The sequence below is a fragment of the Miscanthus floridulus genome, chromosome 18, assembly GCF_019320115.1.
Source record: "Miscanthus floridulus cultivar M001 chromosome 18, ASM1932011v1, whole genome shotgun sequence".
Classification (NCBI taxonomy): Eukaryota; Viridiplantae; Streptophyta; class Magnoliopsida; order Poales; family Poaceae; genus Miscanthus; species Miscanthus floridulus.
In genome coordinates this window covers 110588122-110660210 of record NC_089597.1, presented here as the reverse complement: position 1 = coordinate 110660210, position 72089 = coordinate 110588122, and the positions used below count along the sequence as shown (strand labels likewise).

The window sequence follows — 72089 nt, the reverse complement described above, 5'->3', positions numbered from 1 at the left end:
AACGTGAAGGAGTGGACGGAGTCGTGGAACGCCTAGGTTGTCGTCCCTATACTTCCCTTTCAGCTTTAAGAGCATAATGATATAATTAGGAAAATCTAGTCCATTCTTTATAGTCAAGAACATCCTATATTTCATGACGCAAACCTCCAAAAAATCTAGAACACTTATCCATTTCATTCTCTTGTATGTTACTACGTGCTAGACCAATTAAAAGCTCCTGATAATATTCCTCAACAGTCTTACTACCTTGATTTAAACTTTGCAGTTTTAATCGCAGATCACGCTGATAGTATGGAGGAACAAATCTCGATTTCATTCATCATTTAGGTATAGTCTAGGTTTGAGGTATTTGAGCATTAGCATTAACATTATTGCAAATATCATTCCACCAGAAAAGAGCAAAACTAGTAAACTCACTAGTAGCAAGTCTAACTCTATATTCTTCAGGGACTTGATGGGAGCTAAATTTTTTATCTACAACCATCTCCCAATCTAAATATGCTTCAGGATTAGCAGAACCAGAAAAAGGAGGTATCTTAAACTTGGTTTTAGGGAAAGGATCATTATTACCTTGGTTATTACCTCCCATACCACGTCGGTTAAAGTTCAACCGATTACAGTTACGTGCATCCTCAGCACGTCGTTGAGCTTTGGCTTCAGCCTCCGTGTCGCCATCATCCTCCTCAGAGAGATCATCATCATCTTCAGGACATGGTCTAGGATGTTGTTGTTCAACATCTTCAATCCTCTTGGCCAAGTTGGTGATTTGTTGAAGGATCTTATTGAACTTGTCATCAAGAACGGCACGAAGCTCATTCTTAGAAACACAGTCATTGAAATCTGTAGGTATGTCCCTGTTTCCTTTGCCGCTGCCTTCCGCTTTTCCTGACATGGTTAGTAGAAAGAAGAAGACAACATAAATAGTATTATCCCTACCAACTACTTAGGTTGTGGACAAAAAAAACAAGGCACTTAACTCTCAAGCGTCTTACCACAATCTTATAAGTGTTATTACCAAAACAACAGGCGGTGCAATCGGTCGGCGACTGTGATATCGTTGTAGCTTGAGTGTAACAGTTGCAAGGCAAACCTGTACTTGGTTAGAAGAAAGTGGAGCTTGGACAAGCACAATATAGTAGCAAGGAATAACAAAATTCACAACTAAATAGCAAAGCTGAATAAGTATCCCAAGTACTTGTCTTAGTTGCTGGCCTACTCACGTTCCAAGTACCAGATATATCAAGTGATGTGAACAACAGGAATATGATTAGGAACAAAGTAGAAATCAACACACGCAAACACAGCTCAAATGGCGCTTTCTATGTGCTCCTCTAGATATTGTTCCACTTTTGCCCCTCTTTTTTCTCTATTTTTGGGTTGTCGTTGTTTTTTTGGGATTCTTTAACTTTTTCTTTTTCTTTTTTGATATTTTTTCTTCACTTAGGAGCACAAAAGAAGTAACCACAGAAAATATGAGCTTAAACAAGTGAAACACGTAGCCTGTGGAAATTTTAGAAGACATGCTCAAAATCGACAAAAAGCTTGTGACCATGAAAAGAGGATCTTGTGACCAGTTTTTGACCAAAATAAAAATCTCCGAACATGGCATTGCTGGGTATGGACGGATCCAAAAAAAATTTCTGATCGATTTTGATATATGGAACGTCGAAATCCGAGTTCGTATGCGAAAACTAGACTAGTTTTACGAACTGACTCCGAATTAGAGGACAAAACGGGAATAATGCGCGCAAAATTGGTTACGGCAGGAAGGATTTGATGGAAACAGTGAAGACAAGTATAACAAATTAGATGGCGTGGACTAGGGTTTGATGGATATAAAGGAAACACAGCAAGACTTGAAGGTGTTCACGGATTATGATGAAAAACAAAGAAAAACACAAACTGGACTAAAAAACGATCTAAAACCAGCAACCAGAGCTTGACCTAGGGCACAAACTCAACCACGCGATACAGAGATGAAATTGCACGGCACAACAAGGCTATAGGACAGGGAATATATGGCGGTGTATATTTTTTAGCTTTTTGTGGACAATAGGTAATGCAAAAACAGTAACAATCTAAAGGGAAAAACAAAGTTATACCTAATGGGCAACAAGGTCTCTGATACCACTTGATGTAGACTAGGCCTGATCTTCCGAAAGGTATGATAGCATCAATTGGTGGAGACTCGACGTTCATGATCTAGGCTTCGAACCAAGACTGATTCAGACTCCGCAACCATTACACCACTGCTCCGTTAGTTATCAACCACACGAACATGCTTGACCTCACTGAGAAGGCTTTCCTGCAAGCGAATCGAGAACACAAGTAAGAATGGGATGAACGCAATCTGAAATTGCAAATAAATATGAGGCTTATGATAACAAGAAGGAGTTCAAGTCTTTATTCGAAAGGACTAATCGCCACAGGCGAACAAGATCAAGAACTGGGGCCCTAATTCACGGCAAGCAGCCTTGGCGGCACAGTTGCAGCAAAACGATGTCTGTTTTACGAGGAAATAAAAAACGAAACAAAACCCAAACCCTAAGGAGAGTGACAGCTGCTATTTATAGAGTCTTGGGCGCCACCCCCTGGATGCGCCCCCTAATGGGCCCAAACACGATACACGGTCTAATGGACCAAAAGACGATATCGTAGCACCCTGGTAGATTCTGAATGCTAACTTGTTTTGACGATTCCTATTGATTCCGAAGGTATTTTGAGGTGAGACCACATGGATTGGCTTTCTTATCAAATTAGCTTTCCAACCATATGTGGATCATTGAAAACGGAGTCCGGATGCGTCCTGGGTGACCAGTTTAAGGCAGACTGGTCCTAGAACCCGAGATGAGCTCCAACTTCAGTTGGACTGGGCCTCCACCATGAGAAAGATGAATTGGATGCCCATGCTAGTACTCCTCCTCTCCTTGGCTTGTATGTGATGAAGAAGTGATGTCCTTATCAGTGATGGCATGGCGATGATCAAATGCTTGGACTTGAAAAAGAAGAAGAGAAAAACAAAAAGCTCAAGGCAAAGGTGAAACTTGATATGAGCTTTTTTGTTTTGGTGATTGAGACACTTAGTGAGTGTGATCACATTTAGGATCGATAGCTGTACTATTAAGAGAGGTGAAACTCATATCGAAATGCGGTTATCAAAGTGCCACTAGATGCTCTAACTCATTGCAGAGAGCGACCAGACGCGTCCGGTGTGAACCAGCAAGTCTCGGGTTTTTAGCGTAATAATTCATCGGACGCTGGGAGCGTCCGGTCTAGTGTGATCGGACGCATCCAATAAGCCTAGAGCGGCTCTAGGAGCTCTCTGGACTTGACCTGACACTGCGTCTCCTGGGTCCAGTTGTTTTCTAATAGCGCGTTCGATCACGTAGTATTACTGTGCGCAGAGATAGCCGTTGGGCACCAATGGCTAAACAATTTGAAAGGGACTTGTGACGGTCAGGCTACGACCAGTCGTAGCGACTGGACATGTTTGGTCACCACACCGGACGCATCCGGTGCACTTGACCTACGCGTCCGGTCGTCCCGCAGTCAGCCCAATAATTGAGCCAATGGCTCTATTGTTTGGGGTGTCTATAAATATTATTTTGCCAGTTCTAGCTCACTCTCTTAGCCATTTGCATTGACATAGCAACCATGTGAGCATAGTCAAAGCCCTCTCACTCATCTCCATCTTTGATTCATCATCTTTGTGAGATTAGGAGAGAATCCAAGTGCATTGCTTGAGTGCTTGCGTCTAGAGACACTTGGTATTCGTGTTTCGCTGTGGGTTTGGCTTATTACTCTTGGTGGTTGCCACCATCTAGATGGCTTAGAGCAGCGAGGATCATCGAGCGGAGGTTGATGATTGTCTTTGGCTCCGATCATAGTGATTGTGAGGGGTTCTTGACCTTTTCCCGCCGAAGAGCTAAAAGGTACTCTAGTAAATTACTCGTGGCTTGTGTGATCCTCATCTTGTGTTGGTTGTGCGGCACCCTATTAAGGGTTTGGTGCGTGATGCCAATTAGTGCGTGAACCTCTAAGTGAGTGAATCGCCACAACGGGGACTAGCTTGCCGGCAAGCAAGTGAACCTTGGAGGAAAAATCATTGTGTCTTGATTGTCTCCTTGGTATTCATTGGTATTCACTCATTGGTCACTTGCCACGGTGGTATACCTCTCTACCACTCTCTTGTATTTCATTATACATTCACTTGCATAGAGCTAGTGGTAGTTAAGACTTGATAGTATATCATATAATTGTATTACTCTCACTAGGTGTATACTAGTGACATAGCTTTGTTGTGATATACTAGATATCATAGAAAATAGAATTGGGTAGGTGGCTTGCAACCCCAAGTATAGTGCTAGCACAAAATTTGCTTCGCCATCTTATTGACTAATCATTTGTCTTAGTGTTGTTATAGATATTTTAATAGGCTATTCACCCCCCTCTAGCCATTATGACCTTTCACACCATCACCTGTCTAGTGACCCAATGGCTAGTCCATTGGTGCCCGTTGTAGGGGGCACCGCCACCCCTTGTCCGATGGCACACTACCATGTCCGGTGCCCCTACAGTAATAGCCCTAAAGGGCCAATGCCTTTATTTGCTTGTGTGGCTATAAATAGAGGGTGTGACCAGCCTTGGCCACTCTCTTGGCACCTCTTACACTTGTGCACACCCTTTGGGAGCTGAGCAACACACTACACTCACTTGCACACTTGATTCCATCATCTTGAGTGAGATTGGAGAGCCTCTAGTGCATTGCATTGAGTTGCATCATCCTATGGCACTAGTTGGGTGATTTGGGCTGGTCGTGATCTTGTTGCTCTTGGTGTTTGCCAACACCTAGATGGCCTGGTGATTGGAGGATCATTGAGCAGAGTTGGTGATTGTCTCCGGCTCCGATCTGTTGCTTGTGCGGGTTCTTGACATTCTCCCAGCGAAGAGCCAAAATCTACTCTATTGGATTGCTTGTGTCATTGAGCTACCTCACTTGTGGGTAGGTCCATGTGGTGCCATTTGTCGGCTAGGTGTGTGATACCTATTAGCCGCTAAAACCAAGTGTTGATCGACATAATGGGGACTAGCTGTCGGTAAGCACGTGAACCTCGAGGGAAAATCATGTGTCATCTTGTGATTGGCTTTCTCCCGGTGATTGAATTGGTATTGATCTTGTGATTGGTTCATTCCTCTACATGGCGGCATAATCACCCTACTCACTCCCTTACTTTCTTGCAAACTAGTTGTGTAGCAAGCTCTTTTGTGTAGCAAGATCTGAGAGCTTGCTTGCTGTTAACGGTAGTTACCATCCATCATAAATCATTAATATAACTTGAAATCATGCATGAAAATGATCACCAACATAGACTTAGGGGTTTAAATTGACAATTTCCATGAGTTTTGGTGAATATGTGTTTTCAGCAGGGTTTATTCAGAAAACTATCAAGGTGAATCAAATCTCAAATTAAATCACAATTATCCACGACGAAAATATCATCAGAAGGTTCCAGAAGGCACTCCACCAAAGCGGGGCACGAGAGGATCCCACCTATAGGCTGGCCAGCCCCCTGGGCCCACATGTTAGCCTCTGCTTCGATGTCGGTTCCTCCACCGCCTCCTAGATTGCATCTATGCCGTTTATTCAAGTCGGTTTGATCCGAGTGTCCAGAATTGATGCTCTGGCCTATATATACCCACCTCTGCCCCCCCTAAAGCAATTGATCATAAGTCAAGATCAGATTAGAAATTAGGGTTTCTAGAGAGAAGAGAATAGAGCTCCAATTCTTCAAAGTTCTAGTATAGGCTAGCTTGCAAGATTTAAGTAGAGTTTGGGCTATTGCTCAGGATTCTGGATTCACCGTCTGGAGGCTGGTAAAGCCATTGTATCCCTCTATATTTATGACTTTGTGCTACTTCAATACTATATTTCTATTTATTATGTTCCTAGTTTGCTCTGGTTATATGCTTGATATAGTCATGATTGATGATGAACTTATGCATATGTTCGCAAAGTGCTTAGCTCAATACTCGAGTGAGTTAAGTGGTCGACATTATGTAAGCGTGGTGCTTAAATATTGTTTACCTGCGGATGCACTCTACACTCCAGGTCATGTGGTAGATCACGAGTGTGACACTCTCATTGAGTCCTTTGTAGTCCACTCCCCATTTGTAGAATAAGTAGAACCTAGTTGCAAAGGGAGTCAAGCTCTGTTCTTGATGTTTCTTAGTAATGTTCCTTATGCATAGATATAGAGTTAATTATGCTATAGATGGGAGTGTATATACTTGGGTGTATAAAAGATTTAGTAAATAAGGAATGACCGAGGAATCTTTTGCTCTTAGTTAATCTCCTGCCTAGCCATACCACATTTATGAGTATCTATTTCTATCTCTGGATTACTACTAATGTCTTACACTTATCATTTATTTATCATTTGACTTACCCCTGCTATAGCATGAGAGTTAATGATCTTGTCATAAATATGCATATTTATCAATATCTCTTGCCACCCCATCGCTCCTTCCTATGGATAAAATATAAATAACGATATCTGGCATACTCCTGGGGTGAAATGCTACAATGGTTGTGGGGGATATGACCCCCAGTATCCATAGGACAAGACATGGGCTGCACCATCAGAGGTGGCCCAACTCATAAGATCAAGGCCTACGGTGCTCGGCTCTGGTCGGCATGCACCGCAAGGCAATCAGAAGAATCTTGAAGATAGAGAAGGATCTGTTTGGATATGATAGATATCATATTCCTTGTAAATACTTACCATATAGTCGAATAGATCTAGATCTAACCGACTTGTAACCCTGTCCCCCAGACTATATAAGGCGGGCAGGGACCCCTCTCGAAATCATCTCATATTCAATACAATACAACAAATACATAGGACGTAGGGTATTACGTCGATTAGATGGTCCAAACATGTCTAAATATCTGTCTCTGCATCTTGTATCACCATCTAGTTCCCGATCATGCGCACTTCTACCAAACAATCTACCATCGTGGGTACCCTCTCGGTGGACTGCCGAGCATCTTTTATCGATAGTTGGTGCACCAAGTAGGGGCGTGCGCTTGATCTTCCAGCGAACCAGATGGCGTACCTCAAGATCAACAACATCAGCAGCGACCCGGCATCTCTTGACATTATGCATCGTGATTTGCTTCCATCGCCGATGACCTCAGACTCAGCGTCACGAAGCGATTCGGGGCTGTGCGCAATAGAACTCGGAGTCCTACGTCAACATGTCTCTAGCAACAATTAGATGGATCAAGTTTTGCTATGGAGCTTGACTTCCGTGAAAACGAATGACATGTCTACACACCAAGATTCGTCATGGTGTTGCATGTCTCAAACAGACACAAAGATTATTGGGGTCAGCCACGGAATCCTTTATGCTCGACATCCTTCATCGTCATGGCTCCACGAGGCGGTGGTGGCACCAAATGTTGCTGACTACAAGCCAATAAGGAAAGAGCAAGATTGAAAAAGGCATGCAGGGTAATCATGCATGTACATGTGCATGCTTCATGTATAGAGCAATCCAACTTGTTGTGTGCATGAGGCACTGCTACTACGGGTTAGCCCCAGTTCTCTGGACTCCATCAAGTTCATCACTAGGATCAACAATTCATCTTCAGCACCACCCAAACATTACATCGATCAGATAACATCATACGCCGCCGATCAACCGTTCTATCTAAAGCTAAGTCATGCTCTAATATTCTTTTAAATATTCTCCAATCTTCATATATCGCCATGATGTTTCTCCGAGTTGTTTTCTCCATGTTTGTTCTCCAAACAATTTTCTTTCATGTATACCATCTTAAAGAAGACATACAGCTAATCCTAAGGCAAATCCCTGAATAGTCATGTTGATGCTCGGATGTTCCCAGAGACGACCCTGTCTCTAGCTTCTCCCTACACGTGCACGAGCGCCTGCCCTCTGAGTTTGGGGTGGTCGGAAGCGGCTACTTAGCAACACTTTGTTCTTCCTACACACACACGGACTCCGCGCTCCATGTTATGGTTAACAGGCTAGATAGGGCTGGCGACTCAGCTACATACTAACTGGTCGGACGATTTATATTAAATATAAACACGTCTTTAGAATAACACTAAGTGTTCACACCAACTGATCGCCGAGCTGCATACGCTATTTCATCACCATTGCTGATTCTTCTCCGGAGTTCATATATTTTATTTTTACATCATATACTACATATTCTACACATTTGTTTTGCGGGGGCACAGCTCGGTCAACAAGCTTACGCTAAGGGATTGGATAAGATGATCATCGTCTAGGTGGTCGAACCACCTATCAGACGAACTTCACCGCCAACCAACTGATCGAACTGCTCGGCGCTCACTCCTGCCCGGTGTTCACTTCGCCGCCGACCAGTTGGTTGGACTGCTCATCACATGGGCTTCATCATCAGCTACGCTAGGGGCTCGCCAGCTACATTGGGGACTCCTTGGTGCTTGGATTCTTCGTGCAAGCGTCGCCAGCTATGTTTGGGACTCCTCGGTGTTTAGATTGTTCGTCACTTCGCCGCCGATCAGTTGGTTAGGCTGTTCGGTGCTCGATTCTTCATCAACCAACTGGTCGGATTGTTCGTCGCTTTATCGCCAGCTACATTGGGGACTTCTCGGTGTTTGGATTCTTTGTGCAAGCATCACCAGCTACGCTAGAGACTCCTCGGTGTTCGAATTCTTCTACTCAACGCTCACTTCGTCGCTGACCAGTTGGTTGGGCTGCTCGACGCTCGTTTTTTCGCCAGCCAACTGGTTGGATTGTTCGTCGCATCATCGTCAGCTACGCTGGAGGCTTACCAGCTAAGCTAGAGACTCCCTTGGTGGTCGGATCTTGCTACATCTCATCAGTATGCTATCAAGCTGCTCCATATTGTTTAGATCAGGGTGCTGATCTTGGGCAGCATGTCTGGGTCTTGATACGCGCATGTCAGATGACATCGGCAAGCTTTCAAACTTCTTTTCTTTGACCCTGCTACAAGATTCATTCTTTATCTTCCAGCAGGCTCAGGGACTAAGTGGCTACACTTCGCCTGGCAATGAATGTAGTGCTTATTTCTTGATTTACCTCCTTATTGACGGAGTCTAAGTGGCTACACTTCTCCTAAGGGGAAGAATTTTTAAATTTTATCTTGAGCCCCTTGCATCCTTCTGGCAAGCCTTACTTGGCTAAGTCTGAGATCTTCTAACCAGTTAATCTGGTCGTTATTGATTTTCGTCGCCAAGGTCACCAGTTAAACTGGTCGGCTTCGACTTTAACTGCTCGAATCACCGGTTAAACTAATCGGCTTCACGTCAAAGTGCTCGGACTTGTTCAAGACAGCATTGCTCAAAGGATATAAGGCACTCGGAGACTAGCTGTGGGGGATATGACCTCCGGTATCCATAGGACAAGACATGGGTTGCACCATCAGAGGTGGCTCAGTCCATAAGATCACGACCTACGGTGCTCGGCTCTGGTCGGCGTGTACCGTAAGGCAATCAGAAGAATCTTGAAGATAGATAAAGATCTGATCGGATATGATAGATATCGTATTCCTTGTAAATACTTACCATATAGCCAAATAGATCTAGATCTAACTGACTTGTAACCCTGCCCCCCAGACTATATAAGGCGGGCTGGGACCCCCTCGAAATCATCTCATATTCAATACAATACAACAAAGACACAGGACGTAGGGTATTACGTCGATCAGACAGCCCGGACCTATCTAAATCGATGTCTCTGCGCCTTGTGTCACCATTTAGTTTCTGATCACGCTCACTTCTACCAAACAATCTACCATCGTTGGTACCCCTCGGTGGACTGTTAAACATCTTTTGTCGACAATGGTATATTATCTATGCGCTTGCGAATACTTAATATATATATATACCAACAACACATTTCTGGCATCATTGCTAGGGATGACAACTTAGTAAATAGTGATGCTAAGAAATGCTAACACTTACTAGCTTAGTTTCACCTAGTGGAGCTCTTTAGGGTAACTTTGTTGAGAGCTCTTATACTGAGTAGTGACTTAGCCTCTTGTGTGCCTAGAGATCGTAACAACTAGAATTATTGAGTAGGTGATTTGCAACCCTTTTAAAGTAAAATTGTATTTCGCCGTTTAACGCTCTAACAAATTGTTCTAGTTATTCACCCCTGATCATATTAGGACCTTTCAGGCGAGACAGATGGTCTATTACTCGGGGTCGAGACAGGTGTGGCGGAGCTATGTCGGAACCTAGACCTGAGCCAGACGTCCAAACGCTAGTTATTTTGATGATTTTTTCTAGTTTGAGTTTGCACCACCTATCAGGAGATCCGTACGCCGGGGGGTTACGGATCCTACTCCAGTCGAAGCAGCATTGCTCTGCAGGCTTTCGAGCATAGAAAACTGGAATCCGGCCCAGGAATCCTAGCTCCTCTACGGCCCTTCGCTCGGCTGGGCTACTTTGAGCTTCCCCGTTGGGCCCAACAGTTGTATGAAAGGACTCAAAGGCCGAAAGGCGTCACCTGAGCAGATACACAAGCACGGCACAAAGATTTGTTTTTTCATTTTTGCATATATAAACGGACACAAGCGAAATTTGAAATCGCAACGGTCACCTCTCTTCCCCCACGCTCCCACCACCCTGTACAAAATACAAATCCTCCCCGGCTCCCCGCAATCCAGTTTCCAGATCCATCCACAACCACCAGCCCGCCACCTCTACCACGCTCAAGTCCGCCTCTCGCGCGAGGGAGAAGACCGGATCCGCGGCGGGATGGCGACGATCCAACACAAGCCGACTCCGACGGCGCCGTCGACGACGACGAGCGGCGGCCTGCGCGCCATGGACCTGTACGAGAAGCTGGAGAAAGTCGGTGAGGGCACGTACGGGAAGGTGTACAAGGCCCGGGAGAAGGCGACGGGCCGGATCGTGGCGCTCAAGAAGACGCGGCTCCCCGAGGACGACGAGGGCGTGCCCCCCACCGCGCTGCGGGAGGTCTCGCTGCTGCGGATGCTGTCTCAGGACCCGCACGTGGTGCGCCTGCTCGACCTCAAGCAGGGCGTTAACAAGGAGGGGCAGACCATCCTGTACCTCGTCTTCGAGTACATGGACACCGACCTCAAGAAGTTCATCCGGGGCTACCGCGCCAACCACGAGAAGATCCCCGCACAAACCGTCAAGGTGATTTTTCTCTCTTTTCTGTACCCTCCCCAATGGCCCAACCATACCCTGTGCACGCGAGGCGTTTGTGTGAATGTATTACCCACGCCTGCCTGATTCGATTGATTGTGCGTCCGTAGATCCTGATGTACCAGCTGTGCAAGGGCGTGGCTTTCGTCCACGGCCGCGGGGTGCTGCACCGTGATCTCAAACCCCACAACCTGCTCATGGACCGCAAGACCATGGCTCTCAAGATCGCTGACCTCGGACTCAGCCGTGCCATCACCGTCCCTATGAAGAAGTACACACACGAGGTCTGCTTCCCACTGTTGTTTATCATCCGCATGGATGTTCATAACTCTTGGGTCTGATTAATAGCGGTCTGAACTGTTTCTGCAGATTCTGACGCTGTGGTACAGGGCGCCTGAGGTTCTTCTTGGCGCCACTCACTACTCCACGCCGGTTGACATTTGGTCCGTGGGCTGCATATTTGGTACCATTTCGATGAGCTCAGAGATTCTTGTCAATGCAAACTGCTTGAGAATTCAAACCAACACATACAGTTTCTAATTTGGTTGTAAATGGCAGCTGAGTTGGTCACTAACCAGCCACTTTTCCCTGGCGATTCTGAGTTGCAGCAGCTCCTCCACATCTTCAAGTAATACCTCCAGTGCATTAGTTGATTGTTTGCCTTCTGAAATTGTTGGTGAGTGTCTGATGCTGACGGCTTATCCATCTTGTTCTTTGGATGAAAGGTTGCTGGGCACCCCAAATGAGCAGATGTGGCCAGGAGTAGGCAAGCTGCCCAACTGGCACGTGTACCCCCAGTGGAAGCCCACTAAGCTGTCCACACTTGTCCCTGGTCTTGATGCCGATGGCTATGATTTGCTTGAGGTTAGTGAAAAGTTACGCCCTGTGCAAACTGACTAAACATCGCAGAAGAGAGGCAAAGAAGAGATTAGAGATTGTGAGGATTGCATTCTAACTTAACCTGCTGTGGTTGCTGCAGAAAATGCTGGCATATGAGCCGGCGAAGCGGATCTCTGCGAAGAAGGCCCTGGAGCACCCGTACTTCAATGGTGTGAACAAGGAGGTGTACTGAAGTGATCCGAGTAGTAGGATTCGTCGAGAGGATCCTTGTCACCTTGTTCTTAGCTTAGTGTTTTAACATGGCTGCCCTGAAGCAGTGCTTTTGCTTCCAGGCAGTATCTCTGTGTTCAAGCTTCTACTTTCCTTTGTGTTGTGCCATTCACTTTGGTTGTTTCTTGCAATTTGTAGCCGGAAAGCCTGGGATCATCTTCCACTTGCTTTATAAAGCTTCACTCTATGGCTCTGAAGCACAAGATGCCTGTCTTAATCAAAGCCAATAATTCTCTCATCTGTTACTTCATTTTTGTAAGGTTTCAAAATTATTGTATGATGATTGAGCGTTATGTGGCTGGTTTGCGACGCTGCATGGCCCTTCTTTCAGCCTTCAGAATGACTTCCCTGACTAAGTGACTATGAAAGACCTTCAGCAGTATCAGTACAAATTACTTGTTCCGTTGAATCATTGAGGGAAGCTGGACAGCAAGATGGTTGGCTTTATTAAACTAAGATTAGATGGTCAGTGAACCAACTTGGCATGGCATAGGAACTTGAAGTTCAAGTACTCCTTCATTTGCACTACACTGTGCAATAGGATTTTAAGGACCAACAAAAAGGGCTTTGGAAACTGCTTTTTTCATACAAGATGCCATAATTTTTTTTTACTGTAATGCAAATACAACACACATAAACCAATGCTGACTTTGACCAGTAGTTGCCCTGAGAAGTTAGAACTACCTTTTCTTGGACTATGCATACTACTAAATGTTCGAGAAAGCACACAAACTGAAAAAAAAACGATTATTAGAAACATGATTTCAAGCAGCCATATGAGTACTTATGTTACACAAGTTAAATCTTTGATTGTAATGTATTTCTTATTCGGCTGTGCTAATAAATTCCTGGTGTGGTGTCATCAGCATAATAAAATCCACAAAAAAGAATGTTCAAGCTGACGCATCCCACTACTTTATCAGGCAAGCTACAGCTTTGGTGTTCCATCAATGTCTTGTATTACTCCTTCCATGAGCATAGTTCTGTGCATCAAATGACTACAGAATTGTTGATACAAGAGCTTCCAACATTTTCTGCGTGCATGTTGCTGTTAATTTCCTAGGCTAACCAATATCTTATTCTTGAAATTAGGTGACTTCTGTTCTGACAAGAAGCGAGCTGTCGTGAATTGGATTGAAGGGCGTAGAAAGTCTGTTGTTTGTGAGGCAGGAACCAGTGAGAAAGTGTTGAGAAAGGTTGAATCACTGCAGGCACTAGTTGAGCTGAACAAGATCAATCTTGCTGGCTTGGCTTGGGGTTACAGTGCTCATGTGAACAAGTATTTGGTACAACTTATAAAGTGTTTATTATATGATTAAAATAAACTAAAACTAAAAGCCAAACGACGACCGAACCGGACACTTGGGATTTCTGCAACGCGCCCTTCCAACCGGCTTCGTCGCCTTCGGGCTTCGGCTTTGGAATTTGGTGGCCTCCACCTCCGCGCGGTGCAAGTGCGCGCCCCGCCTCGTCTCCACTTCTCCGAAAGGGAAAATTGGTTCTATAGCATTGAAAGGTCACGAAAATCGGAAAATACCACCGAAAAAACTATGTTACGTAAAATACTATCGAAAGATAGAACTGTTACCTAAAAATAGCATTCCGTCATGTATTGAGGTAACGGCGTCAAATCTCCGTCCATCTAATTAAGGCAAAAAAAAAATCCACTCCAACCTCCGCTCATCGAAGGCCAAAAAAAAAAGAATCTACTCAAAGGCCTGTCATCTCTCAAGGTCCCTAAGACTCGCGCCTCCACGCACCAGGCTCCGGTGATCCGGTCCATTGCTGGATCGTAGACGGTGGTGGCTGACAGGGCGGATCACGACATGTCAAGGCAAGGGCGGCTCCGGCGATTCCCAATTCGGCAGCTTCCTCACGAGCGATGGCGGAGGCGGTCTTCGGCACTCGCAGTGCTTGGCACTGTGGCAACTTGTGCTCGTGCGCTGCAGGCAGGGCCTGCTTGCTGGTAGAAGCGGCGCTGCTCGCCAATTGCCGAGCGCACGGGATGGGAGAGGATGTAGATGGCTGCCGGTGCCCAGATGGCTTCTCCCGTTCACGGGCTTTCTGCCCCTTCCCGAGCAGCAGTGGCGACTGCATTGGTGCTGGTGGCGCTCAGCTTCGGCCTCCGGCGTGGCGTCGGCTTCGACACGCGTGGGTACTTCGTGCTGACCACGCTTGGCTACGTGCGGGGAGCTCCGGGCAGCAGGGTGGCGGCGGGCAAGCCCTGGTGCCCGTGGCGCCGAGCTCCGGCGTCTGGCTGCTGCGGGCGGAGTCGCTGGCTGGTGCAGCACAGCTCCAGTGGCGGCGGCATTCGGCGAACCGGGGCGAGCGCGGCTCCGGTGGCATAGCGCGTCGGCGCTAGAGTGCTCGGCGGCATCGTCGGAGTCAAGGACAGGCGCCGGGCTTGAGCTCCGAGCTCCCTAGGATGAGGCTCTACCACTGCACGCGGCCTGCTCAGGTTGATGCGACGTACAGGTTATTCTCCACGTCCTCCCATGACGTTTATAGTCAAGTGGAGTCCTCAGACGGATGCCAACAGACAGCGTTGACAGCAAAAGTAACAGAGTGCTAGATCGCAGAACGAATACTCACTTTCAATGGTATTTTACGATACGATGAACTTTCGATGGTATTTTCCGAATCTCGCGTTCTTTCGGTGCTATGAAACCAATTTTCTCTCTCCAAAATTCCAACAAGCAGATACCCCCCATTTGGACAAGGTGCGCCGGAATCCTTCCTCCACATCTCTCCCTTACGGCATGCTCCGATGATCCGATCAGGTTGTCTGAACCATAGCTGAAATCGCGAGTGAACGGGTGGTGTTAGTGCTTTTGTCAAACAAATGCTGTACCCCAACAATGATCTTGGGAGGCCGTAGATTTATCGGGTTTAAATTCGGTTTAGGGCTTGTTCGGTTGTCTTGGATCCATGCTCTGGAATTATTCCCAAACTGGAATGATGAAGTAATTTGTATAACAATTCATCAGCTGGATTGGTTCCTGCCTCCATCCCTAGATAACCGAATGGCCCCTTAGGGTTTAGGCTGCAATGTGCAGCGTGTGCGTGCGCTTGTCAGGTGTAGAGATCCTGACTTCGCGAGAGGCTCATGTTTTTTGTCATCAGTCAACGGCTCAGGCTGCTGTTTGGATAATGGCTCTCATTTCAGTTGGAATGGATTCACATGAGCCTCCAGGCTGCATCAGTAAGTAATTCCAGCACCACCTGGTTCAGCTCCCATGGATGCAGAAATTACTAGTACTTTCCTTATAATTTTTTTTATTAGTATTTTCAATAGTAGAGACCAGCCTATATGTACAATTTCATGGTGTGGCATCATGTTTGTCAATGAAGATCTGTCAATTTGGGGGATGGACTAGGGTGGTTACAATTATGAAAATGCTGACGTACTGTTAAATGTTCAGAGTTCTGGTAGCATGCTAAGCATGTTGCACCTACTCAACAACAAGATTGGGATAGATTGCTGTAGTTCCGTGAGATCTTAAATGGTGTATGTTCTATCCATAGCACTAGAGAAACTAAAAACAGTGATGAGTTTGATGACCTCTGCTGTGAGCCCACCTGATGGTGATGCCCATTATTTTTATCATGTGGTTGGTAATTCCATGGTTATACAAGCCGTAGGAGACCAAAACTACTGACATATAGGGGGAAGATCAATGTGTCCATTAGTCTTGACCTGATGCATGAAATTTCTGTCCTTTCCACTGGACATTTTTATAGGGGGCCATTTTAGTTATATCAGTTGGTTGAAGTCAGGGGATTTGCAGAACAATATTGCCCAGAATTTTACACGTATTAACTTACATAGTTTTGTTTTTTTGTGCCTTGTTAACTGAAACTTATGATGTAAATTAAGCAGCAAAACATGTCAGAATTTACCCGAGGTAATTAACTGGTAGACCTTTAATTGGTGGAATAGTGGTTTCACATGAAGTGTTGTCACTTGTTTGTTGTTTCATCTGCCAGTTTTTTTACCTATGTCTGAATCTTGGTGAGTGGTTACAATTAGTTTAGCTGAGGGCTCTCGCTGTATACTCAAATGTGCAGGTAGTGTTAGCCGCTCGATCTCCGGTAGGGAGATATCCGACCACTCACTAGTGTTGCCGAGCACACACTAGCGATGCCGACCACGAACTGTCGTTGCCGACCACACACTATGGCTAGAGGTAAAAGAAGTGAGGGAGAACAGAGCATACACACACAACAGAGGCACCAACGTTGACCGGAGCTCTGTATAGGAGATGGTAAATCTGAACTCTCTCTTTACTGAGTTGCAACTATTTATACAACTCTATCCATCTAGTCCTAATACAGCTGTCATGCTGCTACAATGACTAGATGTGACAGCAGGACTGACTTTGGTGCATGCCCCTGCTATGGCTACAGTGCAGCAGGTGAGCCATTCGGCGCCTGCCCCTGCAGCTGCTACAGTGCAACAACAGGGAGCCCTTTTCGGCGCCGCCTTCAGCTGTTGCGCATTCACACAAGAAATGCATAAGATTATCTAACAATTTTTTCCTAATCCTTCTGTTACCTTTGAACCCCCACCATGCCGATCATCTTCTTCAGCTCCGTGAGTCAAAAACGGCCGAGCGGCTTGGTGAGGACGTCCGCGAGTTGCCGACCAGTTTCGACGAACTCAATGACGATCTGTCCTCCATCGACACAGTCCCTGAGGAAGTGGAACTTCATGTCGATGTGTTTGCTCCGGTCGTGGAGAACAGGATTCTTTGCGAGGGCGATGGCGGGCTGGTTGTCCACCATCAGTGCTGGTGGGTGAGCTTCCGCACCGGTCATCTCACCCAGTAGCCCACGCAGCCACACAACTTGGCACGCCGCTGTGGCCGCCGCTACGTACTCTGCCTCGCACGTAGACAGCGCCACCATCTTCTATTTAAGTGACAGCCATGAAATTGGAGCCGACCCGAGGAAGACGAGCATGCCAGAGGTCCTCCATTGTCCATCGATGTGCCCCGCCATGTCTGCATCGCTGAACACAGTGAGCTGCAGCCTGCTTCCGCCTGTCTTGGGGAAGACGATCCCTTGATCCACCGTCCCCTTAACATAGCGCAATAGCCGCTTCACCGCAGCCCAGTGATCCTCTCGGGGATCCTCCATGAAGCGACTGACATAGCCCACAGTGAACGCAATGTCTGGCCTCGTGTGGACTAGGTAGCGCAGACCGCCGATGATGCTCTGGTAGAGTGTTGCATCCACCTTCGCCGTGGTGCTGGCCTTCGTTAGCTTCAGCCGCTCCTCCATCAGAGTCACGCATGGCTTGCACTCAGCCATGCCGCTCTGCTCCAACAGCTTTGAGGCATACGTGTTCTGACCGAGCGTAAGTTCCTCATTCCCCTGTCTCACCTTGATGCTAAGGTAGTAGGAGAGTGCCCCGAGATCGCTCATTTGAAAATGAGCCGCCATCTCGCGTTTATAGCTGTCAATGTCCTCCGTACATGCACCGGTGATGATCAAGTCATCCACATACACGCCGATGACGAGCTCCTCCTTCCCCCATTGTCGCGTGTAGAGCACATGCTCGGTTGCGCACCTCATGAACCCAAGCTCACCCAGCGTGGCATCAAGCGCATTCCACGCTCATGGGGCCTGCCGCAGCCCGTAGAGCACCTTGCGTAGTCAGAGCACCCTGTGCTCCGCTCCCTTGATGGCTAAACCCGGAGGTTGCCTGACGAAGACCGTCTCCGCTAGCTCACTATTAAAGAAGGCTAATTTTATGTCCAAGTGATGGACGCGCCAGTCCTTTGCTGCTGCTAAGGCCAGAAGCAGTCAGACAGACTCCATGCGCGCTACCAGCGCAAAGACTTCCTCGAAGTCGATGCCCTCACGCTGGACAAAGCCTCAGGCGACGAGACGCGCCTTGTGTTTGACAATGACGCTGAGCTCATCTCGCTTGACCTTGTACACCCACTTCAAGCCGATCGGACGGCATCCTGAAGGTGGATCGATGAGCTCCCAAGTCTCGTTTTCCTTGATCGCCTTCATCTCCTCCAGCATCGCTCGTCGCTAGTTTCCATCGCGCTCGGCCAGCGTGAACGTGGGTGGTTCCTCTACACTAACGAGCAGTAGCTCTTAGTCATTGAGCAGCTGACCCGCCAGGCCTAAGGGCCCTGTGCCACCGATAATATTATCTAGCCTATGGAACCGCACCTCCTCACTGTTGTGGAAGGCATCCACGAACTCAGTGATGTCACTTAGAGGTAAGGAGAACTCCATCGGCGTCGATGGAGTTCTCTGTTCCGCTAGAGTGCTCGGCACAGCACCTGGAGTGCTTGGCACCTTGGTTGTAGTGCTCAGCACTACTCTTGGATAGCTCATCATCACTTCTAGAGTGGTCTGCATGCCCTCGGAGTGCTCGGCACCCGTCTTGCAGTGGTCGGCACCAATGCAAAACCCCTCTGTTCCGCTACGGGAGTGCTTGGCACCTATCCTAAAGTGGTCGCCACCACTGCAGGACCTCCTAGCTCCACTCCTAGAGTGCTCGGCACCCCTCTCGGAGTGCTTGGCACCTCTTCCCTAGTGTTAGGTTCATAACCTAGGGTCCCTCATGGACCTGCTTTCTAGCAAAAGCTCAGCCCAGCAGACAATATTGCTAACGACGCACAACTCTTGGGCTAACCCAAAAACCTAACAACAGGCCAGAAGGGCAATCTAATCTCTGACCGAAAGCCTAGCCAAGGAGGAACGACACCCACTTCTGACTCTGGCCCACCTCTCCGAATAGAAGGCCTTGCTTCCGACTCTGGCCCGCTTCTCCAACCGGAAGACCTGGCCAAACAACGCTTTCGACTCTGACCCGAGTCTTTGACCGGGGATACACCGAACCTCTACTTATAGCTCTTCTCTGACTGGCGCAGTCGGAGCCAACTGGGACCAATCGACTGGGGACGCCCGCTCGATGAGTACTAGGAAACAGACAGAGCAAGTAAAGTAGGACGCTCAAATTAAACCGCAAAACCAAGGATCATACCCTGTACACCTGCAGGACAGTACCGATAGGACATGTCAGAAGGGTGCCCTACAACCTTCCAAGCATGTTAGAACCTAAGCAGTGTTGTGGGTGCCGATGATTTGCCCTACAATGTTGTGGGCGCTGTTAATTCCCATAATAGGCAAACACGGTAACCCCCCACATGCCTCTGGGCATCGATAGTGTTGTGGGTGCCGTCATTTGCCATACATGGTGAATAGGGTAAAACCTCCCACATGCGTCTGACACAGACAGTGTTATGGGCGCCTACCATCATCTTGTACCCAACGGCGTGAGCAACAAGACTTAGTAGCATACGAACTCTCACTTGTAAAGGTTGTCCCCTTCATCTATAAAATGGGATGCGCTCTCTCCCAACGGGGAGATCAATCAGACGATAACTAAAAAAATACTCGAATGATCCAAACGACCAAGGATTCTAATGAACAACAGACGTTCGAACACTTAGCACATAGCGGAGCTCCTATCACTCTTGGCCCTTTAGACTAGAGTCCGACCGGACCTCTTGCACCCTCCATCTTACTCCCTTCCGTTTGTAACCCCATAGCAAACTTCGAGCACCTAGGCTCAGAAATAAAGTCACCGATCGACTCAAACTGCACGTAGGGCACGTTGCCTGAACCAGTATAAATCCTGTGTCATTGAGTAGTAGGCCACATCCGATCACAACGTATAGCAAAACTACAAATATTTATGTGTTGGTCACTTTCTGCACCGACAGTTGGCGCCGTCCGTGGGGAAGACGCTGTACATTCACGCTTTTGGTCATTGGATGGCCCACTTTTCTGCCATCCTTGCCATGGCGGGCTCAAGCGATACAACTCACTTCAGCTCACTGGAGTTTCCCGCACTCCCACCTGTTGGGATGTGGGTTCCACCCGTCTTCGAGCTGTCCTAGGCCTTCCTCTTTGGAAGACTGGACTTCAACGTCGACTGGCTCGGCATGCTACACCTTCGTGAGGAGGCATTTGTTCTAGCACCCGTCGAAGGGGCACCCTCTGTCGGCTCCAGGACTCCCGGCGACTTCAATGGTGAGACGCCTATGCTTCAAACCTCACTGTGAGTAATGTAGGCTTTGTTATTTACTCACTATTTACTATCTTCCGCCGATTCTCTAGAGGGACCCCATTGTCCCTACCATGACCACCATGCAACTGGTTCCCCTATGGCCTCACGTCCCCCGTGAATGTGTATGCTCGGGGGCTTTGAAGGATGCTGGCACCGCCCCCTCTCACATCCGAATTTGTAGGGATGGTGAGTTAGGCTCCCGCCTCTTTTGATGACCTCCTGGATGACGATGTTGAGAGCGATGGCTCTAGCATCAGCGATGTCATGACACCTAGCCACCCTCTATCTAGGAGTGCGCTATGGCAGATGCCTTAGGACAGCCGCCGATGGTAGTGGAGTCACTTCAGACCCACACCCCTCTAGACCCTCACATGGATGCCCTCGCATGTGCCTAGGCGCATGGCGAGGAGCTACAACACAGGCGGCAGAACAAGCCGCCACCTGAGCTAGCGCGCTCGGTGCGCCACGATGCGCCCCATGCGTGTAACCCGGTGAGCAACGCCTAGGGTCGCACTCGCTAGGTCCAGCACAACATCATGGATGGGGGAATGATCCCCCATAGTATGATTGGGCCGGCCAAAACATCGCCACGGTGGTGATGCTTCTGCGTGGCCTTCCTGAGCCAAACAACCCCTAGGAACAGGTGATCCACTGGAACCTCCGGGCACTAGTGGAAACCACCACCGTTCAACTGGCGGAGAGCTCCGCATCACGACACCGACTCACGGCCTCTCTCCCCGCTAGGGAGTGGGGACGCACCAGATGAATCGCTCCATCCGCTCACCGCTACAACCACCGAGGGCGGCACAGAAGGGCACAGCTGCGCCACATCCTGACCTAGCACCCGCTCCACACCGACTGCCTATGCGCAAATGCCTTGGGCTAAACCAAGATGCTCACAGTGTCATCAGCAATCGGTGTCGGACCCGCCATGATGATGATGTCCAACGGGTGGCGGTGAGAGCAGATGACATAGGCTTTAGCCGGACCATCGAGGGGACCAGTGAAATGCACCTCAGGCGTGATCACCGACCCAATGACCAGAGTCCTAGTCCAGATGGCTTGGGACCACAGGCCTTTGGTCGGCGCATCTAGAGAGCGCCGGTCCCATAGCATTTCCGACCGCTGACCAACATCGCCAAGTATTCTAGGGAGACAAACCCCGGAATATGGCTCAAAGACTTTTGGCTTGCCTGCCGAGCCAGAGCAGTGGATGATGATCATTTCATCATTTAGTACCTCTCCATCTATGTGGGGGAACATGTTCGAGCATGGCTCGGATTCCTCCCACACGACTGCATCCACAACTGGGCAGATCTCAAGAGGATCTTTGTTGGGAACTTCCTAGGGACGTATGTTCACCCTAGGAACTCCTAGGACCTCAAGAGCTGCCAGCAGGAGCCCAATGAGTCCCTATGAGATTACATCTATAGGTTCTCGAAGCAGTGCAACTCCCTTCCTGATGCCATCGATGCGGACGTCATCAGTGCATTCCTCTTTGGGATGACCTATGAGTCCCTGATCCACAAGCTTGGCTGTCTGAAGCCCCGTACCACCCTTGACCTGCTCGATGTCACCACAAACCATGCCTCTAGTGAGGAGGCGGTCAGAGCAGTCTTCAACAGAGGCTGGGACAAAGGCAAGGCCAAGCGCGAGGACCAAGACAAGGGCTCCTCCATGCAGAGGGTCAAGAAGAACAAGAAGGATTGGCGTCGAACAACCAACTCCGCGTTGGTCGCCGTAGCTGATCGCACGAGCAAGCAGCCCCAACAGAGCCTGCCAGACCACTTCAACAAGCTCATGGATAGCCCTTGCACCAACCATGCTTACCCCATCAAGCACCTTTATAAGGACTACGAGCTCCTCAAGCGTTTCCTACGATAGGCCGATGGCCAAAAGAAGGAAAAGGCAAGGAGGCAGCAGCCAAGAGTGGAGGCACGGTGGACAAGGATGGGGACGACTTCCCCAACCCTAAGGAATGCATCATGATCTTTGGGGGATCCGATGTCATCTACTCCAAGCGCCATCACAAAGTACGCTACTGAGAGGCATGCATCGCTGAAACGGCCGTCCCCTCCTTCCTTCGCTGGTCGGAATCTCCAATCACTTTTGATCAGAGGGACCATCCATCCCACGTCACCAAACTAGGATGCTACCCGCTCATCGTCGACCCCATCATCCGCAAGAAGCGCCTCACCAAGGTGTTGATGGACGGAGGCAGCGGCCTCAACATCCTCTACATCGACACCCTTGACGCCATGCGCATCCCCCGGTCGGAGCTCCGACTGGTGAGCTCTCCCTTCCACGGCGTCATGTCGGGAGCGCAAGCATACCCACTAGGGCAGATCAACCTGCCCGTCACATTTGGCAACCAGCAAACTTTTGCTCGGAGGTGCTTACCTTCGAGGTGGTGGACTTCCTGAGGTCTTACCACGCCATCCTGGGGAGGCTATGCTACGCCAAGTTCATGGTAGTCCCCAACTAAACCTACCAAAAGTTGAAGATGCCAGAACTGAATGATGTCATCACTGTGGGTAGCACCTTCTCGCATGCCTTCACGTGTGATTGCAAGCATTACGAGCTCACACTGCCATCATCAACACTTTCTGAGCTCCCATGGCTTGGGGATTTGTCAACCCTAGCAGTCCCAGACTATAACAAACCAACCTCCTCGATGGCCTTCCACCCGCTTGAGGAAACTAAGGCGGTGGGGATCGACCCCACTGTCCCAACCAAGATGGTGCGGATCAGGACCTAGCTCCTAGCCAAATAGGAATGCGAGCTTGTCGACTTCCTGCGCGCCAATCGCTATGTCTTCACATGGAAACCATCTGACTTGCCAGGCATACCACAGAAGGTCACCGAGCATGCACTGCGCCTGATCCTGGGCTCGAAGCCTACCAAGCAACGCCTGCGCCGCTTTGACAACGAGAGGCATTGGGACATAAGTGAGGAGGTCGCCAAACTCTTGGCAGCCGGATTCATTAGAGAGGTATTCCATTCTGACTGGCTTGCCAATCCTGTTCTTGTTAAAAAGAAGACCAGGAAATGGAGAATGTGTGTTGATTATACTAGCCTCAACAAAGTGTGTCCAAAGGATAACCTTCCTTTGCCGTGCATATGCCAAATAGTCGACTCTACCTCAGGATGTGAGATCCTCTCCTTTCTAGATGCCTACTCAGGCTATCACCAGATCGTGATGAAAGAGACTAATCAGCTCACAACCTCGTTCATCACCCCGTATGGTTCGTACTATTATGTAACCATGTCCTTCGGTCTGAAGAACGCTGGTGCCACCTACCAAAGGTGCATACAGCAATGCTTCGCCGATCAAATCGACCTGCTCGATCAGCCTGATCAAGCCGAGCATCCGAAACCAACAATTGCCGCCTATGTTGATGATGTAGTGGTCAAAACGGCTCAAGCTTGTGACCTAATCGCAAACTTAGCCACGACATTCACGAACCTCCGAAGGTTCAACATCAAATTGAATCCCAAAAAATATGTTTTTGGGGTTTCAAAGGGGAAGCTACTCGGATACATCATGTCCAAATGCGGCATCGAGGTCAACCTTGAAAAAATCATGGCCATCTTCAACATGGGCCCTACACGCAACATCAAGGCCGTACAAAGGCTCACTGGCTGTCTGGCTGCCCTAAGACAGTTCATCTCCTGTCTCGGTGAGCGAGGGATGCCTCTCTACATGCTACTCAAAAGGACAAACACATTCATCTAGACTGAGGAAGCACATCAGGCCTTGGAGAGCCTCAAAGCATCACTGACATTGGCCCCAATCCTCATCGCTCCTGAACGGGGAGAACCCCTCCTCCTCTATGTCACGGTGGGCAACCACATGGTGAGCGCTGCCCTAGTCATCGAAAGGGAGGAGCCGGGACACCACCTTAAGGTCCAGCAACCCATATACTTCATTGGGGAGGTACTCATTGACCCTAAGGTCTGGTACCCCCAAGTGCAAAAACTCCTATATGCTATGTTGATGGTGACCCATAAGCTCCTGCACTACTTCACCGACCATGAAGTCACCGTCGTTACTTCATACTCGCTCAGGGGCATCGTCCATAACCGCGATGCTGCAGGATGGATCTCCAAGTGGGCACTTGAACTCATGGGCCACAACATCAAGTATATCCCCCGCACTACTATTAAGTCTTAGGCTCTCATGGATTTTGTCACCGAATGGATGGAGTTCCAGCTACCGACCCCAGCCGTCACCCAGGAGTACTGGATGATGTACTTCGACGGGTCCGTCATGGCACATGGCTTGGGGGCTGGAGTGGTTCTGATCTCCCCAGATGGGAGTAGGCTCCACTACGCCATCCGCCTCCATTTTTTTGCCTCAAACAATGCCATAGAGTAGGAGGCCCTCATCAACGGACTACACATCACCATTGAGCTTGGCGCTACGCGACTCTATGTTTGTGGCGACTCAGAGCTAGTCATCGACCATGTCATGAAAGAGTCCTCCTACAAAAGCCCCCCTCATGGCAGCATACTACCAAGAGGTGCGTAAGATCGAGGACAAATTTGAGGGGATCGAGCTACATCACGTCCCCCAAAAGGACAACCTGCCACCGATTTTCTCACAAAATTGGCCACCAGGAGGGATCCGTCTCCGAGCAGGGTCTTCAATAATGACCTCCACGAGCCGTCCACCCGTATCCTGCAAGGTCCAATCCAGACACACCCCGACACCAACCTGACGCTCAGGGGCTCCGAACCCGACGTCAAACCGATGCTCGGGGGCTCTGACCCTAGTGCCTCCATGACGACATCGCCCACTGACATCGCCATGTTGGCACTCGATCAAACCGACTAGCGAGCGCCGCTACTCGCCTACCTCCATGAGGAAGTTCTCTAACCCGAAAGGACTAAAGCATGGCGGATCGCTCAACGCGCCAAGATGTTCATCATGCTCGGTGATGAACTTTACAAACAAAGTCCATCGAGGGTACTCATGAAGTGCATCCCTACTGACCAAGGGAAATAACTCCTCCTTGAGGTCCATGCCAGAATCTATGGACATCATGCAACCTCAAGGTCGTTGGTTAGAAAAGTCTTTCGCCAAGGTTTTTACTGGCTCACCGCACTACAAGATGCAGAGGAGGTCATCCGTGAGTGCGTGGGATGCCAATTCTATGCTCATCAAACTCATTTGTCGGCGTAGGAGCTCCAAACCATTTCCATCACCTGGTCGTTCACGATCTAGGGCCTCAACATGGTAGGATCCCTCAAAAAGGGCTCGGGAAGCTTCACTCACCTGCTCATAGCAATCGACAAGTTCACCTAGTGGATAGAGGCCAAGCCCATCACCAATATTCGCTCGGAGGAGGCAGTCAAGTTCTTCCTCAATATCGTCTACTGGTTCGATGTTCCTAACTGTATCATCACTTACCACAGAACTAATTTCATCGGGAAGAAGTTCCTAGACTTTAGTGATGGATGCGGCATCAGAATTGACTGGGCCTCGGTCGGACATCCACGTACTAACGCCCAGGTCGAACATGCCAATGGCATGGTCCTCCAAGGACTTAAGCCACGCATCTTCGACCGACTCAACAAGTACACCGGGCGATGGGTTATAGAGGTCCCAGCAATCCTCTGGAGCCTAAAAATGACCCCAAACCGATCCATAGGGTTCACACCCTTCTTCTTGGCCTATGGAACTAAAGTAGTGCTGCCCGCCGACATCGACCAAGGCACCCCAAGAGTGAAGGCCTTCGACCACGATCGAGCCGTGGAGGCTCAACAAGATGTAGTTGACCTACTTGAGGATCCCCATGAGATGACCGGCATCCGCTCCGCTCGCTACCAGCAAACTCTCCATAGATACCAGGAGAGGAAAATCTAAGGAAGCATCCTTGAGGTCGAAGACCTCATGCTTTGAAGGACCTAATCGACCAAGGAGAAGCACAAACTCTCTCTGCCATGGGAAGGACCCTATACGGTTACCGAAGTGATCCGACTGGGCACCTACCGATTGAAGGACGACAATGGCGATGTTCTCTCCAATACTTGGAACATCTAACAGTTATGTTATTTCTTCCCTTAAAAATTTGGTCTTACCATTTTTTCATTCAACGTTTGCTCCTTCAGAGCACCCTAACCCGAACACTTTTGGCCTGGGTCACTCGGGGGCTCCACGGAGGTGCAGTACCACCTCTCTTCTTGTTTACTATCATATGGTAAATACATTTTTTACCAAAAAGGGTAGTTTGTTCCTTTAATTATCTTACATAACTTTTGCTTCAACATTCTAACCGATCGCACCGTGACTCTACCAATGGTTATGAGCAGCTGAGCCTTGTGGTCTACGCCCGGGCTCTTAAGGTTGCAGCCTATGGGAGGAACGGGTAGGTGTGAAAAAGAAAGAATAAAAATAAAGCTATGCTAAGGTAAATAAGGAATGGAAGGGTCAAGCTTCCCCAAACGAAGTAATTCATCACAAAATGAAAATTGATGTATTCGTGAAAACAACTGTTCACACGAGGGCTCCCCCATGAACTTAAACTATTATATTTGTTGGCTACTTCTACTATAGCCACCCGGTGGCATCGGCTGATGACATGACCAGTGAAGATAAAGGCTGCTCGCCCTCCAATGGGGCAATGCTTGGCTCGAACAGAGCTTCTGACCTGACCTCCACTCCATCCATAGCCTGAGTGACGTCTTCTTGACGCACGCCTTCAGTCACGCTCGCAAGGTGATGAGGACATGACACCCATGCATATGACCATTTTTGGTGCATGGTATGGAGGGGTAGGAGGCCAGCAAGGGTGTCCAAGTCAAGAAGGAGGCCCGAGGTTAATTCGGTTTGAGTCCCTGAGGTGGAGACCCAAAGCAACTCAACTTCGAGTCTGCCTCGGCCTCCAGGACCAGTCTACCTTAAACTGGTCACCCAAGAAGCATCCGAACTCTGTTTTTGATGATCCACATATGGTTGGAAAGCTAATTTCATAAGGAAGCCAATCCAAGTGGTATCACATCAAAAGACCTTCAGAATCAATGGGAATCATCAAAATAAGTCAGCGTCCAGAATCTACCAAGGTGCTGCGACACCGTCTTTTGGTCCATTGGACCGTGTATCATGTTTGGGCCCATTAGGGGGCACGTCTAGGGTAGGCAATGACACTAAGACCTTTATAATCATATACCGCTGCCGTCAATAGGTTTTGGGTTTTGCTTAGATTAATCTGTCAAGAACAGTTTCATCGTTCATCGATTTGTGAGACCCCAACTTCATGAGATTAATCATTCATCTGCAATTTGGTTGCTTTCTTTCTTGTTCTTGCTTGTGTTCTTCGTTGCGTAGGCAGGAATTAGCCTTCTTAGCGAGGTCAATCGGATTCATGTCTCGGTTGATAACCAGAGGAGTTGTGGTGCTAAGATTGCAGGGTTCGATCTCTCGATCTCTTCTTGACTTGGACACCCTTGTTGGCCTCCTACCCCTCCATACCATGAGCCAAACATGGTCATATGCATGGGTGTCATGTCCTTATCAAAATCGATGAACGACGAAACTATTCTTGACAGATTAATCTAAGCAAAACCCAAAACCTAATGACAGTAGTGGCATATGATTATAAAGGACATGCCCCTAATGGACCCAAACATGATACACAGTCCAACGGACCAAAAGATGGTGTCGTAGCACCCTAGCAGATTCTGGACACTGACTTGTTTCAACGATTCCTGTTGATTCTGAAGGGCTTTTGATGTGACACCACTGGGATTGGCTTCCTTATCAAATTATCTTTCCAACCATTTGTGGATCGTCGAAAACAGAGTCTGGATGCGTCCTAGGTGACCAGTTTAAGGCAGACTGGTCCTAGAGGCCGAGGCAGACTCAAACTTAAGAAGCTTTTGGCCTCCACCTCGGGGACTCGAACCGAATTAACCTCGGGCCTCCTTCTTGACTTGGACACCCTTGCTGGCCTCCTACCTCTCCATACCATGTGCCAAACATGGTCATATGCATGGGTGTCATGTCCTCATCACAAGGGCCCTGCCCGGTTCCGCTCCCTCAACTTCAGTGAGCACAACAGGTGCCTCAAGGACGTTGCACCCATAGATGCTCAGCAGAAGAACATGGAGCTCCAGACTCTCCCATACAGACAGGGCAGCCCCCGGATAGGAACGTTGCATGCTGTAGTATGGCCGCCATGGCTGGAGGATATCTCTGACATCTCATCAAACTTTATGAATTGGCCGACCTAAGCAGCTACAGGGGCGAAACCCCCCACCGACATGGTCCTAGGCGGCTTCCCCTCCGACAAGGCTCGCCTAGAGAAGATCCACCGAAAAGAGTCCACGTATGGCTCCATCCTAAAAAAGGCCTCATGGACAGTGATGAAGCCGGTGACACGTAGCACCCCAGTTGGATTGAGGCACTGCAGCTCTAGGCCCCACTCATCAAGGAGTCCAGGTAGGATCTAGTGCACCACTTCCTTTGGTGGAAGTAGCCCCTTCTCGGTGAAGGCGGCTACCACCATCTCGAGTGGCCTCCAGCTCGATGTTGCGCTCTGGATTCATGAACGAATCTATGAGTTCTTCCCCACGCTTACCCTCTCTCTCACTTAGGAATCACCATGGCACACAAGCACTCTTGGTGAGAAGGAAGGAGGAGATGCAGCAGTTGGAGAATAGGCAAAGGATTGCAGCGAGAAGCCCTCTCCCTTCCCCTATTTAAAGAGGAGGCGCAACAGTTGAGGAAAGGCAAAATGATTGGGGCGAGAAACTCTCTCCCTTCCCCCATTCAATGTGGATGGGATATGATGGGATGCGCCCTGATCGATGGGATGCACCCTGCCCGACAAAATGGTGCTTGGTCAGATAGGATGTGGCCTGGGTATGGCCCACCACTACCACATGTCGGGCACTAGAAACATGGCGCCACTACGTGCAGGAGGTCCTCCGCCTTCCCAGGCGGGACTTGGAAAGGCCCAACTATGGGATCTTTGCCTAGGAGAGACCAACGGGCTTCCTAAGTCAATCAGACGGCTCAGGCAAACACCGAGAGATAGGTAAAGAGCAGAGGGATGCCCCATGTGGGCCATGCCGACTCTATCATGAATGACGAGCGCAGATCTTGGTCGGACATATCCGATAGGAGCTCTTCAAACCACGTCACTCGAGTCATCAAGGTAACATTACCAAACCCCACTATTTCTTTATATGATCATTTATTCATCTGCTATCATTCATACATAAATACATGCATTCACACATTCATCCATGCACGCATTCATTCATCCCATACATCCAAAGCATCGTATATGCAGTTAAATGCATCATAACGCTCCGTGTTGCGTCACAAAGCAGCAGTTGCCTCATTCAAACATGAGCAACGACCGACCAAGGTTCAAAGGCTGGCCCATGAAGGGCTCGAGGCCACCTTGCATCAAATAGAGCTAGGGGAGAAAACGCAGATGAGCCCTGAGCAGCCCTCGCCTAGTCTGCTCCAAAGTAGACAGGGTCATCTTGACCTTCTTGTTTGATCCTAACCTCGAGCCATGCCCATAGAATCTCCATCAAGGGGAGGCCAGTGGGCCACTCGAGTCGGTCTCCGGAATGACCTAGGCATCTATTGGGATGTGGGTTAAGGAGCAGTGGAATGCCACATGAGGGCTATGCCGACCCTGTCATGAATGATGGACCCGGATTTCACTCAAACATGCCTGTTAGCGAGCTCACCGAGTGTGTCACTCGAGCCATCGAGGCAAGTGATGTTAGCTTAGTCCCTTTGGCTACAAAAACCATAGATGGGGTAATGCACAAAAACTCAAAACAACCCCTACCGAGCCCAACGGGGCTTGGGGGCTCAGGATGCCCAAACACCTCCAAAACACCTCAGCACGTTCGACGCCTGGATCCGCGATTCTGACTCGCCTGATCCCTTGTTGAGCTTAGTGCCTGGATCCATGACTCTGACTCACCCAATCCCTCGGCACATCCGATGCCTGGATCCATGACTCTGACTCGCACAATCCCTCATTATGCCCAGCGCATAGATCCACAACTCCGACCTGCTTGATCCCTTGACACGTCCAAAATGCCTCAACATGTCCGACACCTAGATCTATGACTTCGACTCGCCCGATCCCACATTACACCCAGCGCCTAGATCCATGACTCTAACTCGCTCAATCCCTCATTGCACCTAGCGCATGGATCCATGACTTCGACTCACTCGATCCCTTGACACCTCCAAAATGCCTCGGCATGTCCGATGCCTAGATCCATGACTCCTACTCGCTCGATCCCTCATTGCGCTCAGTGCCTGGATCCATGACTCTAACTCGCCTGAACCCTCGGCACGTCCAATGCCTAGATCTGTGACTTCGACTCGCCTAATGCCTCATTATGCCCAGCGCCTAGATCTGTGACTCTAACCCACTCGATCCCTTGACACAACCAAAATGCCTCGGCACGTCTGACGCCTAGATCCATGACTCTGACTCACCCAATCCCTCATTGTGTCCAGCGCCTGGATCCGCGACTCTGACCCGCTCGATCCCTCGGCACGTCCGATGCCTAGATCTATGACTCTGACTCGCCCGCCTGACGCTTGGATCCGTGAGTCTATCTCGCCTGATCCCTTAGCTGTCCGACGCCCTGGTTGATGACTCCGTCTCACCTAGTACCTCGAGACGCAACCAAAATGCCTGGGATCATGCTCCTAGAAACGGTGGGTCAAAAACTAGAAAGAGGAAGCTACACCCACCAAGGTGCACACACTCACGCCCACTGACAAAACCCCCCAGGCAATTCTACCTGAATCGCCCGGGGGCTTGGAGGCTACACCCACGAGTGCGCTCGTGCGCACCCGCTATCGAAACAAAAAATTTCCCCGCTGGCAACACAAAACCCCCTAGATGATTCTACCCAAATCGCCAGGGGGGCTCGGGGGCTACACCCACGGGTGCGCTCGCGTGCACCCGCTGTCAAGACAAAAATCCCCTAGACAATTCTACCTAAAATCGCCTAGGGGCTTAGGGGCTCCTGTCGGGTTCATAAACCCAGGGTCCCTCATGGACCTACTTCCCAGCAAAAGCTTAGCCCAACAGACGACATTGCGAATGACGCACAACTCCTGGGTCGGCCCAAAAATCTAATGATAGGCTAGAAGGGCGATCCAATCTCTGACCGGAAGGCCTGGCCAAGGAGGAACAACGCCCACTTCTGACTCTAGCCCGCCTCTCTGACTAGAAGGCCTCACTTCTGACTCTGGCTCGCTTCTCCAACCCGAAGGCTTGGCCAAACAACGCTTCCGACTCTGACCCACGTCTCTGACTGGGGATACACTAAACCTCTGCTTATAGCTCTTCTCCGACTAGTGTAGTTGGAGCCGACTAGGACCAACCGACCGGGGACGCCCGCTCGGCGAGGACCAGGAAACAGGTAGAGCAAGTAAAGCAGGACGCTCAAGTTAAACCACAAAACTAAGGACCGTACCCTGTACACCTGTAGGACAGTACCGACATGACATGTCAGAAGGGTGCCCTGCAACCTTCCAAGCTTGTCAGAACCCAAGTAGTGTTGTGGGCATCAATGATTTGCCCTACAGTGTTGTGGGCGCTATCAATTCCCATACCAGGCAAACACGGTAAAACCCTCCACATGCCTCTGGGCACTAACAGTGTTGTGGGCGCTGTCATTTGTCATACATGGTGAATATGGTAAAACCTCCCACATGTGTCTGACACAAACAGTGTTATGGGCGCCTACCATCATCTTGTACCCGATGGCGTGGGCAACAAGACTTAGTAGCATACGAACTCTCACTCTCTCTCTCTCACTTGTAAAGGCTGTCCCCTTCATCTATAAAAGGGGATGTGCTCTCTCCCAATGGGGAGATCAATCGGACGACAACTAAAAACATGCTCCAATGATCCGAATAACTAAGGATTCCAACGAACAACCGACGTTCGAACACTTATCACATAGAAGAGCTCCTGCCACTGTTGGCCCTTCAGACCAGAGTTTGACTAGACCTCTTGCACCCCCATCTTACTCCCTTCTGTTTGTAACCCCACAACAAACTTCAAGCACCTAGGCTTAGGAATAAAGTCACCGACCGACTCAAACTAGACGTAGGGCACGTTGCCTGAACCAGTATAAACCCTATGTCATTGAGTGCTAGGCCATATCTGATCACAACGTACAACAAAACTACAAATATTTATATGTTGGTCACTTTCTGCACCGACACCCAGTGTCTCCACCACTATGGATGACCAAGTGCTTGACGACAAAGGTGTTGATGAAGCCGCCAGCTTCCACCGTGCTTAGACTGTTCCAGTCCCAAGCCGCCTTCTCATCGAACACAACGTCGTGTGAGACAAGTACCTTGTCTCCGCATGGGTCGTAGAGCCGGTACACCTTGGTACCCTTCGTGTAGCCTAGGAACACCATCGGTGTGCTCCTATCCTCTAGCTTGGTGAGGATCGACTTCGTCTTCCTAACATGGCTGATGCAGCTGAATGTCCAGAGGAAGGACATGCTCGGCTTATGCCCATACCAATCCTCGAATGGCGTCTTGCCCTTTAGGGCCTTATGGGAGCGCAATGGAGGATGAACACCGTTGTGGTCACCGCCTCACCCCAGAACCTTACCGGCATGCCTTTGTCCTTCATCATGGATCGAGCCATGCTGACCACCATCTGGTTCTGCTACTCCACCATGCCATTCTGTCGTACCACACCCTGATCCATGTAGTACACAGCGAACTCCACTAAAGTGAATTCACCACCACGATCAGTCCTCAGCGTGCAGAGCTTCTTGTCGCTCTCAGCCTTCATGCGCATCTTGAACTTCTTGATCGCTGCCGTCGCTTCATCCTTGCTCGTCAGGAGTTGCAGCCACATGTAGCGACTACAATCATCCATGAGCAGGAGGGAGTACCGCTGACCACCATTTCTGGCTGGCGTGATCGGCTCATAGAGGTCGCCATGGATGAGATCGAGAGCGTCCTCTGTGTGATACTTGGTCGCTTTTGGGAACTACAGCCTCCTCTGCTTCCTGGCTAGGCAGCTGTTACACAGGTTGCCTCCATGCTCGATGTGGGGTAGCCCTTGGACCATCTTCTATAGCCGACCAAGCGCGTCGAAGCTGAGATGTCCAAACCGGGCATGCCACAGCCACGGTTCCTCGGTGTGCCTTGCCACCAAGCACACTGGCTGCTCTACCTTTAGGTCGAGCAGGTACAAGCAGTTCTAGGACCTCTTCACCTCGGCAAGAAGTCACTACTCCCAGTCCCTGATCCTAAGGACTCCATCCTTGATTAGTACCTCGCTACCATGCTCATCTAGCTAGCCAATGCTGATGATGCTTGAACATAGCTGAGGGATGTAATATACATCTATTAGCATGTGGTGCTCCCTGTTCTGGCACCTGAAGATGATGATGCTGCGCCCTCGGATAGCCACCCTTGAACCATCACCAAACTTCACCGTACCGGTAACATCGTCGTTGAGCTCGGAGAAGGTTGCCTTGGAGTCCGTCATGTGGTTGCTGGCACCAGAGTCTAGATACCACCATCACTCCTGCTCGCCGCCCACATGTCCGAGGTGGACTTGGGCGCATGGTTCGTCAAGGTTGACAGCCTTTAGGGCCTTTCTAGGTCCTTCCACCGTCGTCACCTCTTCCTTCTCCTCGGCCTCGATGTCGTGTAGTACACAGAACGTCGCCATCAGGATAGTGGCCTCATCATCATTGTTAGCTTGCACTAGATGAGCCTCAGCCTTCTTCTCCTACTTGTGATTTGGGCACTCCTGTGCCTAATGGCCCGTCTTCCCACAGCGCTGGCAAATGTTGGGGTCGACCTGCTTCTTCTTCTTTGAAGAAGCCTTGCCACGGCGCTTGCCATCACCACCGCGGCTGGAGGCGGCTACCTCAGAGTTCCTCCGAGCAGCCTACTCCTCCTCTGTCAGCAGCAGTTTGTTGTTGTCCTTCGTTGTTGTCGCCTGTTCTAGGCACTCATCCACCACCCACAGATGCCCTGTCACATCCTCAATGGTGAGGGTGGACAAGTCTAGCATCATCTCTATGGAGAGAGCGATCTGGATGTACTTTGTCAACACAGAGTGGATGTACTTGGAGACCGCCTTCTCTTCGTCGATGGTGACGTCATGGCTCTTCAGCTTGCTGATGAACATCTCCAGGCAGGGGGAAAGTCCTCCACCGATTCACCATCCTTGAACTTGAGATTGGCATACTCCTGCTTCAGAAGCTGGGTTGTCACCTTCTTTGCGTGGTCAAAACCGACACGCATCGCCACAATAGCCTCCCACACCTCCTTAGCAGAGCTCTTCGCCCACAACGGCTCCCTGTACTCTGCCAGTATAGCAGCGAGGATAGCCTCCAACGCTGACATGTCATATTCTTCATTGTTGGTGCCTTTGTCAACAACATTCCAGAGCCATCGGGCTCTGAGCTTGACCTTCATGGTCACCGACCACTCTCCATAGTTGGTGCGAGTCAGCGTCGGCCAACTGGTGCCGCTGACCTCCCACACCGTGCGAACAACAACCTCCTGTCGTGGCTGGGTAGCCACAGCAGTGCCACTACTGTCGCCCATCTCTGAACCGTGCGTCATCGCCAGCGGTTAGTCCGACGATGATGTTTGTACGACTCTAATACCACTTGTTAACCCCTCGATCTCTGGTAGGGAGATATCCGACCACTCGCTAGTGTTGCCGAGCACACACTAGCGATGCCGACCACGAACTGTCGTTACCAACCACACACTATGGCTAGAGGTAGAAGAAGAGAGGGAGAACAGAGCATACACACACTGCAGAGATATTAGCGTTGGTCGGAGCTCTGTATAGGAGATGTCAAATCTGAACTCTCTCTTTACTGAGTTGCAGTGACAAACTATTTATACAACTCTATCAATCTAGTCCTAGTATAGCTACCATGCTGCTACAGTGACTAGATGTGACAGCAGGGCCGACTTTGGTGCCTGCCCCTGCTATGGCTACAGTGCGGCTGGTGAGCCGTTCGGCGCCTGCCCCTGCAGCTGCTACAATGCAACAGTAGGGGGAGCCCTTTTCGGCGCCGCCTTCACCTACTGTGCATTCACACAAGAGATGTAGAAGATTATCTAACCGGTAGCAAGTGCATTTCACTTGAACCCTGTAGTAACTGCTAAATTCTCTGTTTGATCCATGTAACTTTTCTTAGGCAAATATTTCTTGTAGTCTCCACTTCTATTTCAGATGTATATCATGTCTATGTAGTGTAGTTTGTTTTATGCTTAACCACATGAGCTGCAGAGCATCCCGAAATGTGCAGAGAAACTTGACCAAACTATAATGGTGTAAATTACCTTTCTTACTTTCTCACATTATGATGTTATATTTACATTACTTGATAATTATACTTCTTACTGTCCCTCAAAAAAATAATACTTCTTACTTTAGCACATTACGTTGTTGGTACAATTATCTAAGGCACTGTTTGCATTTCATGAATCAATTACTCTCATAAGTCTAGGATTCGGGTGAGAGATGTTGTTCTATGTGTGAAACTACGAACCAACATCTTTTTTTGACACCTCAACTGATAATATGTTATATCTGAATCAACTAAAGTCATTAGCTTCAAACTGATCTACATATCTTTTCTTCAAAAGAGTCTAAAATGTCTCTCAGCATGCTGCTTTGTTTTTCATTAGACCATCACCATCTTTCTTATGGTTCCTTGTCTACCAACTAGTTTATTGTTATTCTGAATGTACATAAACGGAATGAATTAATGTTTATCAGACATATGCCCTAGAGAACATTTCATCGTATGCGATCAAATCACTGATGCAAGCCTGTTGTCAACCAATCACTACGGGAAACAAAGCCTTTGCCGAGTGCAATCTGCTTTGCCGAGTGTTAAAAATCAGGCACTCGGCAAAGACCTTCTTTGCCGAGTGCGGCACTTGGCAAAAAGGGCACTCGGCAAAGGACTTCTTTGTCGAGTGCCAGGCTCTCGGCAAAATCTCGGCACTCGGCATAGGCTGCCCCGCGTAACGGTGTTCGGCCACATCCTTCTTTACCGAGTGTCTGCTGTTAGGCACTCAGCAAAGTTTTTTTTTGGAAAATACTTTGCCGAGTGCCCCTGTGAAGGCACTCGGCAAAGAGGAAATTTCTAAAAAAATTCAAAAACCTCTTTGCCGAGCGCCTTATTCTTGGCACTCGGCAAAGACCCCCTTTACCGAGTGCCATGCCCCGGCACTCGGCAAAGTTTTTTTTTGTTTTTGGCCTCCAAATTTTTTGTGCAGCCCTTCTAAAGTACCAAGAACTCCTCGTTAGAATTTAGGGATTTTTTGTGGCTTTTTGATATATTTAGTTACTTTATTTTATTTACTTGAATTTTTTCGAAAAATATAAATTTGAACTGCACGTGGTACGAATAATGGAATTTAATGATTTAAAAATTGATAGTCATGTTAGTGAGTGTAGTGTGAGGCCGTATCCAGGAACGGACCCAAAATTTCGGACATCTTGTTCACGAAACATGACCGCGAACTTGCATGCGAAGTATTTTTAAATTCTATAAAAAGCAAACGAAGTCCAAAAATCATGAAACTTGTTGAGATGTCGTGATATCGTATGTGGAGGCTATGATAAAAATTTCAGAAGATTTTGTGCACGTTGTCACGTACGATGCTTACAAACTAGGACATCTCTACAGGTGTGAGGTTCATTTGGTTGTAGAAGGGTGGTAAGTATTCGTCGTTCGACAGACATCATCAATTCCTACCTCTTGACCATCCATTCAGACAAGACATCAAGAACTTTATAAAAGGTGTCAAAGTGACAAACCCTGCACCGCAGATAATGACTGGTGCCGAGGTTCATGCTCAGATAGATGCTCTCGTGCCCAATGAAGAAGGTGGTTTTGTGGGATATGGTGAGCAACATATGTGGACTCATATCTCGGGCATGATGAGGCTCCCCTATTTCGGTGACCTTCTTTTGCCACATAACATTGATGTAATGCACACTGAAAAGAATGTCGCTGAGGCACTTTGGGCAACACTCATGGACACTAAAAAGTCTAAGGACAACCCTAAGGCTAGAGTGGACCTGACAACGTTGTGCGATAGACCAAATTAAGAGATGCAGCCTCCTAGTCATGGCAAGATCTGGAGAAGGCCTAAGGCCAATTTTGTCTTGAAAAAGGACCAAAGGAGGGAAGTACTTGAATGGATCCAGACACTAATGTTCCCTGATGGGTATGTAGCGAATCTAAAGAGGGGAGTGAACTTAGGCACTCTGTGAGTCAACGGGATGAAGAGTCATGACTATCACATATGGATTGAGCGGCTTCTTCTAGCAATGGTTCGAGGCTATGTCTCGGAGCATGTCTGGCAAGTGCTGGTAGAGTTGAGCTACTTATTCCGCCAGCTTTGTGCCAAGGAGCTCTCTCGGACTGTCATTGATGACTTGAAAAAAGAGGCACCCATGTTGCTCTATAAGTTGGAGAAGATCTTTCCACCCGGCTGCTTCTTGCCGATGCAGCATTTGATTATGCACCTCCCATATGAGGCACGGATGGGGGGGGGCATGCAGGACCGTGGTGCTATCCAATCGAGAGATGTCTGAAGACTCTTCGCAAAAAATGTAGAAATAAAGACAAAATTGAGGCTTCCATTGCAGAGGCATACATTATAGAGGAGGTGTCGAACTTCACAGAGAAATACTATACTGAGAATCTTCCTAACATTTATAATCCACCCCCTCGTTGTAATGCTGGCGAAAATGAATCGAACCTCAGCCTTTTCCAAGGGTAACTCAGAAGCGCAAGTGCATCGACCACTAAGCAATTGAAAAATGAAGAGTGGCGTAGTATCATGCTATATGTGTTGACCAACCTTGTCGAGGTGTACCGTTCATTGGGTAAGTTTTGAATGAACTTGTTTCATTTCGCTGTATGTCCTTATTTCTCGTTGGTATAGGGAATTTCTTTGTCAATCCTGGCATGGATCGAGGCAACCTACCCCACAAGAAAATGATACCCTTCTTTCATAGGGTGTGGACCAGAGAGCCCTGATTTCATTTGTTGGTTCAAACAGAAAGCCCAAACTGATGCGCCTATAAGTGACGAGCTGAGACATGTTGCAAATGGCTATGCCGTTAGGGTCAAGTCATTTACCGGTTATGACGTGAATAGATATCGTTTTCACATAGCAAGCTATGAGCAGAGTCGACCCAATCAAAAAACCACAAACAGCAGAGTTGTTACGCCCGGCATTGATGGACTCGACTATTATAGAAGAATTGAAGAAATTTATGAACTATCATTCTATGGTTCCAAACCTCTTACTCCTGTCATATTCAAATGCCACTGGTTTCATCCTAGAGTAACAAGACGGACCCCTAAGCTTGGGCTAGTTGAGATTCTATAGGATTCCATCTATCTAGGAAAAGATGTCTACATTGTGGCTCAACAGGCCGTCCAAGTTTATTATACGTCATACGCGTGCAAAGACGCCGAGCATTTTAAGGGTTGGTCTATTGTGCACAAGGTATCGCCACACGGTAAACTACCTGTCCCAAATGATGAAGATTACAACTTCAACCCAAACACATATGATGGAGAGTTCTATCAAGAAGAGGGGCTACAAGGGAGGTTTGACATAGACTTAACCGAAGAGATAGGAATGGAAGTAGACAATGAAAGGGATGATGACAAGGACGCTGGAGATGAGGTATGAAATTTGAAGGACATACAAATGCTTGAGCGATTACGTTTAGGCAATGACAATGAAGACAACATTCCTCCTTTGGATAGTGTTGATGAGTTGGACAATGTTGATAGTGATGACGAGACCTATGATCCAGCTAATCTCAATCATGAAGATTATTTCTAAGACATGTAATACTATATTTTTTGTAATTATGTTTTGTTCATTTTTGCATATATTTCTAATACATGTATTACTATGTTTTTTGTAATTATGTTTTGTTCATTTTTGCACCTATTTCTAATTACGTCTTATTTTTCTTTTTTATTGCAGGTGATTGAACAAAGATGGCGGACGACTGTCATAGGTCCGTGAACTTGATTTACCAAAGACCACACTGACTACAGGAGGAGGCAGAGGGGGCGACGGAGGGATCAAACAGGAGGAGGAGAAGGACCGCCAGCTGCAGGAGGGGGCTATCTCCTCCCACGCCGCATGAGGAGGAGGTGGCGCCTGTGGATGAGTTGGACGAGGAGCTGGTTCGACAAACGAATGAGGAGGAGGGGCCGCACGAGGACGACGAGTGCGAGGCGGCAGGCACGGGTTCTGCTTTGTCCGACTCCTCTTCGAGTGTCTACTTGTGAGGTCCCATGAGCCTCCCACAGGTTCTGCTTCCTCACCAACGCCCAGTGTTTTGCCCCAAAAGGCAAAAGTAAGTAACTTTATATGTTATCACCACTACTTCATATGATATGATGAAAAAAAACTAATAATTTTTCTTAATCACTTGTGTAGGAACTGGGTGGTTGTGTCGGGTGGTAGCGCATGGCTAGTCAACGGCATCCTGGGTCTTCTGTGTAGGCAACACTTCCCCGGCATTGTCACGTATGCATTGAAGACAGAGCCGGCCTACTCGTTTGACCACTACGCCGTCGCCCTCGATGCGGAGTACCCCAACAAGGCGGCGCGGGTGAAGGCAGAGTTTTGGGTAAGTCTCACTCGCACAACATTGCTCAATACGTCGCATTCATTGGACTTTTCTTGAAATAATGAATGGATACATCGCTTTTGTATGTAGACTTATTACAGATGCGAGGAGGGATTTGAGGCTAGGGCGGAGTAGGTGACTACTAAAGCCTATAAAAAACTCATCACCGACATGCATCACGAGGCGCGCATCCAGGCCATCGTAACCTATCGGGTCGAAGCTTAGAGAGAGGAAAACCAAGAAAGACGCAAGAGAGATGCAGCTAACCCGGGAGTAGTACCTTGAGGTAAATGAAGAACATCAATATTGATTCATTTTGAGATTAAGTTGGTTTAATTTGATCTTCTTATATGTCCAATACTTGATGACGTGTAGATGATTCCCTGGTGGTGCCAAGCGTATCCCGAGTGCTAGGCAATGATGGTGGAGAGGTGGTTCACGGAGGAGTACCTCAAGATGCATAGGGATGCCTAGGACCGTTGTTTGCAGATGCAAGGTCCACCACACCATCAAGGCAGCCGCAGCCTCACCGGATACAAACAAGCATGGGTACGTGAATTCATTTATCTATTGTGACGCTCAGTTCTGCCTGATTTGTAATCATCATGCTGTCTTTCTCGCAGTCGGTGTCACATAGTGGCCAAGCTTGCTCGGACTTTCAGGCATGGTGTATGGCCCACAAGGGCAAGGCAACATCCGACGTCTCCTTCAACCTGGAGGAACCGCCCGAGGCATACACGAACTCGAGCGTCCACTCCCGCATCAGTGAGTACAGTGAGTTGGCGAGGTCACTCCAAGGGCCAGACCACAATCCGAGCACTCAGGACTTCGATGGAGAGGTCGTCATGAGGGCGGGGCAAGGCAAGAAGTATGGGCGGTTCTGGCTTGGCGACAGCGTCATCGACACGGCTTCTACTCCCTCTCTCTCTCCCAGATCCGAGCATGGAGCACGAGCGAGAGCCCGACCATTCGCACACGGCCGACCGCAGCACAGCACCGGGTCGACGCACTCGAGGTTATTCCTGTTTTACTCGTCATACATTGATCTTTACACACCTTAATTAGCTTTGCATTACTGAAACATTGGAGTGAAATATTGCAGGCCCGGCTGGAACAAGAAATAGGGCAACATCAGGAGCTGGAGGTCGGGCACCAGAGGATGGCGGCTCAGCTGGAGGCTGAGTGGGCTGAGCGGGAGGACGAGCGGCAGGCCTAGGCGCAGAGGCTAACGGACATTACGGAGTTCCTACAAGGGCTTAGGCAACGTGTGAGCTTCTCTCTGCCACCTGGGCTGTTGGTTCCACCTCCGCCTCCATGTCCTACAGCTCCAGCTACTCCTGTGAGTATGAAAGTTTTTTACTTTTGCTTGTGCTTTGCTTGTATGGCCTCTACCTTCCTAGATTAGCTATCCAAATAATCTTATCTCATATGCAATCTTTTCTCCTTTGTGCAGTCTCTATCTGACAGTGGTTCGAATAATCCACCTCATGCACCTCCGAATGATGGAGCTGGGCCTTCACCACAGTCGCAGTGGCCGAGATGAGTACACGTTGTATTTTTTTTCATTTGTTGTTCACTTGGTGATGGACTTGTGATGCACTTGTGGACTTTGATGGACTTGTGGATTTATTTAGATGGACTTGAGCACTTATTATTATATATGTGATATATATTGTGATGAATGTGATATGTGCGGATGGATGTGTGGATGGATGAGATATATATGTGATGGATGAGATATATATGTGATTTATGTTTGTATGAATTTATTTGTCATGATGGAATGTAAAAAAAATTAAAAATTGCCGTTTTGGGTCACTTTGCCGAGTGTTGCACTCGGCAAAGGACCCCGTTGACGAGTGCCATGGTCACAGCACTCGGCAAAGCTGGAAAAATGGGCGCTCGAAAAACCATTTTTCTAGCTTTGCCGAGTGCTATGAGCCTATGACCATGGCACTCGACAAAGAATTTTTTTTAAAAAAAAATCAAACTTTGTCAAGTGCCGCCCAGAGGGCACTCGGCAAAGAATTTTTTTTAAAAAAAAATTAAACTTTGCCGAGTCTCGGCCAGATGGCACTCGGCAAATATTTTTTTTAAAAAAAATTCAAACTTTGCCGAGCGCCTTCAAGGGGCACTCGACAAAGAATTTTTAGAAAAAAATAAAACATATTTGCCGAGGGTCGGATAGAGGGCACTCGGCAAAGAATTTTTTTTAAAAAAATAAAAAATCTTTGCCGAGTGCCTGCAGGGTTGGCACTCGGCAAAGCGACCGTCAATGGGGCTGGCGCCGTGACGGTCGCTTTTCTTTGCCGAGTGCCCCCGGGGCTTTCGGCAAAGCCTTTGCCGAGTGCCCGATAAAAAACATTCGGCAAAGAGGGCTTTGCCGATCAATTTTTACCGTGTGTTTTTTGCCGAGTGCCGCACTCGGCAAAGGCTTTACCGAGTGCAATTTGACCTTGCCGAGAAAAAACCTGAATCAAGTAGTGAATGTGCACATACGCCGGCTTCAATATTCACATATCATGGGCTCATCGCTCAACTGTTCACCTTTTACTTGCATTAAAAAAACACTGTTACTCACCAGATTCAATATCAGTCTTTTGGGATGTCATTCCTGATTTTCCACAAAATGACTAGATTATCTATCAATCAAAATGATATTTTCATTCGATGCAGAAAGTGAACTATAAGCCCCATAGAGTCATGCTTTGAACTGCCTATACCAATCATACTTGTGTCAACATATGTGTGATTTAAGTTCCATGCCTTCAATGCCACCCATTGTCTTTCTTTTGCATATATATATAGAGACCCCCCACCGTGCACACACAGAGTTATATACTAGATTGAGTAAATTGCACCCTGGGTACTTAAACTATTGGGGCATTACCATCTAGGTACTCGAACTGAAAAAGCTATCACCTGGGTACTTAAACTATGGGGGCATTACCATCTGGGTACTCGAACTAAAAAACCTCCCACTTGGGTACTTAAACTATTGGACCATACCATCTGGGTACCGTCGCCGGTGACCAGGAGCGCGGAAAAATGAATTTTGATTCTTTTTCTTTTTCTGAAAATGGATGAATAGTGCTGGAATTTGTTATTTTTGTAAAAAAATAATTAGAGCTCCAAACATTCTAAAATTTTTTGTGTAGCCTCTATATGATGTACTCTACCTAGAAAAAAATATGAAACTTGGAAAATAAATAGTTTTTGTATGTTTAAAAATTACCTCTTTTAATTAATAAATGAACTTCCATAAATTTTATAATTAAAATAAATAAATGTAAAAAAGAGGCGGCCTAACTGTGCGCGAGCGAGCAGGCGAGCACAGGTAGACCGCCTCTTTTTGGACATTTATTTATTTTAATTATAAAATTTATGAAAGTTCATTTATTAATTAAAAGAGGTAATTTTTAAACATACAAAAACTATTTATTTTCCAAGTTTCATATTTTTCCTAGGTAGAGTACATCATATAGAGGCTACACAACAATTTTTAGAATGTTTGGAGCTCTAATTATTTTTTTACAAAAATAACAATTTCCAGTACTATTCATCCATTTTCAGAAAAGGAAAAAGAATCAAAATTCATTTTCCCGCGCTCCTGGTCACCGGCAACGGTACCCAGATGGTATGGCCCAATAGTTTAAGTACCCAAGTGGGAGGTTTTTTAGTTCGAGTACCCAGATGGTAATGCCCCATAGTTTAAGTACCCAGGTGGTAGCTTTTCCAGTTCGAGTACCTAGATGATTATGCCCCAATAGTTTAAGTACCCAGGGTGCAATTTACTCTACTAGATTCATTCATAGTAGTTAAGTAAAATGCAGGATTTTCATTATTCGTCATATAACTCATCCGCTAATGTATATTTCTTCTTAGCGCTGCTACCCATGTATAATCATAGTGCTGTTATGATAAAAGGCATAAGTTTTTTAAAAAAAAATAAATAGTGAAGCCGGCATTATGCAAGAATGGGTCAGCTTACCACGGCATTTCGGTATGGATAAGTTTATTTTGGCAAAACTACTAAAGAATGACCTACAGTTGTCTTCTATTGGAACCATTCAACAAGATCATTAGTATTGTTTTTAACATTCACTAAGCAACCTGTCATGCATCTCTCAAGGAAATTGTGCATGGAGCTTAAACAGTATATCTTTGATCTACTAAATTTTAGGCTGCATAATGACCATTTTCTCTTCTAAGATGTGTACGGCATGCTGCATCATTAATATCAAATCAAGCAGCATACTCTTTGTCTGAGATTCTTCTAGCGAACCCAATTTTATAGTTTATTAGGTGCTTAATCAATTATAATATTTTTTATAAGGCATGCCGTGGTCCATGATTAAGGAATGTGTATCATTCGCTCACTTTGTGGTCCCAGAATGGAAAGGTAACACCAGCATACTAATGGGCCTCGTTATATTAGTTGTCAGTTGGTTTGGAAGTGCATTTTGTTTGGATTCTCTTGTGCACAATAAGGAGTTTTGACTGTTTTTACTTCCGCAGAACGTGGCTGTTCTCCTGGTTATATTATATATATATGCAATCTGCTATCAATTCATAAACAATTTTCCTGATCCTCCATTGTAAGTACACGATGGATCCATAGACAAACAAACTAATAGGCTTCCATCATTTAAACTCGCATTATTTTTTCTTGTGAACTACAGATGAAAAATGAAGCAACAGACACTGAGCACACTAAGGGTCCGTTTGGTTGGGTTTTTGGCTTTGGTTTTTGGCCCCAAAAGCCAAAAGCCCAACCAAAGGGCTGCTTTTGGAAGCTGTTTTTTCAGAAGCAGCTGCTTTTCCGTAGTACATTTTTGAAAGCTGGTTTGACCCTGCTTTTGGCTTTTGACTTTCTGCTTTTCGAAATTGGTGGAATAAAAAGCTCTTTCATAGTTGTTTCAAGAGAGATAAAGATAGAAGGTATATTTTATATTTGTTTAACCAAACAGCTTTCAGCTTTTCTACAGCTCACAGCCCACAGCAGCTTTCCCACAGCTCACAGCCCACAGTAGCTTTTTTCCACAGCCACAGCTCAACCAAACACACCGTACCCTAACACGGCAATTCAGCTTTTTCAATCTCCTACTATGAGCCTTTTGCTACAGCCTGTATGATGGTTGGATAGCAACTCAAAGTCTCAAATGAAATGCTAGCCCGACATAACTTCCAAATGTGGAAGATGACAAAAAAGGGGCAACGAAACAACTATTTCTAAAACCAAGGAAAAGGCTCCCATATACTAGCAAAGGAAGCACCTTTTACAGTGCCGTATTTGACTATGGCCCACGTTAGCAATCATCTTTTTTTCCTTAACTAAAAGGGTTCAGCATCTGCCTTAATTTATGGAGTGTGGAACACAAAAGCTTTTTCCCTCATGAGAGAATCTTCAGGGCGTGAGTCTGTAATGTTGAAAAAGACATCATAAAGTATATTTTATCAATAACCATAATTTTTGTCTTGTTGCTTGTTGCCAGTTGGTCAAACTTAGTTTTTCATAAACAACGAAAGGTCTTGTTTCCATATATTTGTCGCAGAAAAGGCTGAAGAATAGCATGTAACACATCGTGTGAAAAGTGAAATATTTAATACCTTTTGAGTTTCACTGTTTTATACTCATTTGTCGACTGCTGGTAGCTACCTAGGACTAACAATATCAACAAACACAAGCAATCAATTTGAATAAATAATAGCTCTGTTTTCTTTTAGCTATCCTATAAAACACTTTGGTCCACACTATCTCATTTCATCAACTCATCGTTGATACAATTCTCCATGACTCCTTGTAACGGGTGCCTAGGTGTGGTTGTTACAAACTATATTTAGCCCTTTGGATTTACGCCGGCACTATAAATAATTCTGTGCACCATTGCAAGTTGTAGCGCACACCAGTATGGGCGGTGGAAAATTACTAGTATAATCTGATTCACTTCTACACTTGCCAAGAACTTGCAGTAAATTTCCTTTTCTTCAGCTCTACTTTACCTCTGTTTGAAGTATGCTATGTAGCTAGTCAGTGGGTTGTCTTGTTTGTCTCTGTCCATGATGGAAAGAGCTGTTGTGTCTAGTTAACTAAGAGAGATAGGCTAGGATCTGTGTGAGAGAGAGGGGACAAGCACAGAAAGGAAAAACTGCAGCCATGCGTGAAGCCGCTAGCGTGGTTTCCAGTTCATTGATAGTTGTGAGCAAGATGGTTTGGTCCAATGGGGGCAAAGGTGAAACAAGGACCAACTGTTCGTACATGTAGTTTGATACACACTGCCTCATTTTTTGACTGGTCAACTGCTTAGAGAGGGACAGAGAGGTAATCTGTACCCTGTGTTGCGTCTTCATGCAACAGACACCTTCCAGCAAGCTTATCAAAAGGAGCGAATTAAGTAGTTTAGGCCCCTCACAGACTAGTTAGTCTACAAATGTGTGCAATCCCAGTGAGAATCTTGAAGACTAGCTAGAGTTGGCAGCTTAAGTTTTGGAGTGCTTGTCCTTGATCCCATGTGGAGCTTTTCACTTTATTCTCCATGTTTTGATTGCTGTAAAAAAAATTACAGTGGAAACTAACGAGATGACCAGCCTTAATCTCCTGACTCCTGCAACTTCGACTTAGTGTTGTTGTGCTTTAAGCATTTTGGTCAAAAGGGTTAATGGAATAACAGTATAACACACATGAAATTTGTGTCTTCGACCTTACATTTTGATATGAAACTCTGAAAGTTCTGTTCTGCTATCATATAGAGTTGGGCTGTTATTTGTTAGTCATGAACCGTGATATTGTGCCAGACTCTTATCAACTGCTCCCTCAGTTTGACATATTTTGTTCTTTGATTGGCTAATAATCTCTTTGTTAATACATGAGTTTTTTTTGGCACAAATTGATGTTATTACATTTGAATCGAAAAATACTTATGAATATGATTTTGTTATTACATGATTTTGTAATTTCGAACGAAGGGAGTGCTCCTTACTACATTTTCATAAATTCTGAACGTTTTACAGCTGATTTGGATTGTTGTTTTATACTATATATATACAATAACGTGCCATACTTCTGCAGATTTATGTGTTGCAAGTTGTAACCTACAACCATCTAGGCACATTTAAGTAGAATGCAACATGCATGGCATTACCTGGTGCAACTAGTTGAGAATAAATTATAACATGCACGTGAATTTTACTGCCTATGCACATTTTATACGTCAGAATTGGACAAGGATAAGTCTGAGGCATGTCCTTTGATGCTTAGCTATTTGTTACCATATCTATCAGATAAGAGCAGATGCCCTTGACAATCTAGATAGTTATCCTGATTCTATGGCATTTTTTTTTGCTTAATTCTGATTATGTAGTGCATTATCTGCAATCATTGCTATTGCTGTGTGGGAAAATAATTTGTAATCATTAGCCTTTGTGGATTTTTTTCTTTTCATTAATCCTTTCTCAGTTCTGTGTAGGTACGTACATCAAAGGAACTGCAAAAATCTGAATGCACTGATTCATTTGTCCCCCAAAGTATGTTCTTTTTGTCTCATAACATCCTTACTGTTATTCAGCCGGCAAATTTTAAATGCTTTCATTCATGGATACTGCTATAATATTTCTGGAATGCACATACTGTTTTTGACCAAATATAGCTTGAAACGAGCTTGAATTAGAATTTAGAAGTGCTGATGGTACATGACCTCTCTGCTACAGTAATAAGTCAGGAAATATCATGATAGCAGAAGGATGCACCCCATCCATATGGGCATACAGTATGTAGCAGCCAAAATTGTGGTCAGTTCAATTGTCAGTCCTAGCTTCCTAGGCCTATCACCTGATTTCAGCTAGCTAGCTTGTCAGTGCACCTACTCCATCCCGAACAGGTAGTTGTAGTACTGGGGAGCCGTGCTGGTGCTACTGGTAACCCAGGTTCCATTGTTGCCGGTGGAGCCCTCGTAGCCAGCTGATCCAGAAACCATAGCAGCAGCATAAGGAATGTTACTGGCATAGCCGTTGCCCTGCTTGCTGCTGCTGCTGTCTTGCTGCCCCATTGCACCAGTGGTGGCTCCCCACATGACGCCGCTGCCGGTGTTGCTGCTGCTGTGGCTGCTGGTGCCCATCGTGAAGTCCACGTTCACGCCGGAGCCGTAAGCCTCGTAAGCAGCAGCCGGAAGCTGCTGTTGCTGCTGCTGGTAGTGCAGGGCGAGCAGAGACCAGTAGTCCTTCTCGGACGGCGGCATGCCCTGTGACGCGGCAGCCCCGGCGATTATTGCAGCAGCGCTCCCTGGCTGCAGCGAGTCCAATGGGAACTTGGAGGCGCGCCCGGTCGCTCCGCCCCCGACCGGGAGGTCACTGTTGAGGATGCTGTCGACGTCGTAGCGGCTCATGTCGAAGTTGGTCACGGTGTTGAGGCCGCGGAACTTGATCGCAGCAATGTCGTACGCCTCCGCTGCCTCCTCCTGAGTACCTGTGGTGTAGAAAAACCAATCAGAATATGGGTCATGTTTTGTCAGCCATCTCAGTGGCTTTGGTTCTCATGAATCAACTAAAAAATCAGCTCGTGTACAGTGGCTTTATTTGGTTCTTATAAGGATTTTTCAAATCCAGCATTTCAGTGAAGAACACTTACTGAACGTGCCCAAGTAGAGGTCCTTGTTTCCGGCCACCCTGCCGATCCTCGCCTGCCACCGGCCATGCTGATGATGCCTGTCAGACGTACATAAACAATCCCACTGTTACAAAGATTTGACCAGAATGCACTGCTACCATTGTTCAAACTACAAATTATGTTCAGAAGACTCGTGCATTTTTCTTCTTTCGCCGTGCTCGCTCATTAGTCATTAGTCACTACCATGAATCATGCATGAAAGATCTAACCTTGTGACTCCTCTGTAGATGGAGGCGCCTCGTGAGAAGCCGCTGCTCTTCCTGACAAAAGGGTATGAACGAGCACACAGAAGGTCAGGTCAACATGTGAGAGCAAGCAAAGCAGCAGGGGCAGGCAGGCACTGGCACATGCGACTGTGCGTGCATGCACGCGTACGGCAAGGTGTGTACGTGGAAAAGGATGCGCATCGGTGAGCCCTGTGCCACGCATGTGAGTGACTTGGGGCGGGGACGCTGCTGCTCACCTGCGCAACGACGCGATGAACTCCTGCCGCGTCATCGACTTCATCTCCTCCAGCTCCTTCTCGTAGTTGGACACCTACCATGGATCATTCAGGGTACGTACGTGCGCACGCCTCATTAGCAATCTCGGCATGCATGCGTTAAGAATAGCAATGTGTTACCGAGATTGATGACTCGAGTTCTTACCGGGAAGTTGGTCGTGGTTGTAGCACCCCAGTACTTGAGTGCGGCGAGGTCATAAGCTCTAGCAGCCTTCTCCTCCTTATCATAGCCTCCTACATTTTTTCCCCCATTTCCACAGTTAGTTTCAAAAAAGACCTTTTGATTTGATGATGTTGATTTAAATGTAAGTGTCCAATTGAAGCTGAAACTGGGTGTCGAAGTTGACGAACCTAAGTAGACTGATGAAGTGTAGCACCAACGCACCACCAAGAGAAAGTTGCAAGAAATAAAGGAGAAATCATATATGTTAGTGATCGGAGTATGCATATATGTCTTTTGCAGGTTTCTTGGATCAGTGACAAGTCTGTGACATGCACGCATATACCTTGGCGGCCTTTGCGGCTCTGGCCTTCCCGGCGGCAGCTGTTGTCCCACAGGTGCGCCTCATATCTCCCTGTCCACCGGTGCCTGAGGCATTCCCCAAGATATGTAAAAAACAGATTATTAACACAAACTTGAATCCAAATGACATGAAATTAATAATGACTTGTTGAGTCCAACACCATTAAATCAATAACAAGAAGTTGAACAAATGTGTTGCTAGATGCTTTATTAGTCAAATACTAGTCTTCATCCCATCGCCATATATGAATGTCAAGTAAAAGTAGCGCAGCTCTCATAGACTCGTAAGAAGTCCTACTTGAACTAGGTATATAGTTCATCAAGCTTGGGCTGAAGAACCCGAGATGCATGCATGCATGCGTGTGGTGTGGATCGGACGTCGCCTACCTGGTGACACCACGGTAGATTGATGTGCGCTGCCCGAACGTCTCGGCGGGACGCCTCGCCTGGTCGTTCTCCGCCACGTCCGTCGACATCCCGGCCACGGTCACCGCGCCGGGGTTCTCCACCGTCCCAGGCGCCGGGTAGTGGCGCAAGAACCCGGCTGTGATGCTGCCCAGCTCGCCGCAGACAAGCTGGTGATCCTCTGCATCCGCCACTGGCGGTGGGGCGCCCGTGCCACCGACGCCGCCGAGGAAGTCCTCCACCATCTTCGGGGACTCCTCCACTGCACCCTGCTCGTCTCCTACTTGTATAATAACGAACATGGAGAGGACGATCACCGATGAGTAATATAGTGACAAATGAAAGATCCAGTAGTGCACTCAGCATGCATGTCGAGCTTCTTAGTACTCAAGGCATTAGTAGTAGTAGTAGTAGTCGTCGTCGTCGTCTTACCGAGTGGAGTAGCGGAGGAGTTGGAGAAGGCCTCAAGAAGGCCATGGTGGTAGTTGTTGGAGAGGGAGAAGGAGAGACAATGGTGGGGATAAGCTGAGCTCATGTCCATGTCCATGGAGATGGAGGTCGATCTGCTGCCTTGTTGACCAGTGAATGAACCTATGATAGAAGGTGCGGTGCAACCGTGCAAGGGAATGTGATGAGCTACAGATGTTGATGTAGACCTGTGTTGTGTGCGTGCTTAGGAGAAGAATGTGAGAATACTATGAGCACTAGTATATATAGACTTGTGTACAGAAGTTGAATGTGTTGTGTTGCACTGTAGCCCCAGCCCCCAGCTGTCCTGTTTAAAATGCAGTCATTGTATTTGAGAACGGAGACGACGCTGGAATACGGCCAAAACTTGAGAGGAGAGAGAGGAGGGACGGAGAGAGAAAGAGAAAGAGAGAGAGAGAGAGAGAGAGCACAAGAGCCAAGAAGAGTTGGAGTAATTAAAGCATGTGATTTAGGGATAAGAGCAAAAAGCGAATAGTTTAAGGGGCAGCCTGGTTTTGAGAATCAAAAGACGGGGAGATGTGTGAGTAGTAATGGGCGACAACGTGGAGGTGTTCCATGGGGCCTATGGACGGTCTCCTTGACCGAAATGGAGGCCGCTGTTCCCCCGCATGCAGCCCTAGCTAGCTGCCTTTTTGTTTGCCCTCTACGCAAAACCCTCGAGTGGTGCAGTACAGCAGTAGGACTAGGACTAGAGATGATCTGCTCAACAACAGCTGCATTGCTTTCACAGTTTCACTTGGAGTTGGAGAGTTTACTTGGTAGATTCACAGGCTTGCAGTAGCGCTTGCGTGAACTCTGGTGTTTCTTTCTACTACTCTCAATGCTTCTGACTTCTGAGATGGTTAATTCTGCTCGTAACAGCTATATATTTTTAGAATGCAGTGAAAATACCAAATGGTGTACGTTTGATCGTTTTCTAGTAGTAGTATATTTGAAAATTTCATTCAAGTTAATTAGCGTGTTAAAAAAAAGTGCTAGACATACACGGGTGAGGCTGATTAGGCGGACGCTAGCTAATAATGCGGTTTAGCCGCCTATTAGAAGCTGGGGGTATAGTGGTGGTGGCTATAGTATAGTGCTGTTTAATACGCTGGTTTTTTAAAATAAACCGTTGGAAATTAATGCAGTTTTCCCCAAAATATGGAGCCTCTTCCTGCTTGTGTTTACTGAAACAGTAAAAGTTCCAACGAACTACCATGTGAAACAGTATTTTTCTCGATGGTACACGCGCACTCATAGGACATCGACATGGATTTTTTTTTTATTTTTAACATATTTTTTTAACTCTTTTTAAAACTGACACTGTTTATTTTTTTTTTCAAAATTAACACTTTTGGACGCGTCTGTTTGCACAACGTGGCTAATTCACGCTGTCGTGCCATGCATGGAGGTGCGGCAGGGGGCAATCAACGGTTGCGGCGACCGCTGACGTGGTAGGTCTAACGCGCCACCCATCACGGCGCGGCAGCCCCTTGTACCCGGCCTCGCTTCCCTTTCTCTCTCTGTCTCACTCGGCCACCACCATGCCACGCCCAGCCCTGCGCGCCCCACCGCGCCGCCACCACGCCACGCCCAGCGCGGCTGTGCCTGACGTGCCCCGCCGCGCCCCGCCCAACGCTCCCGCCCGCCGCCGTGTGCTAGTCCTCCCTGACTCCATCTCCATCTCCTCATGTCTTGTTGCCTCCCTTACTGCCGCCGCCCCTCCATCTCTCCACTGTCATGCGCCGCCCATCCCCATCGTCGTCCTCCAGAAGGGGGGAATGCTGCCGGCCAGCCGGCCATTTCCGCCGCCCTCCAGAAGTAGGCCGTTGCCAGCCGGCCATTGCCACCGGCGGCCATCTTCTTTCCATTGGTGGATTGTGGTGACCCATAATCTTTGTCGAGGTAATGCTCTACTGCATCTCTGTCAATTTTTTTGTTAGGGTTAAGATTCAAATTTAGTTTGACTGTATAGAGATTTATACAATTAGTTAGCAAAGATATTTAGTGAAGTTAGTAAATATAAGTTATGTATAGTTTTGTAGTTAGTTTTGCAGTTAGCTAGATATGTATAGTTAGTAAAGTTACTTAGTATAGTAAGTATAGGTATTAATATTACTGTGTTTAGTGTAGTTAGTTAGTATAGTTAGTTAGTATAGGTGTAGTCAGTTAGTTAGTATGCAAGACGATTTCGATGACGTGATGAAGTTTCTAAAACGCTTTTGTAGATGAATTGTTGTGTTAGAGTTTTCTACGGAGGAAGTGTTAGGAGAGAAGATGGTATATTTGAGGATATGGAAGAAGAATTGGAATGGTTTGATGAACCTCCTAGCTTCAATGACTTTTGTGTCCGTTTGAATACAAAGTTTAGCGGTGATTTCACACTTAAGGGGAGGTTTGATACTGGGAAGACTAGGGCACACTATGTCCTGATGCCCCTGCGTGACCTTGCTCACTGGTCCCGCTACAATTGGGTGCTCCAAGGTTCCAATGTGCCCATGGATGAGGTGGTGGTGGAGAATGGGTACAGGATGCATGGTGTCCTGGACGGGCCGTCCATTGACGGTGTTGGAGGCAATGAGCAAGAATTGAGGGTTGAAGGGGAAGCAACTCAAGGTAATATGGATTTGGACGGTCAGTTGATGTAGGAGCAGTTTCATTCAAGTCAAGTAGGTTGTATAACCAATGACTTCGATGTGAACGAGTTCGAACTAGAAGAGGAGGTGCAGGAGGAGGAGGACAGGATCAGTGATGTAGTTAGCAGTGATTTGGACGATTCAGATGATGACTAGGGAGGTAGACATGCTATGCCAATACCTGTTCATGGTATGCCATTACCAATACCAATTGAGGTTTTGCATGCTATCTAGGCTTAGGGTAGACTAGTCACAGATTTGCTAGTAGATGATACCCCCTATGATTCATGGGGCAAAATTAGCGAAGCACAGTAATATGTTCCACCACCACCTTACACAGCGATTGAACTTGAGCAACTAAGGTCGATGAACGTACCTTTCAAGGGCGTTCCAAACTATAGGGATGTCAGTATGACAGATATGGCAGTTTGTGACACCAGTCTCTAGATGTGTAGGAAATTATTGTATGACCATGAGAAAGATATCCTTAAGAAGGGGATGATATTCAATACAATGTCAGAGATGAAGCTCTTCCTTCAGGACTATGTTGTGTATCACCATAGGCCGTACAACATCACTCATTCGGACCAGGAGTTGAGGTACCATGTGATATGCAAAAACACTTGTATATGGAGGTTAAATGCACGAAAGAGACAGAGTGATGGCAAGTGGAGGATAAGTAAAGTGGTCGAACCCCACACTTGCCTAACAAACAGGGGGAAGAAAAATCATCAGCAGCTCACTACATGTTACCTTGCCCATCATATATTGGAGCTCGTTGATGACAATAACGACATTTCGGTGTCTTCTTTACAGCAGTCCATATCTAGATTCATTAAGTATGATGTGAAGTACGGAACGGCTTGGCGTGCTAAGCAAATTGCCCTGGCGATTCGTTGGGGTAGTTGGGAGGAAGCACACAATAGGGTGTCCCACATCTCACTACACCACAACACCAAGATTAGCGAAGGACGGTCTAACGCTAAAAGTGGCTACAGCGATAGACAATCTGACGCTAAAAAGTTATAGCGACAGACTTCTGTAGACGTTGTAAGTCCTGTCACTAAAAATCTTTAGCGTCAGACAGTCCGTTGCCCTAAATTTTTTTAGCGACAAATAGTCTGTTGCTACTCTTTAGCGATAGATAGCCTCCTGGTACTCTATAGCGACAGACAATTTGAAATTACAAATGTTTTCAGCGACTGATGGTTTGACAAGATCATTTAAATGCATTTAAAAAAATAAAAGGCCATTTGGTTGCAAATTAATACAAAAGTAACATCATTGTGCATGTTTCTCATACAAATAGATTCATTCATGACCAAGTCCAAACACTCACTAAGACATACATATATGATCAGCCATTACAAACATGAATCAATGATTCATCAATGATAAGTCTACAGTATCAGCTACATGTATCCAAATGAGATCGACTAACACCTCATTGGCAATGCAGAAAATATGAGTGGGTCCACTACAACTACTGTCCACTACAAACCTCATTGGCTCCAGTAGTATCATTAACATGAAGCTCTAAGAGAACATCTGTTTTTCCTTGCATCTGGGTTTGTGCAACATCTGCTAGGGATACTTCAAATGCTTGCTTTGAACCAACCATAAAGGTTAGCTTGTTTCCTACAGAGGCAAGGGTAACAAACCTTAAAATCAAACTGAACATATGTTAAAAGGGGTCCCATGTTAAAATAATAAAAGGTCACTCAAATTACCATCTATATCAATCCCTCCCCAATTGTGGCCACTAACAGAGCTGTTTTTCATCTGGTGTGATGCCCATATTCTTTTGTATGAAGTTGGTCAAGCTGCTCACATCCTATGCAAGAAAGGACAAGATCGAATATTTTTGTTAGGTAACAATAAGAGAAATATATTAACCTCACCATTCATCTTTACTGAAAAGTCAAAGCATACTCTCATAAATGACTGACAATATTTTAAGACAACCAAATCCAAAGAAAATCTTATAATCCAAATATAATTTTGAATTTTCCATCTTTGAATAACACTGCATACAGAATCATGAACAATATTCCTTCAAATATTATCTATAGGTAAGTCTTAACTACATAATAGATACAGTATGTACAAAAGATACCATATTCTACAAGACTTGTTTATGACAGGCATACCAAGTGGCATGAAAGAATATAGTAACTATTCACCTTAATTTGAACAAGAAGAGTTTGCTTTAGTGGATATAAAGATCGAACTGCTCAAGGTTTAATCACCAGATGAAAAACATATACCAAAATAAGATGTCACATATAGCAAGGCAGAAACTATTCAGTTTCACAGCATAGTAACTTGGGCAAACTAAGCATTCTCCTTTTCCATGATCTAATTCATATTAAAGCGATATTCATTATAATCATATGCCATATTAAGATAGAAAATATGGTCAGCAAAGTGGATTTCCAAAATTCTAAGAAAACTAGACAAAGCTAGTGCTACTTTTAACTATATAAGTTTTGCATCAACAAATATATCCTAATTTTACTGAGAAATGCATCTAGATTCAAGTGTTCTAAATACACAATTCTCCAGATGCAGCAGCCTCTTTGTTTCCAATACCAACACCATTAATAAACTACATAATATTAAAGGCATGCTCGGAGAGTGGGGGGACCTGTTCACGGAAGCCAATAAATCTATAGAACAGACCATCCTTAATCCTGACTTCAAGTTGATATGCTCTGGGGACTTTCATCCAAGTAACTGCGGTTACACCAGCTTTGTCAATCTCAATGGTCTTTCCTCCACCTTGTCTCTTCCATGCAAGTCCACCAGAATACACTTTAAACTGACCAGGGTTCTACACAGGTGCAAGGGTCATAACAGTATGTTAATATTCTAAACGTTCACAAAAAGTAATAAATTGCATACTATTCAAGAGCAGCAAACAGCCAAACACAGGAGCAGAAACAGTGGTGCCCTATATTTGAATTCCAGTATTTTTATCCGAAAATAATACTACTATTCTTTAACTAGACAATCAGGCTCCTTTTCAGCTTAAAACAGTACAAATATCAATAAAAAGGTCAAGACACCTTTGTTTAGAAACAGTAAGCAGTGAGTTAAATCATTACTTGAGGATGGAACAGAATGTTAGTAATTGTCTTCCAAATATATTTCTATATGCTGAATTTAGTCACTAGGTTTTTACAATTTGTCACTAGTTTTGTACGCTGTTTGATGAATGTAAATTTAGGGACATACCTTGAGTGCCCTTGAGAGGTCTAGATGCCTTGTTGCACTCCTTTTTCTTGCATTCCTTTACCTATCACAGATAGGTTTAATTAAGAACATTGGTCATGCATCACAGATCAAGGCAAAATGAAAATTATGTCAACTCACTACACCACAACTGGCCTTAACTGAAAACAAATGTTCCCAAATATTAGTATTAGACTCCTACTGCTAGCACTAGTACACAATCACCATTCCAGGGAGTACGCCAGAGCTCCAAATTAGACTTATGAATTAAAACCAAAATGCATGAGGCTCTTCTTGATGGGGAAGAGGGGCACAGCTCGGCGGCAGCAACTTCTCCGGGGGGCGTTGGAGAAAGCATCCGCTCGGGTGAGCTGTGACTTCCGGTTCTTTTCCCTGGCCTCCTCCTCAGATGTGCAAAATAGCTTAAGTTAGGGTTCGGGTGCTGGCTTTCACACAACAGCAAGGGAAGAGAAGGGGCGCGCATACCTGGTGGGTGCGCTCATCACCGGTGAAGCACAACAGCAAGGGAAGAGAAGGCGGCCGGAGCGACGGTGTGCTGTCAGAACCAGCCGGCGGCGTACTTTCACAGAGGGGCGGCATGGGGGTGTGGGTGGGGCAGAGGAGCGGCGTCCTGTCGAGGGCCACACCAGCAGCGTCCAGTAGCGGAGGGGAGGCGGGGCAACGGTGGTAGTGGTGGAGCAGCGATAAAAGAGCAGAGCACCAACTGCGTGAGCTGGTGAACACCTGAGCAACACAGTAGCCAAGTTGATGTTATAGAGCAATATTGAATATCCAAATTCGTTCCTGAACAAAATGTGACATTTTTCTAGCTTGACTACACGAATAAGGCTTAATGCTTTAAACTAGCACTGAGAATACAAATGGCACAGTGCAGTTTTGGTTAATGATGTCTCACTAGCATAGTCACACAAATTAAAAGGAGTTGACATTAGAAGTCATGTCAGGTCAGGTCACATTACTTCATATCAAAAAATTAACCAAATGCAAACATGCTATCAACAATATACAGAAATAATGGCAATGTGAAGCACTGATAGAGCAGCACTCAAACGATATACATAGCAGGACAGCTTCCATAAAAAATCTATTTTTTCTAATAAAAATGTAAAAAATACTGGCAAAGAATAGATAAATGAAACTGACAAGGTAGATTGCACTTGCCTATAGCAGTAATCTTAGGACTGATTTGAAGAACAAGGCTATGTATGGAGCAGTACCAATCCAAATCACTAAAACAATATGACAAGTAACAAGTATAAGCAATAATGTATCTGGCCATGGTCAGCTCTAATATGTCACCAAGAACTATGCCGATAATTTATATACATGATTATTACATTATATGATAGCTGAGCAGCGCTATAGTAGATCAAGACAATAAACATGTATACTAGGTGCTGCTGCTATTGATTGATTTTTACTATACTAGTGCTGCTGCTACTGATTAATTTTTACTATACAAGAGTTAAAGAGCAGTTTATTCGAGAGAGCGAACGAGGTTGCTTTCAGTATTAATTCAAGCACAAGGTTGAAAATATAAATTAGCTCACAAGTTTCAGAGATAAGAAGCCTTCGAAGAAGTGAACGATGACATCAATTTGCTCAATCGAAAATGTATCAGCTACCAGACGCTCAATTAGCTAGATGGTAAAACAATATACTCTAATAAAACAAAATGAATTGTGGGCAGCACATTGTAAGCTAGTTGGTTTCAGTCAAAATTTCGGGGAGCCACCACCATGCTGAGCCCCCACAACACCAGATCCACCACCCACAACACAGGATCCGCTGCCCACCATGCAGGAGAGGAAAAAGAGAGAGGAAACAATGAACTTGCTGCTACTGCCGCCGTTGCCGCCACCACGTCATGGATCTGGCCAGAGGAGAAGGGCAGATGACTCGCCGTGGATCTGGCTAGAGGAGAAGAAGGGCGGCCACCCTGTCGTCAATCTAGCTAGGGGAGAAGAAGGGTGGCCACCCCATCAGCTAGTGGCTAGGGTTATGGTTGGTGGCTATGAGCTCGTGCACCATGCCTGACCCACGCCACCGTGGCCCGTCTAGGGAGCAGGGCGACCTCAGCGCCGGAGAAGGGAGGGAGGGAGAGCTCGCGTTGGGAACGGAGGAGCAGGGGCACCGACGCCGATGTCAGTCTTCTAGGAGGAGGTCATGAGGGAGAGATAGATGCGGGTGGATGGGGAGCGATGGCCGAGCAATGGGATAAGATGGCCGGGGCTATGTGCGTTTGCCATGGGCAACGTATGGGAAGAGTCTAGGGTTTGTCGTTGTACCGTGGGCTAGGCAAAAATTTGCGCACGAACTGCTTACTGAGACAGGGCACGTGAGCTGGACGTGGGGCCCATTTTTTTAGCATCAGATAGATCAACGCTATATCTAGTTTTGGCGACAGATGGGCTAACGCTAAACATGAACATCTATAGCAACAAACAGCAGATCACTAAATGAGGATTTAGCATCAGATGGTCTCTGAGTTATCTTTAGCGTCACATCATCCATCACCAAATATAATTTTTAGCGTCAGATGTTTGACGGTGAAGCGGTGTTGTGGTGTAGTGTCTTTTGGTGGACGAAACTACCGAGTTGATCTTGAAAAAGTAGAGTGCAGTTGTAGCGTCCCTCAGATCATGCATGCCCCTTGCTCTCATATGATCATGGCCTACAGGGTTCGTGGGTATAACTATGAGGATCTACCATATTTGGGAAAGGAGCTTCGAGCCATACCTTGATCCGACATAGTGGCCACCTTATCATGGTTATGACTACGTGCCGCATTCAAATCTAATGAAGGTAGGCAAGGGTTGGAGGAAGAAGAAGTGACTCAAAGGGGACATGGATGCTTTGAGAGGGTACGACAAAGACATGTACGGAGTAGGAGACTTCAATGAGACCTGTGGCAGGAATCTTTGCTCTGTTTGCAAAGAACCTGGTCACATGGCTAGCAGGCATACAAGACAAGGGCAGTAGGTGCATATAGCATACATTTTATTATATTAATGTTAATTGTTTGCTATGCTATTTAAAACTACTACTATGTTAGTACATTGGAACCTTGGAGCTATATTTATTATGATATATGTTTATTCTCTAATTTTGCATAATAGTTTATTCCATTTACATTTACTTTGTTTTTATGCACTAATGTTCCATCATATTATAGTACTCTTAATGTTTGTTGTAACATATCCATTTAAAATTTGAACCAGGATGGAGGATCATCATCCGCAGTACCCCATTCTTGAGGTGTACTACAACAAGGACCACCGAGACAAGTGCTTGTCGGAGCTATAGGAAGACTTGGTACCTCTTAGACTACGCATGCACTAGCCACACCGCTGGGACGAGTGATACTGGCTGTACATACAGTGTGTCGGCTTCCTTGAGATCCTCTGGGTCTTCAACAATGGGCTACCGATCCTCGACCCTGCACTTCTCACTACTGTTATCAATAGGTATGATTTGATACACGTTTGCGATAGTACAAAGCATTGATTTGTCTCATTGTTTGAATTAAAAAAGCTTCTTGTATTGAATTAAAAACCAACTGGTGGAGGCTAGAGACCCACACCTTCCACCTTCCGTGTGGCGAGATGACTATCATAATGCAGAACGTGAAGATGATTCTGTGTCTATAGTTGGGGGGTCTTCCAGTGACTGGGATCCTTGATAACGATCACTGGATGGACTTGGTGGAGCAGTTCTATGGCAGAAGACCACTCGAGGATGAGGATGCTAAGAGAGCAAAGTAAGAATTTCTACATTCCAAACATTTACCATTTGGACACCAGCACATATTCTGTAAATTATTTTGCTATTTACATGGAGGGTGTAGTACATAACTTTTATGATGCGTATTGTCTTTATCTAGTTTAATGTTTGTTTTTGTTCCCTCAGCTCTCATGTAACATCCGGTGTCGGCTCTAATTTAATGTTTGCAAAATATTTTAGGAAAACATCCGGTGTTAGTTTGAGCTGGATAATAGAAAACATTGGGGTGTCGCTGTACCCAAACGCTCCACAGTAGGAGATCAAGAGGTATGCTAGGTTGTGGCTATGGCACTTCTTAGGCACCTTTCTGTTCCCCAACGCGTTGGATAACACCATCATCTAGTCCTTCCTCAACATACTGAGCCAGCCATGAGAGAATATAGGAGCGTACAGCTAGGGCAGCGTGGTCCTAGCATGGATCTATCATCAGCTCTGCGTTGCCTGCCGACGCAGTACAGGAGGTGCCAACCTAGGAGGTTGTTCCCACCTACTACAGGTTTGGTGTTGGGAGCGATGGCCAGTCGGGAGGCCCGTTGTTCACGCTTTACCTGTAAGTGCATTGATTTTTTATTTTTCTCAAACTTGATGTCGCACTTGTGACTGACTATCCTATTCAATGTAGGCATGGAATCACATGGACATAGGACCGACTACTCTATATGTCTGGCAAAAAGAAGAGGTAGTTAGAGGGAACCCGAAGCGGCAATACAGGCAGTACTCGGACACGCTAGACGTCCTGACACAGCACCAGGTAATGACCACTTTGACACTGCTAGTCGGTGTTGTTGCTTTTTTATTATTCCAAAAACCTAACTATAGTTACCAACCTTTTAGGTGAATTAGTGTCCTTGGTCTAGATTCAAGCTAGAGGGGTACCTGAGTCCTCGCACTGAGGAAGAGTCGGACGAGTGGATTTTTAACGGGCCACTAATTTTCTTCCACATGGTCGAGATGCACTACCCTATAAGGGTGTATAGGAAGTTTAGAAGATTGCAGCCATGCCCACCGCCGCTGTACACAACCAACAGAAAGTTGCACGGGTGCGACAACTAAAACATAATAATTTAGCACTCATGTGCATACATACAACCACGAACTTACGTTAAACTTGTAGGTATGGTCGAAGGAACAAGTACAAGGAGAAGAATTGGGCAGTGATGCATGCCCCGTTCATCCATGAATGGGACAGTCGGCAAAGGGTCCTGATCGCTGAGATACCGCCGCACGACCAACGCAACTTCGACCGCTATCTCCAATGGTTGCATAGTAGTACCCGCACACATATGCAGGCCCTTACACTAACAAGCCAATTGATGAGGACAAAGATGAGGATCACATCGCTGATGCATATGATGAGGTGACAAGGATGGAGACACAGCTTCAGAGAGCCCCGCTATAGAGATACGTGGTAAGAAAATTGAATTTCAATACAATTGCACGTCGGCGTTCCTATGAATTGTAGTGATACAAACTTAGCTCGCTTCTATATGCAGGCATCACGGTTGACAAGTCTGTCCAACAAAGCAGCCGTGCGACTTCACGAGACTAGAGGGGAGTCACAGGACATTCTACATGTCTTCGTCGATGTATGTTCTATTCGCAAAGCCATGATAGTGGTTAAATGGTTCACATGACTCATGCATCCGTGTTTTCTTTTTTTGCAGAAAGTGAGGAGGAGCTGCAAGAAGCTAGCACAGAAGCTCAGCTATGTGGATACTCCGTGGGAGATGCCCTATGACCCAAACCTATCTAGTTCCTTATGCTTGAGCGCTATGCCAATAGGAGCAGGTTCCTCCGACACGATAGCTGGTGGGACATCTTATGTTTGTACTCCTTGCAATCTAGGCAAGGGTCCTGTAGAGCACGACATTGAGGAGGACGAGGATGAGGCGGATTAGGACGAGGATGAGGACAAGGACTATGATGAGATTGGGATATCTTAGCTTGGTGATGCACCATTTCCTACACAATTCGATGAATAGGTACTTGAAACAACCCTTTGCCATATACATCATAATTACTTAAACATTGTAAGTAATGATGCTTATATTATAATTGCAGGGTCCTAGTTACACTCAACAGTACCACCAGGTGTACCGCTAGCGAGACCATACCGACATTGGGTTCACCCCTAACATGCTGCCTTCATGTCCGAAGAGGCAGCGACGTTCGCGGTACCCATATACTCCTAGGTCATAGGAGTTCTTTAGGATGACATGATGCACTTGTACTCGGACACCCATATACTGATGGAACATATAGTATGTCAAGTAATGTCGAACTTATGTATTGATAAACTTGTGTCCTAGTTATGACTTCCTAAACTTATGTCGAACAGTGGTATTGTCGAACTTGCGATGAACTTGGGATGTGTATAAGTTAGTACTGCTAAACTTGTGTATTGATTGTCTCGGGCACTTAACCTTCCTATTGACCTATTCGTTAAATCGACACGACGACATAACAGAAGTACCTTGTTCCTTTTGCTGCTGATTTGACCGCCGCGCCATGGCTGGGGGCACGTCAGCCTTGCCGCACCATGGCTGCTGGCGCATTAGCCTTGCTGCACTGTGGACGGTGGTGCGGTAAACCCATGCTGGGAGCTGGCCAGACTCCCTTCTAAGTGCATTAATAGCAGCAAGATTTTGATGCATATAATTTAAGGGATTTCGAAAGATCGCAATGGTGAGAATAATGTTTTATTTATCTTTTTTTAAACAACAGAGCATAGACATGACACAAGGTCATTAGTGATTGGTACAGTCTTCTAGATAATGTTTAGACAAGATGGGCACCAAACTAAGACCCAAAATTAATACCCAAATGTGTGACAATGACAAAACCCAAAGCATTATTTACCGAGAACATAACAAATACATGCAAATTGCAGCATTGTAATACCATTTTTTGTGGCAAAAGTTTTATGTGATAACACAATGTCCATTACAAAAATTAAACAGTGTTTGTTACATGGGTACAATACATAAATAGTTCAAATGAAACATAATGCAGCACCGAGAAAGTTCTACTACAATACAAATACCAAATCTAAAACGTTGAACTAGCACATCTGTACCAATCCTCAGTCTGAAACATACTGAGTAAGCAACTCGTCATCCGAATACTAGTCCTCTTCCACAACCTCGTTGCTATGGCTAGGCTCACCTGCATTGCCCTGATCTACCTATCGCCTGTAGTAAGCTGCCTCCGCTTCACCTGCGGCCTCTGTGGCCTGAGTCAAGAACGTATCCTCCTCTATCTGGCTCATGTGGCTTGGCTCACTTACATTGCCTTGATCTGTCTATCGCATGTTGAAAGGATCAAGATGCCCAAGAGGGGGATGCATTGGGCTAATTCTAAAAATCTTTGCAATAATTCAATCCTATAGTTAGCCCAATTAACCCCTTGTGCCTAGAAAGTATTTCTAATTGTTCTACCGCACAAAAGACTTGCAACCTAAGTTCCAATCCTACTCTAGCATGGCAATTCTAAGAATGTAAAGACATGAATTGAATTGCTCAAAGTAAATAGAGAGGGAGGAACATGGCGATGTTTTGCCAAGGTATCGGAGAGTCGCCACTCTCCACTAGTCCTCATTGGAGCACCCATGCAAGGGTGTGGCTCCCCCTTGATCCGCGCAAGGATCAAGTGCTCTCTATGGTTTGATTCTTTGACACTTTGTCATGGTGAATCACCCACAACCGCTCACAACTTGAGTTGGGTCACCCACAAGCTCCGCCAGGTGATCACCAAGCTCCCAATCACCACCAAGCCATATAGGTGATGGCGATCACCAAGAGTAACAAGCATGAACTCTCACTTGACCATGACAAGCCTAATAAGAAGGTGGATGCACACTTTACTACTCTTGATCTTCACTAATGAGGGCCCTCTTTGGGATTCTCAAATCTCAATCACCTCACTAGGACCTTGCTCTTCTTGGCACTCTCTAAGGTGTTTCTCAGCTATTGGAATGAGCAAAAGTACCCCCACACACAAGCGGAGGTTGTATTTATAACACCGGCTGAAAAATGAACCGTTATGTGCCTCTCTAGGGTGACCGGACGCTCTGGTCATGTTGACCGGACGCACCGGTCAGTACACCCCGAACTCTAGTCGTTAAGAGTTGACCAGACGCTGGTAGCGTCCGATCAACACTGACCGGACATGTCCAGTCATGTTTTCCCCTCACTGGAACCTTACTGATGTCAATTGGACTCTAGACCACTAGCGTCTGGTCAGTAGCCAGAACCTGATCAGCGTCCGATCAGCATTGATCGGACGCGTCCGATCAGGATTCTCCCTCTCTGGGACCTTACTGGAGTCGACCAGACGCTGGCCCTCAGCGTTTGGTGGCATGACCTCATAGTGTCCGGTCACTTCTAGACGCTTTCACCTTGGTCAAATGAACTAACGGACCCTGAGCCAGCGTCTGGTCACACCGGAGCTAGCGTCCGGTCAGTATTTGACCCTCCATTCACTTCCAACTCTCGAACATATGTGAATGAAGTTTGCTCCATTAGATCAAAGGGCTGTTATGGAGCTACCTAGTGCTAGTTTTAACAAGTGTGCACCATACCTAACTCACTAGACTCACCTAGGTCAAGCTACCTGTTCATACCCCCCTTAATAGTATGACCAAAGGAAAAACAAAGTCCTAAACTACTCTAAGTGTCTCTCCAACTCCAATCGACACTTAGAACTAGTCCATCCTTAACCTTGTCATCCATCCTTTGAAAACCAAAATGATTTCCATCGTAGGGACATGACAACCATGATTGCCCAATCGATCTCCATTACTGTGACCTAACTCAATTGTTTCTGCAAAACACACATTAGTCACAGTAATCACGTATTGTCATTTATCACCGAAACCCAACTAGGGGCCTAGATGCTTTCAATCTCCCCCTTTTTGGTGATTGATGACAATACTACCTCGAGTATGTGAAAGAGATGAGGTTGTTAACATGCTTGGTTCATATAAGCTTTTGGCAATAAGAACAAAGGTGTTAGGCAAGCTTATATGACCCAAGCCATCGTGATGTACTCAAAAGATATGAAATAAGCACGAGTACAAGTAATAAAGCTCATTTGCATCGGAGTAAAACGGGGAAGCAAAGGCAAATGAGCAAAGCACAAGTGATATGACATATAAAGAATTCAAAGTAGAGAGCATACACGTCATATATCACGATCACATAGATATCACTATCACATAAATAGTAGTAAACATGAATGCATAATGTATCACACACACAAATGCATAATAGTGTATCTCACATATAAAAACTCCAAATGTAATAGATAAGCTAATATAATAACTAAGCTCCCCCTAAGCCTAACATACTCAAACCCTCTCCCCCTTTGGCGTCAAACACCAAAACCTACGGGTTGGTCGGCGAGGCTGTAGCGGATGAGCCAGGCGCTGAGGGATAAGGAGCGAGGTGGAACTAGGTGCCATCATCGTCTAATCCTAAGCTCTAGGCTATCTGACCCTCTATAGCTGGTAGTGATGTTGAAGCAGTCTGGGTCAGATCAAGAACTGGTGCTGCTATAGGCTGGGCTAGTATAACTGAAGTAGCCGGCTCTAATGATGCCACTGAGGAGGGGAGCGTCTCTGTCGTTGCTGTGATAGGTGCAGCCATAGAAGGACCTAGAGCATGTAGGTATGGAGGAGTGGGCTACCCTATCAACTCACTGAAGGAGGCTCTAAGACTCCTGGAGACCGAAGTGTCTGGCTCAAGTAGCGACGACGTCTGTGCTGGTGTGAAGCCCGTCTAGAGTGGTGTGAACTACGGGGCTACCACTAGCGAAGTGAACCACTAGGACACTTGCTCTGTTGGTGAAGCATACTATGCTGGTGGTTGTCCCTGACTCTAAAGCCCACTAGGCTGTAACGCTAGAGTCATCGAAGTGGTGGCAGGCTGACCAAGCTAGGGCGAAGCCTGTGGTGGTGGGGCCCCAATCGCTATCACTACATGCTGCATGAATCCTAGAAGCTGTTGCTGCATGAGGATCTGCTACTGATACATAGCCTACTATTGCTGTTGTAGAGCCTATGTCTGCTGCTGAATAATTAGCTGCCGGCGCTGGAACTCGTCCTACCAAGCCTAGAACTGAGCAAATGAAGCAGTTGTCTCCTGAGCCAGTCGTGCCTGGTCCTGTCTCATCTGCTCAAGTATAGCCAGAAGAGCGGGGTCTGTCTGCGGGGCAGGTGGCACTGAACTAGAGCTACCGGCCTCAGCATCATATCGTCATGGAGGCATCTATGGAATGGGTTGGTAGACATCATCAGAACTGACACTAGGCTTGCTAGTGACTAACCCCTCCTACTGAGCAAGCTGCTCCTCCTCTATGGCTACAATACCCCTAATAATATCATCCTATTGGGCCACAGTCTTTGGCACCTTTGGACGACGGCGCGACTGACTAGGTGCCTATGGTGTACTGTGGCGGATCATCTGAGTCAGGTTATAAGCAGGGAACTCTATCGTGGCACCACTATACTCAGCAATCATCTTAGGTGACCTAACTGTAACTGCTCTGTGGATAAGGAATGTGATCCAGTGAGCATAGGGTAGCTGCCTGTGACCTCTAAAGCCCTCAACTATAGTTTCCTCCATCTCTGACAGAAGAAGATCCTAGATATCAAAAATTGTCTGCTGCATCAGAGAGTTGAGAAGCCATAGCTAAATATGAGTCAATCCCTCTCTGTATCCCATCCTCGAAAGTAAAGTCCTCCTCATAATAGCCTCAATCACGCGAGCGGTGGGCGTGAGATCACTAGGGTTCCTCCTCGACCCCTCGCCAAAGGGCTCTGTGAAGCAATGACGTACCAAGTCTATAGGGGGTACCATGCCACCATGAGGGCATCTGGGGGTGTAGTCTATCCATAGCACACCTCATGGAGCCTGACTGGCTGCTCCTGAAGCCTAAGTATCTCCCTAACCCTGGTACTCATCAGCTGATAGTCTCTGCCTCCAAATGAAAAGTGAATGAACCTATGCTATGGGTCAATCCAGAGAGATGCATAGAACTGATGAACCCAAGATGGAACATATAATCCGGTCCTTCCAATCAAATCTATTAGCCCTGGTAGATATGCAAGGTAGGGGCGAATGTGCTCTCCAGCTGCTGCAACAATAGACTCGATGTTGCACACCCTCTGTGATCTGAAGACTACTCCACTGTTCAGATAGGCATTATAGAAATCCTCCTACAGAGGTGTATAGAATCCCTCTAATGCTCTCTCATCCCTCCTAGGTGGAAACCACACCTCAAAGTCCATGAACCTCAGCTACTACACCTACTTGGCCATGGCGGTCCTTAGGTCAAGATGGGTCACTAGAGGTGGACCCTATGGTCGAGGCAGTGGATGAGAACCCCTCTGCTGAGTGGCTGGCCTTGATGAAATTGGGACACGAGTATGACCAGAGCAGCGTAGCTAAGGCTGAGGTGCCAGCTCTATCTCCTTGGCCTACTGGACCTGCTCACCCTTCTGAGACTACTGTGCTGGCTGAGGCTCCTGAGTCTGCTGTGCGGGCTGAGGCTATTGCTGTGGCTCCCCCTGAGGCTAAACCTCGTCAATGGCAACACGCCGTCCACCAATCATGAGAGTCCTAGTTGGACCACCATGAAGGCACTCAACTCGCTGAAGTGAAGCCATCGCTTCTGGTGAGAGCTAATCAGCAATCCGGACACCACTATGAGCACCTCCTCTCTTGGCATGCTCTGTAGCCTCTACAACTATGGCGGCTCTTGCTGTGTCTACATCTAGATACTTGTGCTTCCTTACTGCCAACTTCTTGGTCACCTTGCCTTTTGGTTCTGTAGGCTGGTGAGGCAGGGGCCTTGGATCCTTGTTACTGGGACCACCTCCGACATTCTTCATTCGAGCCATCTGAAAGATCTGAGATGAATCAACTGCCGCTGACAAAGATCAACTGTCACTTTTGAGGCTTTGCCTTGTTCCATACTCGTGAGTTTGGCCCCGAGTTAATTGACAACTGCAATGACACCTCAATGGAACCGGCTCGCTGTACGATGGAATAGATAGGATAATAAATAATTTAGATTATGCATCTAGAGATATGAAACCCTAATAGAGCAAACAATTAGGTACAAAGTTGAAACGCGGGCCTGCTACCTGGCGAATCTAACAAAATGGCGACAAGAGGAATGGATCAGGGGACACCGAATCGGCTAGGGTTAGGGTTTGCGGGTCGTCGGCACTGGAGATGCGATGGCGGAGCGATGCAATGATGGCAAATCGATGGCTAGGGTTAACACTAAGCAGCTCTCTAGGATTGATGGCACAGCACGATGGTGCTAGGGCTATGGCGGCAGTGGCTCAGCTTAGTGCAGCACAGGCGTGGGACTTGCGGTGGCGCGGGGGCAAGAGCAGCGGTGGCACGGGAAGGCGCTGCACGGCGGCGCAGGGGCGTAGGGCGGCACACGGTGGTGGAGCGGGGAGCTATGGTGGTGCGTGGGCTTGCGGCGTAGGACAGGCGACGCGATGGTGGAGCAGGGAGCGAATAGCGCGGTGGCACGTGGGACAGCAGGGAGGCACTAGGGCAGCGCTGGTGTGGGCGCGGTGGCACTTAGGACCGTGGAGCATGGCGCGGGACTACGGCGGTAGAGGAGATCTTGGTGGCTGTGACGATAAAGTCGGCGGATAGGTTAGGTAAAACACGGCGCTGAGATTAAATAGGGTGGCCCTCAGCGTATCAGAAAAGGAAACATAGAAAGAAACCTGATGCGCATGTTATCTACTAACTGGATGCTCCGGTGGCAGCGACCGGACGCTGCCACCCAGCATTCGATCAATTCTAGAGAGGTCCAATTCCTCTGGAATCACGACCAGATGCGTCCCGTGGACAACGACCGGACGCTACCAGAGTCCGGTCAATACAGCCTTCGTCTTCTTCCACACGATCGGACGTTGAAAGCCTTCTGACCGGACGCTGAAAGCTAGAGTCCGGTCACTCCTTCGTAGCAAGTTCACCTCCTGTGAACTAACCGGACGCTGGACTCCAGAGTCCGGTGCAGCATCCGGTCCCTCTTTCTTTAGCAAATCTTCAAAGTCCTTCGTGCTGCCTGTTCCCAATCAAGTCCCAACTTGAATAAGATCCAAATAAATACCAATTGGGACTGATGTGAGTGACCTCTCTCAAACCCTCAAGTTTTTCAAAATATTTTGCCTTAGGCTATAATTCTTTTAAGAAAATAGGCAATAAGAGGGCAATATGAAGACAAACGACAAACAACAATCTTGCATATGCAATGCAATACTTGAAAGTAAATCTAGTTGCTTGTCAAGTTTGATCCAAGGTTAAGCTTCTTCACACGCTTTTCGGCGGTTATCTTAACCATGTTAGACAAGCCCTATATGCATTACCAAAGATTAAACATGTTGTATTTTACAATACAATGCAAGGGACAACACAAGCTCATTTTTTAGTGAAGTTACTAAAATCAAGCACATTGAGCTCATTCCGCAATCTACAAAATGTTGCCTCATCTAGCGGTTTAGTGAATATATCCGCCAATTGATCCTCGGTCCTTACACCTTCTAGTGATATATCATTTTTAGCAACATGATCTCTAAGAAAGTGATGGCGAATATCTATGTGCTTGGTGCGAGAGTGTTGAACCGGATTATTTGCAAGTTTTACCGCACTTTCATTGTCGCACAAAAGAGGTACTTTATCTAGAACTACACCATAGTCTAGCAAAGTTTATTTCATGTAAAGTATTTGTGCACAACAAGCACCTACGGCAATGTATTTCGCTTCGGCGGTGGACAAAGCCATACTATTTTGTTTCTTGGAGGACCAAGACACAAGTGATCTACCAAGCAAATGACACCCTTCGGATGTGCTCTTTCTATCAACTTTACAACAGACATAGTTCGAATCGGAATAGTCAACTAATTCAAATATAGCTCCTTTGGGATACCAAAGGCCAATGCTTGGTGTGTGCTTAAGATACCTAAGGATTCTTTTTATGGCAATTAAATGAGTTTCCTTAGGATCAGCTTGAAACCTAGCGCACATACACACACTAAACATGATGTCAGGCCTAGATATGGTCAAATATAACAAGCTACCAATCATAGAGTGGTAGAGAGTTTGATCAACCGGGTTACCTCCCTCATCTAGGTCGAGATGTCCATTAGTTGTCATTGGTGTCTTGATTGGCTTATATTCATTCATCTTGAATCTTTTGAGAGGATCATTAGTATATTTCTCTTGAAAGATGAAAATCCCTTCTCTCATTTGCTTGACTTGAAAACCAAGAAAGAATATAAGCTCTCCAATCATTGACATCTTGAACTCCTTCGATATCGATTCACCAAACTCTTTGCATGAATCTTCATTTGATGATCCAAAGATGATATCATCAACATACACTTGACAAATGAAGATATACCCATCAAGCTTTTTGGTGAATAGTGTGGTGTCAAGCACTTCTCAATGAGGAAGTCCCGAAGGCACTCATACCAAGCTCTTGGGGCTTGCTTAAGCCCATATAATGCCTTGGACAACCTATAAACATGATTAGGATATCTAGGGTCTTCAAACCCAGGAGGTTGATCAACATAGACTAGTTCATTAATAAAGCCATTTAAAAATGCATTTTTCACATCCATTTGATAAAGTTTTTTTTCATGATGTGATGCATATGCAAGGAGGATACAAATGGCTTCTAATCTTGCAACCGGAGCAAAGGTCTCTCCAAAATCCAAACCTTCAACTTGAGAGAACCCCTTTGCAACTAGTCTTGCCTTGTTCCTCACAACAACACCTTAATCATCTTGCTTGTTTTGGAACACTCACTTTGTTCCAATGACTCTTGCACCTTTTGGCCGCTCTTCAAGAGTCCAAACTTTATTGTGAGTGAAGTTGTTCAACTCTTCATGCATGGCATTTATCCAATCCAGATGTTGAAGAGCTTCTTCTACCTTAGTAGGCTCAAAGCAAGAGACAAAAGAGTGATGAGCAATAAATGAAGCAAGTTTTTGAAATCATGTCATTACACCCTTTGATGGACTCCCTATGATGAGATCTTGTGGATGATCTTGAAGTAGAGGTGTATTCCTTCTATTGACCACTTGAGGGGGAGGTTGTGGAGCATCAACATCTTGTGCTTGTACCACCATTTGTTCATGGGAGACATGAGTATCTTTATTTTATACTCTCCCATCTTTTTCACCATCTTGTGGCACATTTGATAAAGAAGGTGGATCAATCACTTGTACATCATCTTCATCATCTTTAGGCTTGATGTCTCCAACCAGAATGTTCTTCATAGCCTCCCTCAATGGTTCATCACCTACATCATCAAGATTATCATGTGCTCCTTGGGAGCCATTAGATTCATCAAATTCCACATCATATGTTTCTTCAACCAAGCCGGTGGCATGATTAAATACTCTATATGCTTTGGACTTTGATGAGTAACCAACAAGAAAACCAATATCACAATGTCTTTAAAACTTTCCTAGGTGTTGCCGCTTCTTGTAGATGTAGCATTTGCAACCAAACACCCTAAAGAAGGAGACGTCCGGCTTCTTCCCATTGAGCAACTCATAAGGTGTCTTGCCAAGGAACTTTTGAAGGAATAGGCAGTTTGATGCATAACATGCGGTGTTGATTGCTTCCGCCCATAGAGCTTCGGGGGTGTTGTACTCATCATGCATTGTTCTTGCAAGAGTGATCAATGTTCAGTTCTTCCTCTCAAC

The 72089-nt window shown here is 46.7% G+C and overlaps 2 protein-coding genes and 1 pseudogene across 2 annotated transcripts; 1 reads left to right on the top strand and 2 right to left on the bottom strand.

Moving 5' to 3' along the window:
- Positions 1–10678: 10678 nt before the first annotated feature.
- LOC136521624 (cyclin-dependent kinase B2-1-like) lies at positions 10679–12562 on the top strand. The gene is made up of 6 exons (XM_066515376.1): positions 10679–11204; positions 11324–11497; positions 11583–11676; positions 11772–11841; positions 11939–12077; positions 12193–12562. The coding sequence occupies exons 1-6, from the start codon at positions 10797–10799 to the stop codon at positions 12283–12285; spliced, it is 978 nt and encodes a 325-aa protein (XP_066371473.1). The 5' UTR covers positions 10679–10796; the 3' UTR covers positions 12286–12562.
- A 35409-nt stretch (positions 12563–47971) lies between these two features.
- LOC136522976 (AP2-like ethylene-responsive transcription factor AIL5) lies at positions 47972–50751 on the bottom strand. Its single transcript, XM_066516760.1, has 9 exons — positions 50637–50751; positions 50187–50484; positions 49783–49865; positions 49628–49636; positions 49422–49510; positions 49238–49311; positions 48984–49034; positions 48736–48812; positions 47972–48573 (listed from the first exon to the last, which is right to left on the bottom strand). Exons 1-9 carry the CDS (start codon positions 50749–50751, stop codon positions 47972–47974), a joined length of 1398 nt encoding a protein of 465 aa, XP_066372857.1.
- A 6973-nt stretch (positions 50752–57724) lies between these two features.
- LOC136524369 (uncharacterized) lies at positions 57725–59077 on the bottom strand (annotated as a pseudogene).
- Between the last annotated feature and the right edge of the window lie 13012 nt (positions 59078–72089).

What these genes read in the sequence shown, in the direction of transcription:
- LOC136521624 (XM_066515376.1), top strand. Translation starts at nt 10,797, where the DNA reads ATGGCGACGATCCAACACAAGCCGACTCCGACGGCGCCGTCGACGACG. An exon ending in TCCCCGCACAAACCGTCAAG is followed by an intron (nt 11,205 to 11,323) that starts GTGATTTTTCTC and finishes GTGCGTCCGTAG; the next exon opens with ATCCTGATGTACCAGCTGTG. An exon ending in ATGGCTATGATTTGCTTGAG is followed by an intron (nt 12,078 to 12,192) that starts GTTAGTGAAAAG and finishes TGGTTGCTGCAG; the next exon opens with AAAATGCTGGCATATGAGCC.
- LOC136522976 (XM_066516760.1), bottom strand. Translation starts at nt 50,751, where the DNA reads ATGGACATGGACATGAGCTCAGCTTATCCCCACCATTGTCTCTCCTTC. An exon ending in ATCTACCGTGGTGTCACCAG is followed by an intron (nt 49,866 to 50,186) that starts GTAGGCGACGTC and finishes GGAATGCCTCAG; the next exon opens with GCACCGGTGGACAGGGAGAT. An exon ending in CCTCTACTTGGGCACGTTCA is followed by an intron (nt 48,574 to 48,735) that starts GTAAGTGTTCTT and finishes TCTACACCACAG; the next exon opens with GTACTCAGGAGGAGGCAGCG.